The sequence below is a fragment of the Cryptomeria japonica genome, chromosome 5 (assembly GCF_030272615.1).
Source record: "Cryptomeria japonica chromosome 5, Sugi_1.0, whole genome shotgun sequence".
In the NCBI taxonomy this organism is placed as follows: Eukaryota; Viridiplantae; Streptophyta; class Pinopsida; order Cupressales; family Cupressaceae; genus Cryptomeria; species Cryptomeria japonica.
In genome coordinates, this window is record NC_081409.1 from 209,207,594 (window position 1) to 209,279,682 (window position 72,089).

Sequence of the window (72,089 nt, forward strand, 5' to 3'; positions counted from 1 at the left end):
ACTTGTGCTCCGATTGCTAGACTTGAAGCTATTAGACTGTTGCTTGCTTATGTTGCTTATAAATATTTCAAGGTATATCAAATGGATGTCAAATCTATCTTTCTGAATGGTGATCTTGAAGAAGAGGTTTACATTGAGAAACCTAATGGATTTTCACTGTCAGATGATGGAGACATGGTATGTAAGCTGAAGAAAGCTCTTTATGGATTAAAACAAGCCCCTAGAGCCTGGTATGCTAGATTAGATAAATATTTGTTGAAATTAAGATTTAGTAAAGGTGTTGCTAACAATAATTTGTATTTCAAAATAAAAAATGATAACATCCTGATTGTTGATAATATTATCTTTGGAGGTGATAATGAATTGAGCGTGAAGTTTGTCGGTGATATGTAGAAAGAATTTGAGATGTCTATGATTGGTGAGATCAAATTTTTCTTAGGTTTGCAGATTGCACAGACTGGAAAACATATATTCATATCTCAAACTAAGTATGTGAAGGAATTATTGAAGAAGTTTGGGTTAGATGACTCCAAACTAGTTGGAACTCCTATGGTGATTGGTTGTAAATTGTCTAAGAATGATGAATCTCCTAAGGCTAATTAGATTTTATACAGATCTATGGTTGGTGGACTGCTATATCTTACTAAGACTAGACCAAACATTATACATGTTGTGTGTATGGATGCCATATATCAAGTTGATTCGAAAGAGAGTCATGTCGTTGTTGTTAAAAGGATATTCAAATACTTGAAGGGAATTGTGGACTATGGATTATGGTATTAGAGGAATGATGATTCCATGCTTTGTGCCTATGCTGATGCATATTGGGATGGTGACGTTGATGATTAGAAGAGCACTACCGGTGGAGCATTCTTTTTGGGTAAGAACTTGGTTTAATGGGCTAGTAAGAAACAAGATTCATTGTCCTTATCTACTGTTGAAGTTGAGTACATTGTTGCTACTAGTAATTGCACTCAGGTAGTTTGGATGAAGCAAATGTTCAAAGATATCAAAATTATTTATGATAAGCCTACTGTTATATACTGTGATAATTCCAGTGCTATTAACATGTCAAAGAATTTGGTGCAACATTCAAATAGTAAACATGTGTTAATCAAATATCATTACTTGAGAGAGCAAGTCAGTGAAGAGAAGGTGAAGTTAAAGTATGTATCTACAAAGGAACAAATAGTTGATCTTTTCACTAAGCCTTTGCCTGTAGATACATTTGTCTACTTGAGAGACAAGTTAGGGGTATCCACCCCTCCTGATGCATTGAGTTGCATCAATTTGGTGGATGTTAGAGCCTTATCCTTTTATCCGGATTGGTGTGTTGGTGTTGCTCCTCTGGTGGAGTAGTCTGGTTATGTATTTTTGGGAGAGAGATATATATTTCTATTTTGGGGAGAGAGTTTGGTTTTTTGTTTGAGATCTTTGGAATTGTTGTCAAAGGGGGAGAGAGATCATGTAAAAAAAAACTTCTTTCTAAGTCTTGATCTTAGGGGGAGTTTGTTGGAGATATCTTCTTTCTTTGCATTGATTGTTTTTCACATTCACACGTTGCCATCAATTCCAAAGGGGGGGATTATTGTATATTGTTGGTGATTGTTGCTGCTAGGATATGTTGTTGTCATTTATGTCAACATATTCCGTGATTTGCTCCGGTGATTGCATTTTGGGAAGATCTTATGATCCGATTTGAAGTGTTGGTTTGTTGATCACTGTTTTGCAGAGTTTGATATATCCTCTGGTATATTTCGGTGTGATCAGATCTTATGCTGAGACGTTGGGATATTTCTTGGGATGGTCTTGTGTATCTTCATTTTAGATTATTTGTGATTTGGTGCCCCACAAATTATCTTTCTTCGTGACAGTTGCTGATTGGTTGTGTTCTCGAGCTTTCAAACGTTGACCAATGAATATTTGATAAGTGGTGTTGGTGTAGCTATTCTTGATGATTCTAACGTTCTTGCTAATGTTTCCTAGTCATGTCTTATTTGTTTTGGTGATCCACATTGATCGTTGTGCAAGATTTTGGTGGTTTATATCAACTGGTGATGATTTTTTGTGTTATGCGGTTTTCCTGGTGGTGTAGCGTGTTGCGGTTGATCTTGGCATGATTTTCGGTGGTGTTGTGCATTTGGGAATTTGTTTTAGGACCATGTTATGCTATATAAACCATTATATTGGTTTGATGGTTGATCCTTGTATCATGTGATGTAATTTTGTAATTGAGGATTGAGGGTTTAGTCAACCTTGTTATCGAGGTTGATGAATTGTATATATAGGTACTATTGTCATGAAGTTTGGGTGTTGATGTTTTGTCTGCATTATCAGAGAGAGTTTTATGTGCAAACAAGTTTTTTATCGTTCAATGTTGAGTTTGAGGTGAGATTTGTGTTGCAAGGAAGATATTTGTTCTTAACCAGAACTGTAATCGGGCATTTGAAGATGCTATTCTTTCAGTTCATTTCTTCTGGATTGTGATATGAATCTTATTGTAAGTCAGTGAGACTTCCCTGAGGGTTGTGGCCGTCTGGGCCATTATATTTGAGTAGTGAGCTCTAGGTTGTGTGCTTGAATGCATGTGCATTCCCCATTGTAATATTTTCACATACTACTGTAGAGTATCATCTTACTATGGGTAGGCTCCCACCATGGTTTTTCCCTTAACCAGGTTTTCCACGTCAAAATATTGGTGTTGTGTGTTGTGCTGATTAATTTGCTTATCTGTTTTATTACTACAGTTTATCAAATTTGTGTTTTGTAATTAAGTTTAATATTCCGGTGAATACTGATTCACCCCCCCCTCTTAGTCTTCCTTCTTGATTGTTGCTAACAAGTGGTATCAGAGTTTGGTCATAGGTTCAAACCCCTCGCTTACGCTGGGGAGGATTGTTTCAAGGTGTGTGCCCTTGGTCTCCTTGTATTGTGAAGCACAACGCTCAGGTTTGTGACATGGCTTACTCACCTCCTATGGATTCTATAAGTCTAGTGGTTGTATCGAGCATTAACAGGTCGATCTTTTGGTGCAATGACAACCACACTTGTAACATTTTGTATGTCTTGTTGCTAGATTTCAAGTTGATCCTAAGGAATCTCATGTTACTGCTGTTAAAATGATATTCAGATATTTGAAAGGGATAGTTGATTTTGGTTTGTGGTATCCTAAGAACGATGACTTTACTTTGAGTGCTTTTACCGATGCTGATTGGGCTGGTGATGTTGATGATTGAAAGAGTACTATAGGTGGTGCATTCTTTTTGGATAAAAAGTTGGTGTCATGGGCAAGTGAAAATCATAATGCTATATCTTTATCTAATGTAGAGGCTGAATACATTGTTGTTGCTAGCAATTGTACTTAGGTAATTTTGATGAAGCATATGTTGAAGGATATATGAGTTATTTATGATGAACCTATTGCTATATATTGTGACAATTCAATTGCTATCAATATCTCTAAGAATCTGGTACTACATTCTAAGACAAAGCATATATCTATCAAGTATCATTTTCTGAGAGAGAAGGTTAATGAGGAAGAAGTCAGATTGGAGTATGTATCTACAAAGGAACATATTGCGGATATTTTCATGAAGCTTTTGCCTAAAGATACTTTTGAGTATCTTCGGGAGAAGTTAGGGGTGCTTTCCCCTCCTGATGTAAACTAAGATGCATGGATTTGCATCATTCTGGTGAGCTTTATAGAGATATCTTGTGATCTAGATTGATGAGTTGTGACTGCTACTTAGCAAAAGCTACTTAGCAAGAGTAGTTAGTGTTGTGATTAAGATGTTTAGGTTTGTTTGCTACTTCATAGTGGGGAAGAATTTTTATTTCCTTACATTTTCATTGGTGTCAAAGGGGGAGGAGAAGCATGTGAAAAACCCTGAAGCAATTTTAGGGGAGAAAAGCAGTGAATTAGAAATTTGTGATTCAAGGTGTTTGCCAAAGAGGGAGCCGGTCTTTGTGATTTTGGGGAGATTGTTGAGAGTTGATTTATTTCTTTCTTTGCATTGATTGTTTTTCACATTCATATGTTGCCATCAATGCCAAAGGGGGATGTTGTTGGGAGATTGTTGGCTATTGGCTGATATGTTGTCATTGATGTCAATATATGTTAAGTCAATATGTATTTCAATATTGCAGTCAGATTGGTTGAGTTGGTTGTCACTATATGTTTTAGATGAGCTGATGTGGTTTAAAGGGTTGTAAGATACTTATCATTAAGTGATTCAATTATAGTTTTAGAGGTCCGCATGATGATTTGATTGAGTTATGAGATTTGATATCATAGTCGGTATTTCAGTTGTTCAACATTGACAGTTTTGGTGAATCCATATGTTGTGCTCCAAAATTGTAATACCTTTGGTTGTGGATGCATGGGATGTATTCTAGACATTAATTTGTGTCCTTAGTTCGAGTGGTTCATGATTTGGAAGTCCATAAGCTAATCTTTCAGTTTGACAATCAATTATGTTGATGTTCTTGTGCTTTCGTAAAGAGATGATGATGATTCTTGTAATGCAAGATGTTGCGGTTGTTGTGGTGTGATTCATGTTGCATGTGGATATTTTTAGATCGTGTGCTATGTGTATTGGTGGTACACATTGATTACTGTGTGTGTTATGGAATATTTTCTTGATTCGGTGTTATTCTTGTTGTTATGCGATTTTTTTGGTGTTGCAGCGTGTTGTGAATGATCGAGGCATACTTCTTGGAGGTGTTTCATATTTATGGTGGTTGTTGAGGTCCAAACTATATCTTAGTCGACATTGTTTTTGTCCGCATACATTATGGAAGCGTGTGAGATTATATTTTTGTAATATATCGCGTGTGGTGAGTCGACCTACATTGCTAGGTTGATGATGTGTATAAATAAGCATTGTAATCATATGTGTAAGGTATTTGCTAATGTGTGTGATTGATTCAGTGTGCGAACAAGTGCTTGATCCTTCAAAAGTGTGAAGAAATATGTTGCAGAGTAGATCAAACAATGTGCTTAACTGGAACTGTACTCAAGAATATTGAGATTTTATTTTATCAATTCACGATTCTCTGGATGTAATCTGAATTCTTTTGTAAGTCAGTGTGACTTCTTGTAAGGTAGCGAACCTTCCCTAAGGGTTGTAGCCCTTCTAGGTTTTTGTAATTGAGCAGTGAGCTCTAGGCAGTGTGTCTGAATGCATGTGCATTCCCCATTGTAATATTTCACTTACTCCTACTAGGGTATTATCTCATTGTGGGTAGGTTCCCACCATGGTTTTTCCCTTAATTGGGTTTTTCACATCAAAGATCTTGGTGTTATGTGTGTTATTGATGTAGTGTTGTTTTATGCTTTAACTATTCATTATCAAATCTGAGTTGTGGTTTAGGCTGCAATAAACTTTTGAATTTTTGGTGCAAATTGATTCACCCCCCCTTTCTTAGTTTGCTACAAAGTTGCCAACATGGACGAGCCATAGTATTGCTAAGAGACAATCCATAGACAGAAAAATAGGTGAACATACCCCATCCTCACCTTTATAGTCAAAGGCATCCTGGAGATAAAATCTCTTGTTAGGGACATCCTAGAAAAGCTAAAAGACATGTCACGATAAAAGTTAAAATCAAAAGAAAATCAAAGACTTGACACCAACATACAATGAAACTCAAGTTATTAGCACGTTTCTTGCTACATGTGTTAACATGTTCGATCCGGTCACAATGTTGTTATCCTTATAAAGAACAAATAGTGCTAAAAAATATTGTTGCAGTCAAAGTTTGCTAAAAGATTGATTCATTGAAATCTCACTGCTGCTTGTGTTTCATCTAAAACTGACTTACCCCATGAAACCGATACTTTATTGCGGCGAAGATTGGAACTTTATTGTGGATTGGCGATGCAAGTGATCTTTTATTGTGGATTGTGCACGAAAAGAAGGAAGGAATGAAAAGATGATGCTCCTTAAAACATGTGATGTCAAGGTTCCACTTCCATCACTAGGTTTACGATATGCTCCCAATTATAGATAGGACCTGATTTATTATGGCTGAATGGAAAGAGTGGAAAGAGGTTATTATGGATCAAAAATGAATCGTAGGTAGATCAATAACAAGCCATTATGGGAATAGGCAAATTTTATTATAGAATGAAATGTTGTGAGCGTGTGCAAAGTGAAAAGGGGAAATTGAATCCTAAAAGAGGGAGGAGAAAAAGTCTTTACACATGGCATTGGTAACCCAGTTTTCACCATGGTACTTTCCCAGGGCACCACCAAAGTGGTTTTCACTATTGGATGAATTTATTTCACTTTTGATTTTTCAAAATTTTATATTTTTTTATGTCACAAGGCGCCTGTTTGCCAGGTTTTCACCAAAGTGACTTTATTTATTTATTAGGATACTCTGAAAAGATATGTGTAAAACCTGTGAAGGTGCATACTATTGATATGATCATCCAAATTTTCTCCTTCTGGTGTTGATAGTTGATATGAATATGATCCATAGGTCGTTATGATGACATAAGGCCCAAGCCAATTTGGTTCAAACTTGCCCTTTTTCTCTCTATTTTGTTAATTTTAGGGTTCTCTCTTATGACCAAGTCACCCTCCTCAAATGTGTGAGGCTTTACCTTGTGATTGTAGTTGCGACTCATACGTTGTTGATATACTTTGAGATGATTAAATGCGATTTGTCTATACTCATCTAATAATTCCAAATCTTGCAAGCGTGAGATCCTGTAGTCTTCATCACTAATAAGATCTCTCAAAGAGACCCATAAAGATGGTAACTCAACCTCGATAGGCAAGATGGTTTCTACACCATAGACAAGTTTGTAGGGAGTGGCTCCAATGGGTGTATGGACACTTGTGCGATAGGCCCATAGTGTAGGATTGAGTTGGATATTCCAGTTATGACCAATGTAATCGACTGTCTTCTTGAAGATTTTGAGGATAGTTTAATTAGATGCCTCATCTTGACCATTACCTTGGGGATAATATGGAGTGGAAAAGCGATGATGGATATGAAATTTGTCACACAACTCACAAACATCTTGATTCTTGAAGGGATGCCCATTATCTATGATGATAGAAAGAGGGACACTGTATCGACAAATGATATAATTGAGGATAAAAGTTGCAATTTGCTTTTCGGTAACTTGGGTGAGAGGAACAACCTCAATCCACTTCGTAAAATACTATATGGCTATGATAATGAATTTGTGGCCATTGGAAGATAGAGGGTGAATCTTGACCATGAGATCAAGTCCCCATTGACAAAAGGGCCATGGAGTGGCGACCAGTTGAAGTTCCTATGCTGGTGCATGAATGAGGTCCCCATGAATCTGACACTGCTTACATTTTCTGACAAACTGGTATGAGTCATTTTCCATAGTAGGCCAATAGTATCTAGTCCTCATAAGTTTCTTAGCTAAGGTTGGACAACTAGAGTGAGCACCGCATATACCTTCATGAACCTCACATAACACAATTTTAGCTTCATCAATTTCTAAACATCTAAGGAGAGTACCATCTAGATTTTGTCGGTAAAGGGTATCAGGTAAAATGACATAGTGAGAGGATTGATAGATGAAGGTAAAATGTTGATTGTTGGAAAGGTTAGGTGGAAGGGTATTGTCACGGAGGTAAGTGAAAATGTTACCGTACCAAGGGGAATCGAGACCAACGACACATATCATTTCTACAAGAGAGATCTCATATGAGGGAACTAAAAGATTATCCACCAAGAACTCATAGTGGGTCTCATTTTGTGGCATATCAATCAAAGAAGCAATAGTAGCCATAACATCGACAACTTGATTATTATCCCTTGGGATTTACTCAAAGACTATCTATGTGAAGTATTTTTTGAAATCATCCACCATTTCCTTATATGACATTACCTTCTCATCCTTAGTTTGATAATCATCATTTGCTTGGCGAATCACAAGTTGAGAGTCCCCAAAAACGTGAAGTTCTTGGATCTGCCACTGAACTGCAATTCGTAATCCTATTGTTAATGCCTCATACTCTTCTATGTTGTTTGTGCAAGGGAATGATAAGCAATATGACTTAGGAATGGAATCCCCTTGAGCCGTGATGAAGAGGATACCTGCTCTTGTGCCATGTTGTGTGTATGAACCATCAAAATATAGCTACCAAGGTCTTGAGTTTGTCACTGTAAAGATAGATTCGTTTGGGAATTCTGAGATAATAGGAGTGTCGTCGATCATAGGTGCATTTGCTAGCTGGTCTGCAATGACTTGTCCTTTAATGGCTTTTTTGTCCACATATTCAATATCAGATTTGCTCAACATCATGACACATTTATCTAATTTGCCTGTAAGTGTTGCCTTGTTGAGTAGGTATTTTAGTGGATGACTTCTTGCAACAAGCTTTGTTTTAAGAGTTAGCATGTAATGACGCAAGTTCTGCAAAGCGAAAACCACGACAAGACACATGCGCTCGATTGAAGTGTAATTAGGCCTGTAACCAACCAATGTGCGATTGATGTAATAGATAGCTCATTCCTTGCTATCATGATTTTGTTGTGCTAAGAGTGTCCCCAACGTTGTTGATGTAGTTGATATGTAAAGTAATAGGGGTTTTCCTTGAATAGGTGGCATCAATATTGGTGGATTTAGGAGGTAGTCTTTGAGAATTTGAAAGACCTATTGACCCTTATCATCCCATTTGAACTTGATATTCTCGTGAAGTAGATATTGAAAAGGATGACATTTGTCTACAAGCTATGCTATGAATCTATGTATTGATTGAAGTCTTGCTTGTAAAGAACAAAGTTGGTTGATGTTCTTCGAAGGTGGCATTTCTAATATGGCTCCGACTTTCACTAGATCTGCTTCAATACCTTGTTGTGATGCAATGTATCCTAGGAGTTTCTCGGATGTCACCCCAAAGACACACTTATTGGGATTCAATTCGACTTCAAATGTATTTTTCCAAGCGTTCAAAGACTACTGATAAAATTTCCAAGTGTTCTTCCCTTGTGACTAATTTTCTCAAGAGATCATCTACATAGTCTTCCATAGTGACATCCATGAGATCGTGAATAAATCATTTTTTCTATTTACATTTCTACCTTTGGTTGAATGAAAAATTTGTGATCTTCTCCAATGTGCATTTTTATTCTTTTCAAAAAATCTTTTGTGATCTTCATAAAGGTGTGGATTTAGTTTAAACTTAAAATCTTTATTTTTATTTTTTTTCAAGAATTTACTTCCTTTCATTTTTACTAATCCTTTTTACCAATATTTTTGGTAAAGATATTTAACTTTATTTTTTATATAATAACAATAATATTATACAATAATGGTTATTTTTTATTATATTATTATTTCATATTATATAATTTAACATTTCTCATTTAATAAAAAGCTATTATACTTTTAATGAAAAATATTAATTAAGAAATTTAATAATTCATTTAAAAAATTAAATAAAATCTATTTAATAAGAAGCTATTTTTAATAGTTTATTGAAAACAGAATATATATTTTTATGTAGAATAGAATATGTAGTTAAATAACAATATATTCTATATTATTATTAATTAAAAACTATTTAATTGAAAAGTATTACTAATAGTTTATTTTATATTTTTATGTAGAATAGAATATGTAGTTAAATAACAATATATTCTATATTATTATTAATTAAAAACTATTTAATTGAAAAGTATTACTAATAGTTTATTATATTTATTTATATATATATATATATATATATATATATATATATATATATATATATATATATATATATATATATATATATATATATATATAAAATCAATAAAATATAATGCATATTTAATGTAGAATAGAATATGTACTTAAATATAAATATATTCAATAATATAATAAATTTATTATTTAATATTTTATTTTAAATGTTAATTAAATTTATTATGCTTCATTTCAAAAAATAAAAAATAAAACTTATTTAAGAGAAAGTTATTATTAGTATCTAAAGCAATTATTATTAATCTATATTTTGTTGTTGTTAAAATTGATATACAAATCATATTATTATTCATCTATAGAATAGTGATACATTTTCCATCACCTCATATTAGAACTGGTAGCTTTATCATTTACATTTATCTTTGATGTCTTAATTTCCCTCCTACTAGACATTGCTAGTCAAGCTAGCACATACTCAGTTTCAAATTATGTACTCTCATTAAAACTATTGCAATCGGTTGCACCCAATTTTCATTAACTAGCTATTATTGAATTGCTTTTTCACCAATTATATCTATGAATTTTTTCTTCTTATGTTTTATTTTTATTTTTTTAATAGTTAAGATCATGATTTTTAAATTTTGGCAATTTGATAATATAATTTTTTTTGATAATAAATCTACTTTAAATTGTAGGTGAAAATATTTTGATGCAAATTAATTGTAAAACATTATTAATATAGTCATAAAAATTATAAAATAGTAATATAATTTTTAAAATAAAAATATTCTAATAATTATAATACTAATATTGATAATAATATTAAGTCAATAATATAATACACTAGTAATTAGAATAATAATAAATAATAATCTAATAATTTTGACATTAATTATATAAAATTAATATTTTTATAATACAAACACAATATAAGATTAGATTATGCTTAATGTAAGATAATACAAAATAAAAATATTTTTTAAAAATAATACAATGAATATTGAAAAATAATATAATGAATATTAATACAATCTAATATAAATAAAAATTATTCTCATTTCCTCTCTTTTGCTACAACAAACATTTAAATTTTCTTTACCACTATTTAGGTATAATTTATGATCTGTTCACAAATCATATTATCAAATAAATATTAAATTTTAGAAGAGTTATAGTATTCTTAATTGAAAAAATTAAATAAATTGATTTTATATAATTAATTGTGTGATTATTTTAATTAATCTCTTCTATTTGCTAATTGTTTGAAAAAAACATATTCCATTACTATACAAATAGGGTTAGGATTATAGTTCAATTATGATTAGATTTATAACTTAGTGTTAGAGTTTAATTAGGAGTAAGGTTCAATTAGGGTTAGGACTATGATTCAATTAATGTTTAATTAAAGTTGTATAATAAATTTTTGAGCTAGGGTTAAATTATGGTTATAGTTCAAACATGGTTAGGTAAGGATTTAATTAGGGCAAGGGTTAGGTAAAGTTAAAAATTGGAGTTAGGGTTAAGGATCGATTACACTTATATGTTAAAAAATTCATTTAGTGCTAGGGTTAAATTATTCTTAGGATTCAAAGAGGTTTGGAATACAATTCATTTAAGATTAGAGTTATAATTGGAATTATAACCATGATTTTTATTAGAGTTAAAATAGGGTTAGGGTAAGGGTTAAAATTAGTGCTCAATTTAGGTTAGGGATTATTGTGTTAAATTTAGGATTCAATTAATTTATAATTAGCATTCAATTAGTATTATAGTTAGGGTTCAAATAAGATTACAACTTAATTAGGGTTAGGATTCAATTAAAGTGATATTACAAAATTATTAATCTCTTCTATTGCTAATTAATTGCAAAAAAACATACTCAATTACTATTACAAATCTAAACGACAAGTAGTAGCTACTACGTGGCACTTATTTTATTCTAAGGATCAAATCACCTTCAATTGTGATAAATTACACCTTGTACAAATCAAATTTGGGGTCAAGAAAAAGCCCCAACAACTATAATATTCATTCATCTAGTGATATTTGAATAGTTTTATTTTGCAAGATCTCAAATTATTATTACCAACCTATTTTAAATTGATAAAAAATACTTTTATTACAATACTACAAAGACAAGTACTCACCACTACCTTACACTTGTTATATATATATATATATATATATATATATATATATATATATATATATATATATATAAAATGAGATAACCCAACAAATAGTGACCCAACCACATCTTGCCTCATCTTGCCTCGATCTTACTTTTAATACAATATATTCCATTTTTAAAATTATACATATAAAGTAAGCTTATATTGTTTCTAAAACAAACAAAAAAAACAAGTTTCAAAAACAAAAAAAAGACAAGTTTCAAACTCTAAATCTATAAGGCAATGGATAATAACAATTATTAGTCATTTGATTGGCTCTTATAACTAAATTTATGTTTAACCTTTGACAACATCTTCTCTACCTTGCAATTGGATAAGAAACGAAATGATGGTTGTCCTTGTGAACAATGGAGAGTGGTAACACCTCAACCATGAAGAGTGTGACTTAGTGTAAGTTTTATTGTAGATTGGAATCTTATTTATTTATTTTTTTGATGAAAGATTTTTCCTCCACTAAATTGAATTAGTTATAGCACAAGGCTTTCTTCGACTAAGAACCAAAATTGAAAATTTGACAAATAAGCTAAATAGATATTTAATAGTCATTGTCAACACATTTCTGTTTAAATTGAAATTCTTAATAACACTTCACATAATATTATCCAATAAAAAAAATTATTTACATAAAAATACATTTATTTTCAACTATTTAAACATTGTGAAAACTGAAAATCCATTTCATGAAATTATAATTTTTTTTAACAGATAGACCTTGCAATGGAGCGTCTCGTATATCAGCTACTGCGACATGATGGATACATTTCTGCCCGCTCATACGCATTTAAAACGTTGCTTTGTGGAACGTCACATCATAAAATAAAGCACTACGTTTCGCACGTATTAAATGTGGGTTTTGCCTTAGACGGCGCCTGTTTTTTGGGAAAAAGCAGTGAGACAGGATAACGATAATATAACGCGCGCTCCTGGGAAAAAAGCAGTGGGACGGTATAACGATAATATATTTTGAGTTCATTGCAAATTCTTTACATATACATTGCGAATTGAAGAGTACGAGGAAGCATAGGCCATTTCCATTTGCCGGTTTAAAGATATCGATATTTCAGTGACGAGTGCATTCACTTTATCTTCTTTAAAAGATGGCAGAACAAAAGTGGTAATCAGTTTTTTAAAGATTTGTGTTTAACTGATTTCATATTTCAGCTCATAAAGTTTTAATCCGGTGAAACTGACTTCTGTACGATCCATTAATGTTCTGTGGGGAAATTTTATTTTCTTTTGTCCCAAGGTTTTTTTTTCTTATATCTACTTATTATAGAAGAATTTAGAAAACTATTATATTAAAATTCTTGTGTTTTTCTTCCATTTTCAGCAGCAGAAGCTTGATCAGGAACCCTTACATATGACTTTTTTTTTCCGCTGATTGCAAGATTCTGTGATTATTGTTAGCATTTGGCTCTGAAGTATTGATTTGGTATGTGCATCCTCAATGTTAATGTTAGCAGCAGCAGAAACCTGATGAGGAACCTTTATATTTGACTGTTTCGGTTGATTGCATGATTCTGTGATTATTGTTAGCATTTCGCTCTGAAATATTGATTTGCTATGTGCATCCTCCAGGTTAAATATCTGTTCATGTTAGAAAATTTTATTTCTCTTTTGTCATGAGATTTTTTTTTGGTTTTATATGTACTTATTATAGAAGAGTTTCAAATATTATTGTATTGAAATTCTTGTGTCTTTCTTCCATTTTCAGCAGCGGAAGCTTGATCATGAGGAACCTTTTACATTTGCTTATTTTTGGTGTTAGCATTTGGTTCTGAAATATTGATTTGGTCTGTGCATCCTCCATTTTAAATATAAAGCTTGCAAAATTCTGATTCAGTAAGCTTCAATAATGGTTTTAATATATATATATATATATTTTAACCCGAAAATTAATTTTCTGTATATATATTTATCTTAGAAGGGAAAAAAGAAAAGGGAATATATATAATTGTTTTGTTCAATTCTAAAGGTCATATTTGTTAAATAATTAGAGAAATTGGGAACTCAAAAATTATACTCAAACACAGGTATTTAACGGGGTTCACCAATTTGGCTACATTCACAGATAAATTTATGAATAAATGAGAGGGGAAAATGCCTGGGAATCCCATTTACCCACTTTTAACTGAATTGAGGCAAGCCCAACTCTGAAACCACATAGTCCTCGCCTTCTGACTGCATAGAACCAATTTGGCTACTTCCACAGGAAAGCAGGGCAGAGATCTTTATTATTATTGCAGCTTACATACATAAGAATATACCCTCATATATATACAATAGTCTTCAACAGAAGACGAGAGGACAGAGATGGGAAGATGAACTTTATTATTATTGCAACTTGCATACGTAGGAATATAACCTCATATACAATAGTCTTCAACAAAAGACAAAGGGACAGAGATGGGAAGATGAAACGAAGAGTCAGACTTCACATCCCAACAATATTAGAGAGTAAAGACAATTTACCCATATTCTAAGAACCAGACCATACAAACAAGTGACAGTTCTGACTTGCCATTTGGTGTCAATAATAAATATTATGGTTGAACCGTCATCTTTATTGTGGGATGTTAGTTAGATTTCCAGTTCAAATTAGAGCAATCTTTATTGTGGCAGATTAGTTAGAGTTCCAGTTAAAATTAGAGCATTATTACATTGAGTGTAGAGTACTACTTATGTTGATTTATTAGATTTCCAATTGATATAATAGCTTTATTACAGTGGTTTGGGTTTTTTTTTTTGTTCATACCCCAAGTTTATCAAAACGATCAAACAACCCTTACAGAGTCTTTGAGTGTGTCAAAGTCTGTCTAGATGTAACCTAGGGTTCAGTGATGACCCATCATTGAAAAGTAAGCAAATCATTACGAATTTTGCTGAAACCTAAAAAGCCAGTGGATTCAGCAATAACCCATTATGAAAAAGTAATTATTATGAATTTTGCTGAAACCTAAAATTCTCACACTGAATTATTCTTACAATGCAACCTATTGTATTTTTACTTTTTATTATATTGATCATAATTTGTCAGTTGAAACATTCTGCAATCTAAATAATCATTATATAGATAATTTCACGATAAGTTTCTAATTGGCCTATGGTGTAGTGTTGGGTCAGCCATAGCCTAAGAGTTTGCATTCCACACCAGATAGGTAAGTTCTCAATTTGAATGGCTATAGTCATCTCATCTAATTCTCTCATCTCTACCCCAAGAGTTTGCATTTTACATCAGACAATTATCCATATTTAAGAAGGCACTAAATAGTATTACTCATGAAAAATATGAGTATTGAGATAATTTTAAGATGGTAAAACAAGGTACTAGGTCATTTGCTTCTTAAAATCTATTAAATTCTTACTCAATTTGTAGGGATCTACTCTCTCTATTACAAAGACAACATTCGATTGATCACATTCCCGGTGCAAAGAAATTATTAATTCAACAAAGGTTTATACTACATAGTGGAGCAAAGGTAATATTATAATATATAGTTATACATCTTTACAGCTCTTAGAGTGATCTCTTTTATCAATCAGACCTTCCTTTCTTTTTTTTTAATGAAAAGCTGCACTTCAATGAATACCCACATGAGATGCAAAATAACGGAACAATAGAATTCATAGACCTCGCAATGCATATACAGTCCCATACACCAGCCATTTGAGCCTCATGAGAAAATTTCTATATAATTCAAGGTATAAATTTTGCCGCTCATACACAATACATCGTTTTATTTGAAGCATCATATCTTCAAAGAGAGCATTACGTAGGGATTTCACACATTTTAAATGTACTGGCAGATCTTTGAGAAACTTGGTCGTGCTTTGCTTCATATAGTGCACACACTTGGGAAGAGCATGGAGATAGGAAAAGGACAATGTGTTTTGAATTTAAGGAAATTCTTATATATGTGTGCACAATATGTATACTCTACACTTGCAAATTGAAGTTTATGAAGAAGCAAATATTGGTCATTTTGTCTATATGAAAATGTGGAAACCATTTCCATTTGTGCATCCAAAGTTGACATATTTCTTTAAATATCAGTGCATTCAATTTATTGTCTTTGTATGCAGAAAGTGGCAGAGGAAAAATCGTAAATAGTTTTAAAAGATCTTCTAAATAGTTTGTTTGAGGATCTTCTTATAAATATGTTCTTGAAAGATTTTTGTATACGTAAATTGTTTTCAGATTTTGAAATTTTGAGAGCTTATTTCATTATTTGTTTGTTCGTTTTAGAAGGATTAAAAAAAAGATCTCATAGAAATCTTTGTGGCTTTTTAAATTTTTCTTTCTGATTGTAGGAAATGGAAATATAGAGGTCATTTCCAAATATGTGTCCAAAGCCATAGATTTTTATTCAAATATTAGTGCATTTAATTTATCTCTGTACACAGAAAATTGGGGAGAGAAAAAGGTAAATAGCTACCCTAAATATCTTTATTTTTTGAATAGGTTCTTTACATATTTTTGTCTAGTTCAAATTTTGTTAGGTTATGAATTTCCAACAACTTATTTCATGGTTTTGTTCATTTTAGAAGAATTTAAATAGTATTGCATGGAAATTCTTGTGGTTTTGTTAAAATTTCTTGATGAGTTTCTTGTTGATTGTAGGAAATCACCATTGTCATTAGCTTTTAGTGCAAAATGTTGATTCGAGTATGTAAGTGTCAGCCAATGTTGTATTTAGGCTTTGAAACTTTTAATTGGGTGAAAATTTCCTGCACACTTCGTTAATGCTTTATGGGGAAAAATTGATTGTTTTTTAATTTTTAACTAAGGTTTTATGCGTTTTAAATATGCTTATTTTAGAAGAATTTAAAATAGTATTTTATTAAAATTCTTGTGGCTTTTATTCATTTACAGTAGCGGAGGCTTGAAGATAAAACCTTTACATTTGATATTTTCCGGGTTAATTGCTGTTAACATTTGCTTTTGAACTATTTATTCTGGTAAGTACATCCTCCATATCAAATGTTAGTTGATGTTTTTTGGGTCCATTGTAAGATTTTGCAATTATTGTTAACATTTGCTTCTAAAATATTGATCGTAGTATGTACATCCTCCATATCAAATGTTAGCTGACGTTATATCCAGTATGTAATTCTAATCCAGTGAAAATTTAGTAATTGCTTCATTAATGATTTATGTGGAAAATTTATATGTTTTACTTGAGAATTTGTTTATTGTATATTATATTTATCTTAGAAATTAATTAAAATTAGGAATGTACAAATATTTTTGGTTCAATTCTGGATTGTATTAGAGATTAAAGAAAACTTACCCATATTCTAGAAACTACATTGTACAAACAAATAAAAAGGTTGTGAGTTGCCATTTAGTATTAATATTGTGGTTGAACCCTCAACTCTGTTGATGCGGATTAGTCAAATTTCCAATTCACATCAGAACTTAATTACATTGATTGTAGGTTCTTTTTCGTATGCTAGCTTCATCAGAGATGACAAACAATTCTTTTAGTTTTGAGGTCTTTGAATGCATTACAATTTGTCTGCATGTAATCTAGGGTTCAACTATAATCCATCATGGAAAAAGTAACTAACTCGTTATGAATTTCAGCCAAACCTACTACTCCCTCATACTAGAAATTATTCTCACAATGCAGTCTATTGTATTTGTTTGCATTTCACATTAGACAGGGAAGTTTTCAAATTGAATGGTTATGTTCACTACATCTAATTGCACGACAGGTTTATAATTGGGCCATGGTATAGTATTTGTTGAGATTTAGCCCAATAGTTTGCATTTTACCACCCATATTAAGAACTCACTAAACACAATTAATTAATGTGAATTTTTTCCTATGACCTGTTGATGTGTTTTTTAGACACCTTTAACACAGAATAAAATACCAAGGTATCTTATCCTCTCTTGAACAAAATCTTCCCAAATGCTAAACTATGTAATCAATTGGAAGAATCCAAGGTTCCTAAATGTCAGGTCTTGACGTGTGGATAAGTTCAATGGTTTGATGTGATATTGCTGGAATCATAAGGGGACTTACATTGCACATGAATGCTTGAATATTGTTGGAACTTGATCATTTAATATTGCAATCTTGTGATGCTTTCTTTCATAAACTAACTTGAATTGAAAAAAGGACAAAAGGGGAAGGGTTTATGAAGACTAATCTACTCCTAGGAATGTAGGATGTAGTGGATCTCTTGGTGAGACTCTACTAGACTTTGCTTTGACATCAATGAACAATTCCACAAAGCTAGTGCAATCTTCTAGGGTAGATATATGATGTTCAAATTACCACCAACAACATAGACACCATCAAGGCAATGCATATCAATGTGTGAATAGAAATTGAAGTTAAGCTTGAGTAAGGATTCTAGTTGACCATGCAAGGCAAGTCTACAATTAGCAAATTGCTAGTAGTATGGATATGCGACTTTCACCATTAATCATCCACAAAATCTCTTTCAATTAACCAGCATTAAAACAAAATTGAAGTAGAAACCATGTAACTTGTTGGAACAACACATTTCACCATATCTTCAATGAAAAGAGTATATTTATTTACAAGTCTTAGCAACAATTTCTTTTTCTCCTACTCTACTCTATCTTCTAACTTCTAATTCCTAATTGCCTTAGTAATTATTCTTCTACTCTTCTAACATTAGCCTTTACAAATGAGAGAGATGAGCTTTATATAGAGGTCTTATTACAATAAATGAGTCAGATTGATTCACAATCAATGGCCTAGATCGAAAGATAGAAACCCTAATTAGGGTTTGTTACAACCACCATTACATTGGCCAATGAGAGATGATGATAGGTAAGATAAATAATATTTGATGTAGCACCACGTGTCACTTATTCCATCCTTGAATGAGTGTAGACTTCGTACCCTTTGATTGAATGAATGGTGACTGGGAAGCCACCTTAGCTTGCATTGTACACAATCAATTTTCCCTAAACATTCTTCTTGATGTTTGGAATTCCTTGTGATACTTTGCATTTCATCCTTGAACTATTTCCTCCTTAACGTTCTTTGACTTTGAGATCCCTTGATGTAGTTCCTACTTCATAATGCGGAATCCTTTGTGCTCATGTCTTGGATTTGTCTTTCCTTCATTTGTTCACCATCATAGTGAAGTCTTCTTCATGTTTGATCTAGTCCACATCCTTTCTTTTTTTGAAGTCCTTATCTTGAAATCCTCTTCCAATCCTTGAAATGTTGATCTTCCTCATTTGCATTTGTGATGCTTGTAGAGTCTCTTCTCCAAATTGTACCTTTATCTATTCTTGGATTTGAACCTTGATTCCTCCTCATAGCATTGTTTGAGTTTCTTCATTCTTGCATTTCATTTGTTTGTCATTTTGGAGCTGATTTTTCATCATCTGTTGCTTTGAAGTGTTGAGCCCTTGGTATTCCTGCAAGCTGCATCCTCTTTCACCTCAAGCCTTGATCATCATGCTTTCCTTCCTTGTAGCAAACTCGCAAAACAAACATATATTGAATCAAACACCTATGGGATAAACCTTGCTTCAACCTTGGTGGGAAATCGATCCAGGGACTAATTCAGTCCTTGAAATTTAGCAGTCTTCATGATCATTTTCTCATGATGGAAATTCAAAGGTCATAGGGACTTCCCACTCTTAGCAAATTTCACTTCATTTTGATGCCTTACCCTTGGGGTGGAGATTCGATCTCCATAGGGACTCCTCATTCCTCATGACTTACGCTTTTCTTTTGTGATTTTGCCCTCAAGTGGAAATCCGATCCTCATCAGGATTCATTGCCCTTGAAAATTTTGTGTTGATTTGATCACCATTTGATGGAGTGGAAATTCAAACTCCATCAGGACACATCAATGTTCCTTACTTTGTCCTCATTCCCAATGGGTAAGTTGAACAATTAATTTTCCAGAATTAACTTATGTTCCGATTTCAAATGATTTTCAGACTTACAAGTTTTCTAAAATCAGAAATTTGAAGTTATGAAACATAATTCTGGAAAATACAAGTGTTTGGATAAAAATCTGGAAAATTCGCCTTGAATAAAGTTGATTTTCAGACTTACAATAGGTTTGATTTCAATGTGTAAGTCTGTAAATGCCCTTCCAAACTCAGAAAATTAATGATATTGCAATCCAGTTCGCTGTTTCAGGTCTGATTTCTGCATATAAAGGTCTGAAACATCTCTGAAAATTGTGTTTTGTCAGCTGGAAATCATCCCCCTCATGGCGCAATTCATGTAGTTGATGTGACTTGTATTCACTTGGCTGGAAATGATGTGTCTTCGGTCTGAGATCATGGCTGGTAATGGTGGTCTTAGCCAACAATGGCGCCTTTGATTATGCTGCAAATACCTCCAATGGTGGCGCTATCAATGCCTTAGGCAAAAATCACACCCCCCTCCCCTTAGAAGATCTTCAATGTTCCTCTCTTCCAGCTCACCTGAAGTCAAATCAGTAACTTCATGATATAATATTGCTTGCTGGCTTGCATTCTTATTCGACATTTTGCCTTTCACTTTCACCACACAGCGAATGTGGGATAAATAACATGTTAACCCAGCAAGGTGGAAAACCTATGGGCATAAGGACATTTAAAACTTAGCCACATTTCTCTTTAATTTCGTACACCAAATGAAATGGTGGAAAATTGCTCCTCATTAGGACTGATTTGTCCCTAAAAACACTCATGTTATGTTGATTTCTAACCCCTTGGTGGAAAATCGATGATCATTTGGACACTTAAACTTGTTCAAATCCTTGCAAATTAGCCTCAAGTGGAGATTCGATCTCCATAGGGACACTTCAGTCCTTATAAAAATTTGTTTGATTTGAGTGGGAAATCCAAGGTCATTGGGACTAATGGATTTGTATTACCTATGCTCGTTCACCCACTTGCAACCTTATTCACTTTCATACCACTTTGTTTCACTTCACAATGAATGTGGGATAAATATTATAAAATACCAGCTTGGTGGAAAAACATGGGTCATCGAGACACTTCCTTTGTCTTGAGTGGAAATTCCTGATTCATTGGGACTCTCCACAAAGTCACTTGCAAATTCAGTCCAAGAGTGGAAAAACGCACCCGATCGGGACTAAGTCTATTTTCATCATTAAAGTCAACTCTTTCTTGCCTAAGATGGAGTGGAAATTCATGCTCTATTGGGACTTTCATCATTGTCAACTTTAAAACTGAGTGGAAAAATGCCTCCCATCGGGACTTTCACTTTTATGCCTTAATTTCATGGGGGAAAAATGTTTTCCATTGGTACTGTGATTTTCACATTGTAAAAGCCCAAACTTATCAAATTTCATCATTTTGCGCCGTGGAAATTCTATTTCCATTGGGACTTTTAGCATTTTATCAAGATTTGAAGGGTGGAAAATAGAAGTCCATCGGGACTTTCACTTTTATGCCTTAATTTCACGGGGGAAAAATGTTTTCCATTGGTACTGTGATTTTCACATTGTAAAAGCCCAAACTTATCAAATTTCATCATTTTGCGCCGTGGAAATTCTATTTCCATTGGGACTTTTAGCATTTTATCAAGATTTGAAGGGTGGAAAATAGAAGTCCATCGGGACTTTGAGCATTTTTGACTTATTTTACCAGCTAGGAGTGGAAAAACGACTCCTATAGGGACTTTTAACATTTTTGCATAAAATTCACATTAATTTTCAACATTTTCATTGTTTTTGCTCACATTTCAAGGCAAAATCGAAACTCAATACTTAGAAAAATAAACCGACAAGCTAAGGGAACTTGACACTTAGGATCGTTTCCTTGCAATTTTAACACCCTTTTGCATTTTGACATGACACCCTCTCATGAGCAAAGGCAAATACTAGGAAATTACTGCTAAACCAAGGCAATCTAAGCAAAACATCCCTAAAAAGCGAAAAAGTGGGGGTCCCCATTTGCAATGGGACAATGTGTGAAAAGGTCACAACATGACCCTATAAGGTACTTTTCTAATTAATGCCCGTGCCTACAATCCGCCACTCAACATTGAATACAAAAAACCATAGCAGCAAAAAGAAGACATACAACATAGTTAAAAATGTATGTCCATTTTCCAGAATTAGAAGCTTTTCATAATGAACATGATATCTCAGAAAGGATTACAACAGCCAATAATAAAAACTCTACAACATTGTTCCTATCTCATATCCCCATAAATTTTTGTTAAAACTCTACTAAAAACTCTCCAATAAAAAAGAGAAAAAAGAACCAAATAGCCCACAGACATAGCCACAAATTGACTTTTACAAAACAAATTTCTAAAATCAGCTAAGTTCCCAAGAATAGACAGGTAGTAGGAGACACATCAATAAAGGCACTTAATCTTCTTGATCTTCTAAAAATTCTGAACGCCCTAGTTCAGAAAAAACTGATCTTGTTGACTTTATATTGAATTTTATTTCACAAGTTTGGGGGTAAAGACCTTCAAGTAGTTTTGTCTTCAAAGTTTTCTCGCAATACCCCTTAGCCTGATCTGAAAAAACTGATCTAGTTGACTTTATATTGAATTTTATTTCACAAGTTTGGGGGTTAAGACCTTCAAGTAGTTTTGTCTTCAAAGTTTTCTCGCAATACCCCTTAGCCTGATCTGAACTATCATTTGTTCTCTCAATCCTTGGACTTGTAGAGTCGGGAAGAGATTGGTGCTTATTCCACCATTGGTTTGGCCTGTCAAAAATATATGCAAACATTAACGTAAAGTTGACAAAATAATGTTTGCTGCTGTTACCACAGACTTGAAGCTCCTTCCCTTGTCCCAATAACTCTTTGCAGCATTGCACTTAAACATATTTAGGCTGTTCTCTTTGACCACCAAACTTTGGATAACATTCTTGGAGGAGTTTCTATGATCTTGCTCATACTTCCATATCTTGTTCTCCCTCTCAATCTAGTGAACTATTTTTCAGATCCTCCAATGTTTCCTCTAAATGGAGATCATAGTACACTGAACATTCATCATTTATCTTCTGAGGTGCACCTTTAATATTTTCAGTTGAATCTCATTGCAGCTTCACTTCTTTTTCATCAATTCTTGGTTGCACCTCACTCTTCAAATCATTTGCCTCGTTAAATCTCAAACCAACTTCTAGCTGACTTCTTGGTTTATCTAGAATATTGTTTTTCTTGACATTTCAAATGCTCCTTCCTCTTCCCATGGTTTTAGGATATGTCTTCTCTCCTGATGTTGTATCTCATAAGCATTAGCCCAGATTTTCTGTCACGATGGGTTACTTTCTGGTCATATTGACAAGGCCTACCTAAGAGCAAATGACAAGCATCGATTGACAATATGTTACATAGCACTTCATCCAAATTAGGATCAATTTTGAAAGTGAAAAGACAAATCCAAATTAGGATCAATTTTGAAAGTGACAAGACAATATTTATCCACATGTACGCTATAATGCTTCTTCAATAAAAAAATGTTGCAAGGGCTAGATTTTTGAATGCAAGCAAGCTTCAATTTGTTAACCATCTCTGTACTTGGTAGATTGTCAATAGATCCACTGCCTATGATTACATTGCAAAAGTATTATTTTTAGAAGATGCTCGTTTTCCTCCAATTAGCTTCTAAGGCCTCTCTGTTCCTAGATGTCAAGGTTCTTTACATAATCAATTTCTCTTTCGTCTGTACTTCTACTTCCTTTGTTAGAGGTTCTTCTTCTTCTTGGGCTATAATTGCCCTTCTGGGGTTTTGAGGGCAGTCTATGCTCTAATGGGCTTCATTATAAATGCAACATCTCAAGGGCCTCCAATCTTCAGAAGATTGTCATCCATCCCCTACCTCCCAATCCTCCCTTTCTTCTGAAGTTGGCCTTCACATTCCTGCCTATTTTTTGGCTCTTCACTCATGGTAGTTTTTGAGGAAACTTTTTTCTCTATATTCTGGTTGGATCCTATTCTTCTTTTCTGATTCAATTTCTCCTCTGCATTTAAGGAATACTCATATCCCTTGTGCATAGTAGATACCTTGACCAAGGCAATCTCATCTTGAAGTTGAAACTTTAGTATATTCACATATTGAGCTGTTATTTTCTCTTTGTACTTTGTATATCCATTTGAATCTGAAGCCTCATAAATTGCTGCAGGTTGATTGGAAGATGCAGACAACCTCTGTTGCTGCAGGTTAAACAAACATAGTTCAAACACAAATCAGCAAATAACATAGCTCTGTAATTGATCTCTACTTTTTGCATTCATGGCTGCAACCACAGCCACAGCTCTCCTTAGGGTCATCCAAATTTTTTGTCTTGATAATAGCTAAAGTTGTACCATAAACTCTCTGTTCTGAGTGTCTTTGGATGCCTGATACCAAAACTTATGTGGATTTTTTTTTGTTGACCCTACAAGGTACTTTAGTTTATGCCTTGCGCCTGCACTTCAATGCTTTGTACTAGGCACAGAAATATTACTGTAGATAGGGAAGAAATTGTAACAAGAAAAATAAGATGGGCAAATCAGTTAAATGTATGACCATTCTTGTGAATCAGAAGCTTTTTAAGATGAATGCAACATCTCAAAGAATATTACAGCAGCCAAAAACAAAACTCTACATTATTGTTCCCATCTCTTATTCCCAAAAAATCTCTGCAAAAAAATCCCACTTAGAAACAAATAGTGAAAACCACCAAAAAGCCACACAACTGCAGCCAGAAAAGAAAATAAAGTTCTAAAACTAGCTAAGCTCACAAGAATAGATGGGTTGTGAGAGACAAATCAATAAAGGCTTACATCACTAATTGTGGAAAATATGAGTATCAAGCTAATTTCAGTATGGTAAAACCAAAAACGACCACCCTTATATTTTTGATAAAACGGTAATGTTGTATCAAAAGGAATGATAACATCATCAGCTCATCACAAGGTTATTCGAAGTCATGGTGATGCTCAAGTTGGTTAAGGAACACATACCATGTTTATGATTTATCAAAGAAAGTATGGTATTATTAATCATAAGGCAACTGGAGACTATACCGAATATCATATGATACATTATATTAAAACATGTCAACCTGAGGAATGATACCTTATGGCCATTGAACTACACTCTAAACATTCTTGTCAAAATCTTTGTGACACGGCTCAGAATTATTAGTGTCATGAATTTTGTGCACATATTCATAGTCACTTAGCTGAAATGTAAACTTGAATTGGAATGATGATGACATTATAAAATACAACTTGTATTACAATAAAGGGGTATTGGGGTAATATATCTGAAGGAAACATAATCAGCAAATGCAAATAGTCATAATATCATATGGTGTCTTTTTGTCAAAAGCATTCCACTGGGTCACATATATCCTTCTAGATTGTGCCATCTTTGTTTAGACAAGAATCTGCCCAAGATTTGTTCTCATTAATACATAATTTAATTTCCACTTTTGTTTATATTTATATGGGTTGACTCCCATGCTTTGTAGGAATGTAAAGTGTTATTTGACATCTTTGTGAAACTTGTTCTAAGTATTTATACAATCAAAAGACCACTGCAAATTCATAGTGGCTATTAGCCCGTTGTAAAGGATGTTTTAGGGACACCTTCAATGCCTTCATTTAAATTCATTCATAACCATTTTTCTAAGTTACCGGTTCCGGTTCGGATTCGGGTTCGGATTCGCGGATTCGGCAAAAATTTTTTTTTTTTGGGTATGGGTACGGGTTCGTCTGTACATATATATATATTTTTAAATTTTTTTTAATATATATATATATATATATGTTCAAACTTCAAACATCAAAATTATATATGTTCATAGTTCAAACATACAAATATGAAACATACAATGTAACTTTCCCATACAATGATACATAAATGATAACAGATAAATGCAAGTAGAATAGGTTGAATGCATGTTTTGATGCATGAAATGCATCATAGAGGGGCGGATTAGGGTTTAGATGTAAAAATAAGATTAAAAAAATTGTTTTTTAATTGTTTTTAATTGCTTTCTAACCCGTGGGCCCCGTTTTTGGGAACCCACGGGCTTGGGTTCACCTGGGTCCTCTTGGGTTCACCCGGGTCCTCTTGGGTTCACCCGGGTCCTCCTGGGTTCGCCCTGGGTCCCACCCGGGTCCTGCCCAGGCGGCTGGGTTCCTTGTGGGTCCTGCGACCCACAGGGAACCCAGCCGCCTGGGCAGGACCCGGGTGGGACCCAGGGCGAACTAGGCTGGGACCAGGACCGAGCAGGGAACCCATGGGCTTGGGTTCACCTGGGTCCTCCTCGGTTCGCCCTGGGTCCCACCCAGGTCCTGCCCAGGCGGCTGTCGACCCACAGGGAACCCAGCCGCCTGGGCAGGACCCGGGTGGGACCCAGGGTGAACCAGGCTGGGACCAGGACTGGGCAGGGAACCCACGGGCTTGGGTTCACCTAGGTCCTCTTGGGTTCACCCGGGTCCTCCTGGGTTCGCCCTGGGTCCCACTCGAGTCCTGCCCAGGCGGCTGGGTTCCCTGTGGGTCCTGCGTGACAGGACCCACAGGGAACCCAGCCGCCTGGGCAGGACTCGAGTGGGACCCAGGGCGAACCAGGCTGGGACCAGGACCGAGCAGGGACCAGGACCAGGACCAGGACCCAGCCAGTTTAGGCAAGAACCGGTAACTGAGCCATTTTTAAGTCTTAGAGGAGATTGTGAGTACTTTCATTGTTTCCTAAAGGTCAGTTACACATTTACGAGATACTTATTTTTTCAATGATCTAGATTCTAGCATTTACATTCACATTATCTTATTTAGGCATTTCTATTGACATTCTATGAAATGCTGGTGAGGGTCTGTTCTCTTGACCAACTTTTTATTTTTCCTAGCTCTCAAATATGCATAATTTTTGTTCTTTGGACTGTGTTGATGTGTTTTTTACGCACATGTGAACACAAAATAAAATACCTAAAAGTATCTTATCCTCTCTTGAACAAAATCTCTCAAATGCTGAAGATTAGCTTAAGGATCACTTTAGAAGACTCCAAGGTTCATGAATGTAGGGTCACTACGTGTGGATAAGCTCTATTGGTTGATGTGATTATGCTGGAATCACAAGGGGACTTACATTTGAATGTTTGAATGTTTGATTCGTTGGAACTTAGATCATTTGATGTTACAATATGGTGATGCTTTTGATCCTAAACTAGCTAGAGTTTGAAAAAAATGGAAAAAGATGAGGGGTTGAGAGAGTCTATTCTAATCCTAAGAGTGTAGGAAGTTGAATGAATGATTAGGTGGAATCCTACTGAGCGAGGTCTCACCATCAAACTGAACAATTTGACACAAACTCAGTGCAATCTTCTAAGGACGTTTCAAAGATATTCGAATCAATACCATTAAACATTGATCACCATTCAAGTTAATGCATAAACAATGAGTGTAAAACGATTCGAAGCTGAGCTCATATCATTTCAGTTGACCACACAAGGTACACTTACAAGAAGCAAGAGGCTAGTGGTATGGACAAAACGGATTCCACACAAATACATTTAACAAATTCCTCCACTCAATTTAATCAACATGAAAGTAAATTGAGAAGCAAAGGCCATGTGAGTTGTTGAAATAACAAATTAAATTAACCATACCTTCAATGAATCAATTATTCTTTACAACAAGGTTTGGCAACAATCTTTGCCTTCTCCTACTCTAATTTCTATTCTAATCTAGCTACCATCTCAGCTCTATTCACTACTCTATTCACTATTCTATTTACTGTTAACTATTCTCCAACTATTAACTATTAACCAACTATTAACCTTTAACCAACTATTAACCTTTATAAATGAGAGACTCTAAGCTTTTATAGAGAGCTCATTTACAATGAATGGCCAGGATTGAATCTCCATCAATGGCCAATATTTTACAATGAAAACCCTAATTAGGGTTTGTTACAACAAACTCAGTTTGGCCAATGAAATAATTACATTCCATGAGTGTGGACCAATAGATATCAGGGGTAGGTGCCTTGGAATTTGTGCCATCACTGGTGAGTTAGGTTCATTGAATCAAGACATGCTGAGGTGGAACTTCTCTGATTGGTGGAAGTAGTGACTGGGATGATGACTAGGATTTTGCCTTTATCTTGCACTTCATAGTCTTGATTTGATTCATCATCATGAAGGGAGAGATATCTCTTGATACTCAACATTATTCAGTTGCTCAATGTGACGATGATGATGAGAAGCAAACTTTTGATTAACTCTTTTGAAACTATTTGCTTCTTCAATCGTGCTCAATGTAGGCTTCAATCATAGATGTGCGAGGTGTAGATCTTAGTTTTGAAGTATTGATGTACTTCTGATGTCATTGCTGTCTTTCTCCTTTAAAACTCCAAACTCCTTCTCTTGTGACTCTCTTCATGTCCTGCAAAATAAACAAGCAAGTATTACACACACAATATAGGTTGATTAAAGCATATAAAGAGGATTCGCCATCATGAAGCAACACTTGAAGTTGCTTTTTGCTCGTGAAGAGGGTCTCTCGAAGTCTACTCCCAAGCCTCCGCTCATGAAGTTCACCTTGCTTCTCAAAAAGTGATCTTTGAATTCTCATCTTTCTTCCTTTCAACTTAAAATGATTCTTTGCAAACTTCAAAGGTAGTAATCATATCTTGCACCTTCGCCTTCGACTATGAACACATGAAGTGGAGTTCACTCACTTGAATTTTGCCCTTGAGGCTCAATTTGTGGAATTCACTCATATCTTTCAAATTGTGAAGTTCGCTCATCTAAGTTGATTTTTGAAGTTTGCTCATGTCTTAATTCTTGAAGTTCATTGGTATTCCTTGGTTTGTAAAGTTGGAATTTTCCATTGAAGCCCCCCTATATGAAGCTCTCTTGTCTCAAACATGAAGTTAAAATTCGCTCATGAAGCTTGATTCATGAAGTTGATATTCGCTTATTTGGGCTTGAGCATGAAGTTACAATTCGCTCTCCTTCTTGAACACATGAAGTTCATTGTTAGTGGTTCGCTCCAATTTGCTCAAACATGAAGTAAAGAATTTTGCTTCAATTTGCTAAGTCATGAAGTTTACCTTGTAGAAAATTCGCTCCAAACCTTGAACTTATGAAGTTTGCTCCAAGATGGCAACTCATGAAGTTGAAAAATTCGCTCCAAAACAACAACTCATGAAGTAGAAGATTCGCTCCAAACCACAAACTCATGAAGTTATGAACTTCACTCCTAATCTCTTGAACTTGAAGTTCGCTTGTAACTTGCAATCCATGAAGTTCATGTTCTCTAATTCGTTTCATTTATTTATACCCAACTTCACTTGTGAAGGCTTGAAGATGCAAATCGCTCCAACTTATAAGATCATGAAGTTCGCTCCAAAACACTCCAACATGAAGTAGGAATTTCGCTCCTAAAGGTGAACTCATGAAGTTCGCTCTAAAGCAGCAACTCATGAAGTTTAGAAATTCATTCAAAATGGTGTGCATTTGAGATTTTCTTTCAATCTCCTTACTTGCTAGGTTTACTTATCTTTCCAAACATGAAATTCGCTCCCAAGTGGTGACTCATGAAATTATCTCAAACCTGAAGTTCGCTCCAAAACAGAAAATCATGAAGCTTGCTCCAACATCCCAACTCATGAAGTATAAATTTCGCTCCAACTGTTCAATTCATGAAGTTGTAAAGTCGCTCCAAGAGGTGAAACCATGAAGTTTGCTCCAAAACATGAAGTCATGAAGCTCTCTTGGAATAGAATCCATTCAAGACGATCATCCTTCCTTTCTTATCTAACTTCACTCATGTAGACTTACTAAGTCATGAAGTTCAAACTTTGCTCCAATAAGGCAATTCATGAAGTTCGCTTGAGAAGTGCAACTCATGAAGTTAGAATTTTGCTTCAATTACTCAAGTCATGAAGTAAGGATTTCACTCCAAGAAGGTAAGTCATGAAGTTGATGTTCAACTTTGCTTCATTCCTTTTATTCCCATCTTGACCTATGAAGGCTTGGAGATGTAATTTGTTCCAATCTCTCTATTCATGAATTTCCCTCCTAAAGCCCAGCTCATGAAGTTCAACTTTGCTCCAAGGGGTGAAATCATGAAGTTCGCTCCAAACTCTTCAAACCTGAAGTTAGCTCTAAGATGCTAACTCCTGAAGTTGAAATTCATTCATGTGTGCTCATTCATGCAATTCACTTTAATCTCCCAACTTGTGAAGTTTGCCTTTGATTGTTTGAACCTGAAGTAATTGTTTTCAAATCTCCCTCATTCTTCCACTTCCATCATGAAGAAGTTCGTTCCAAGTCTCTCAAGCATGAAATTCGCTCCTGAGTCTTTGAAGATGAAGTTTGCCCCTGAGGTTAAGTTCATGAAGTGGGTTTCAAACCAAGACCAAACACCTGCTTGCGCTTTCAACTTCAATACCTGATAACTTGCTCAACATGAGATCTTTAGAGTGAGTGTTCGCTCTGTGGGAGAAATGTAAGAAATTCCCTATACAAGGAATGTTCATGAAGTGAAGTTTGTTCTTTTAAGAGGAGCACTTGGAGTGACCTACAAATTGACGATCCTTCCTTACTCATGATTGAACTCATCATGACTAGACTTTGCAAACCTACTACACACTTATGCAAGACTATCCACTTGACTCCTAGCCATTTGAGCACCTATACCTCTCTAATGCAAAGGCTAATAGCAAAAGACATGAACACAACCTAGAAAGCAGGGAAAAAGTGGGGGTCCCCATTTGCAATGGGGCGATGTGTGAATACCTCACAACAGGCTGTTAAATATCTTAACATGGAGAATTTTTTTTTTCTACTTTTCAAATAGTGCATGATAGTCAACAAAATTGTTGTTCCCTCAAAATTATCAATCACTCGATTGCTTAGGCTATAGCCTCCTCAATATACGCAACCTTTCGTAATCATTGCTGAGAGAATAACTTTAGGCTTTTAGCCAATGGCACAATAGAAATTTGAAATTTGTGAATAACTTAAGAATTTGTGACATACAAATAAATTTTAATCATACACAACATCCTAAATAAAGGAAATTGGGTTCTATCTTAACATTGACATCCCTCCAAAAGTCCTTTTCATCCTTGAATAAATAGCTAAGGTGTCCAGTTGCTCAAAAGATGGTGTTGTTATGCAGATCAGTAGATATCCTTGATCATTCCCAGGGCCCATTTTGTAGCTGTTTGCACATGAAATAAGAGAAAGATAAAGCATTTCAAGAAGAACCTTAGTTTATTGAATATTCTTGGCTGTTCATTAAGTATTGGTTAGCTGCCTTCAACCCCACTGAGAATCTACTCAGCACTTGTCCAGTATAGTCAGGCTTCCTCTGCTACAAAGTGAATATTGGCATGAATTTTGTCTAACGAAGATTGGAATAACAATTAATAATGTATCACAACATTTGAGTCTACTAAAAACTTTGGAATTCTCAACCACGCAAGGATGCATACATACATATGTAGAAAAACCACTGCATAAAAAGATCATTCTAGAATTGATTGGAATAGAAAGAGAACAATCCCTAGATTATGTCAATATCATGTTTAGATGTAAAATTTCTCATGAGCATGGTCATCTGGTGAGAATTTGTCTAAATTATATGCAGAGATCCCAACAGCCTAAAAGATAACTGGACAACAGATCGGCATCTTTTCCATATGAAAATCGGCATTTGAAGGTTTTAAAAAAAGATGATAGCAAGAACTAAAAGAAACAATGTAGTCACAAGGAAAAATGCAACCATCCAAGCAGCCTCAGAGATATGAAGAACAAATCCTCATCTTTTGCACATGAAAATCAGCATCAGAAGGCTCTAGGAGCATGATGCAAACACATAAAAGAAATGAGATAGTCACAAGCTAAAGAAAAGCAAGCTAAACTCAAATTCAAAAGAGAATAGACAAGAAAAAATAAAGAACAACCTAAGCTATAGACATAGGTCCCTAATAGATCCCCTTGGAAAATTGCTTTGTTGACTTTGTAGCACAAGGGATTCAGGACATTTGAGTTATAGAAGATGACCAAGCAAAAATTCAATGCCAAGAGGAGGGGATCTCAATTCCAACAAGTATTGACAATTTGCCCTTGCATATTTCCTCTAAATCATCCACATCCAAAGCTTCTCACAAAAAGAAAAAAAAGATAGATGTAAAAGTAACTAGCAAGATGAGATAATCTTGGTGAATACAATTACAGAGTATGGGAGATACTGTCTAGAGAATACATTGGAAAAGACAAATAGCAATCAAAAGCAGGTTGCTGAAAGTTTGATGTAGATATGTGGAGTCATGGACTCCCACGATCAATAATCTCCAATAAATGCCAAATTAAAGTGTGAAACTGCTCTCCCCATCATCTTCTTAATGCAGGTTTTTTCTTTGAATATTAGATGCAGCAAAAAGTTTTCTCTAAGATAAAAGTAAACCACAATTTATAGATATCATTACTCAAGTTGGAACTATTAAAAATTCTGTGTATGGTGGAATTTGGGCAGAAAACAACTTTTCTATAACAAAACAAGAACTTTAATTCATTGGAACCCCACAAAGCATGACTAAATCCATACAAGGCTTCTCATGAAGTCTTCTTTCTACCTTACTATCTCATGAATTTTCTTTTCTTTTCTCTATTAACAACCTGTGTATTACACCTTCTACTAAATATGATAGCAACTCGAATGACTAGTAATGTATCAGCAACAGCCAAAATCTTATTATATGGGTGATGCAGAAGCATCATGTCACAGACTACAGACATCATTAATTTTGGCCTGCGATTTTAAAATGTGAAAATTGCCACCCAATCTTAGGGTAGCTATTATAATCCGCTGTCAACTATTGGCTGTAGAAAGAGAGGGAGCTATTCAGGCTACTTTGAATAGCATTATGCATAGCTAGGCAAAGCAGGTAGGCTAGGTGAGTTTGAATTCACCCAGGCCGCTCCCATGAGTTAGTCCTATGATTTTGGTGCTCAAAATAGGATTTTTGAGTCGGATTCTAGAGAGTTTAAGTGGGAAGAAAAAGGAAATGTGTGGGAGAGAAGTGGAAAAGGCTGATAGGTATTGGAACAAAACGTTCTTTATATTCTAATAGCTGACTGTTGTGCTTAGGAAAGGAGATAAATAGAAGGAATAATTAGATGGAACTAAGAAAGAGGACACAATCCCAAAAGTTCGTGGATTTATTACAAGTTGCAGGTGGAGGAACAAGAATTCCTAGGAGAATAAGATATGATGTGAGGAAAATGTAGAGAGGTTGTGGAGATTTGTTTGATATTGTGGGAGAATCAGCCAAAGGGGTGTGAGATTAAAGTGATGCTGTGTGTAGAAGAGAGGAGAGAAGGGTATGGTAGATTCAAGAAGGAGAGTGATTGTGAAAGAAAAAAGAGGACATTGAACACGGAGGAGAGTTCAATGTTTAGAAAGCCAAAGAATTTAGAGAAGAGAAAGTGGCACATCATAGATAGATGAAATGGAAGTAGTAGCAGCAAATAAGTGGAGTTAGAACCTAGGAAATGGAGGATAGCAAATAGATAATTTTTTGGAGGGGTGAGTAGCAATTAAAACATATGCAGGGGAGATTGAGTGACTATTAAAGTTGGCAGAGGTGTTCCTTCTTAAGAGGAGAGCACATCAGCTTGATGACTGAAATAGGTTAGGTGTAGTTCCTTCACTTTGTGAAGTCTATGACAAACATAAGCATTGCAAATTTTGTAATTTCAATTAATACAATGAAGAAGGATTTATTTTAACACTGATCCATTTTATGTCTGTGGGTGTATGTGGTTAAGGACTTATTCCTTAGATGGGGTGTGTTATCTTGTATGAGCTGGCTTATGGGCTGTGGAAAGTGTATATGTGTATGTGTGTGTTGTTGCTTGTATCAAATATCATGCAGGCATGCGGTAATAGAGACTATTGTAGGATCACTTGCAATGAGTGATATTACTTCTACTTGAGGTTGCAAAGATGGCTTCTAGCAATGTAGCTTACCTCTAATTGCGAGTGCATAGATCCTAATGTTACTATCGGTGTGGTATTAGAATGGGTTACAAGTTTGGGAAAAAGTATATTGTGAGGTTTAAATTTGGTTGAAGTCCACTGAAGGTGGTGGTTTGTGTATCCCTACAACAAAGAGGGTTGCAACCAAAGGAGTTGCAAAAGTGAGGATGAGAAATAGGATAGCAAGATGCCACCAAGGAGGACAAGAGCTGCAAAAGTTGTTGTAGGAGATGTATTAGGAAGACTAGATGGACTAGTGAAAGTTATAAGGGGCATACAAATGAGGACGGTTGTCTTCAAAGGTGATAAGAGAGGAGGTCATTCTCATGAAAGGGTGGATAGTGATGATGAAGATGAGGAAAGAGTTGAGGCAGCGATGAGTATAAAGGAGAAGTTCAAGGTGCCATTAAAGAATGAGATTGAGGTGAGGTTAGAAGCCATGAAGAATGGCCAAGGGTGAGTCCATAAACAAGTACTAAAAGGGACGAGGAGGAGGAGGAGGACCAACGAGTTGCAAGAGGCTGAGAGGACGATCATGATGCAAACAAGAAACAAGGGCAAGAATGAGCCCCCTTTTTTAGTTAACCAGTTTTTGTTTGTAGGACTGGAGGACAACAACGAAGAAATGAAGAAATCCAAATGATGGAGAATAAGGCTGCAAAAAAGGCATGTCAAGAAGAGAGCATGTGGGTTTGAGTGTGTGCACCTTAGGTTGGAGAAATACTTGTCAAATAAGAGTGGAGCATTGCAACGATGGAGGAATATGAAGAAGAGGTAGCAGCTAAGGAGATGCTGCAAGTTGATGGCCTAGACCAAAAAAGTTCGCCACTTGACGAGAAAGGTGAACAAGAGTTCCACGAAGAAGGTGTGATGGAATATTGTAGACAAGAGGTTGTATGTGGGGACAAGAGGGTTTCTCTAGGATTCATAAGTAAGAGTAGCAAAAGAAGAGTGCAGGAAGAGTGCTGCACATGGGTTGCTACAAGTGAATGTGGCAGAAGACCCTATGGAAGATGTTGCATAGAAGATGCTGCAAGTAGATGCTTCCGAGAAAGGAAGAAGGCATGAAGCTGCATGTTAAGTTGGAGAAATTATAGAGATACCACCAGTCGGAGCAACAGATTATAGTAAAGAGGTATTGCAAGCTTGATTAGTTGAAGGCAATGGAGAGATGCTAACAGTAGGAGTATAAGGTGGAAAAGAGATGGTGACAGTGCATGTAATGAGCTGACTTGAGCATGGGGCTATGCAGAATATGCTGCAAGTACATGCAGCAAGGGGGTTTGATTGTGTGGAGACATATGCTACTAGTGGAGTTGATTGCTTGGGAATGAATTGTCTACACGTGTTGACATGATATAAGTTTCAAGAGTTGTATCATCTACAAAGTGAATATCTTGCTTTTAATCTAACCTTTTTCTTTTCTCTTCTTTTGTTTAATGCAAGCTCTTTGTCGAGTCCAAATCTGGAGAAAAATTCATTTGTCGTTTTTTATTAAACATGGTGCTAGCAACATCCTTTGGCTCATTAGAAACAATTTGAACTTCTCTCTGTTGGTTTCTATTTTCTAAAATATTTTGCATCTTCTTTGTAGTCATTATCATATAGGGCCCATATCCATTGAATAAAATGTTGGCTCATTAATCTTCTAGTTTACGAACATAAGCTCAAAGTTAGGAGTTGATTCAAGGCAAATGGGGCTTTCCTTGTAATGGAATCATAGTAGAAAAGCAATCTAGCTGAATTTTCCATGCATATTTTTGCAAAAATTCTTACTTAACAGCATCTCGTTGTGACATTTTCACACATTGCTCCATTGCAAATGGGGACCCCTCTTCATTGCCTAGGTTAGGTGTTTTGTCTGAGTTGAGTTCATCTTGGCAGCACTTTTGTGGTCTTTGGCCTTAGGTGGGAGAGTTTTTGTCTTACCAAGTCCAAGAGTGAGTCTAGGATTGGAGGAGAAGTCCTGAAAGACTAGGTTAGATGTCTTGCTTTAGTTATTACAAAGGGTGCAATTGCGAAGTCTCTTTGCAATTTTGCCCGAATAATACATTTTTCCTTTGTATCCCTGCTGTTGTATTGCAAAGATTGCTTAAGCTGCGAGTGTATAAGTATGTGAAGGGATGAATTTATGCGTGAGCCCTTGAAAGTTCCACTTTTATACATGAGGTGGTAAAAGTTCCACTTTTATACGTAGGCATGTAAAAGTTTTGAAATCATGCATGGGTAGTGCTTAATCCTGATTTTATACACAACACCATGGTATACCTGCATTCATACATGACAAGGATAAACCTTCGTAATCTTGCATGAGGTTGTTATGGTTCTGCAATCTGTGTGTGACAAATGGTGAAACTCAGTCTTCAAAAAAGAGGTGAAGTTTGCGAAAGTAATAAGGTGTTTGCTTGTTTGTGAGTTGGGTGAAGCAAGGTTCAAACTCAAATGCATGAGGCGATGAGGTACTCAAATCATACACAACAATTGCTTAATCCCACAAAAACCCTTGTGAATTTTAAAGAACATTGAGTAGAGAGGTAAGTTGTTTTTTTCCTAAGGCAAAGCCAAGCAAAATTGAAGTTCAATGCATGAACTAGTGATACCTCTGCTATCTTGCATGACAGCCTCTAACCTCTGCATTCATACATGACATCATGAAACTCCACAATCTTACACAAGGATGGTGAAGACCCGCAATTATGCATGGGGCTATGAAAGGTCCGCAATCATACATGACTGGTTGTGAGCTCCGCAATCATACACAACTGCTGATGAAACCCGCAATTAGGCAAGTGCAGAGCAGTGTTGTTTTGATTTGCAATGCATGAGGTGTGTAAAACTTCACCTATGTTTGTGTTCTTATATCCGAACCAAGCTCCAATGTAATATGGCCGACTTTGCTTTGAAACCAAGGCTGACTTGAATCTTAAGGGCTCACAAAGCGTATGGAGAAGGAGGTATGGGCCAACCTGAATAAATTTCAATTTTAAAATGTGTGGAAACAATTCAAATGGTGTAAGAACAATAAAATCTCCTATGTTGAAACGAGTGTTGACAAAGCATAAGGCCAACTTGACCCAATGCGAGCAAATTTGAGTTTGTGGGGGAGACAATTAAAATGAAAGCAAATAAATTAACAGCTCTAGCTGATCTATACCTTGCAAAGGCAGTGGATGTTGACGAATCATATTAAAGGGAGAGTGTGAGAGATCATTTTCACACGTTCAAACTTCACTCAATCTAAAATCAACAATCAATTTCTCAAATTTACGAGCAAAGCTACGAGCCAACAAGGAAGCGATTGGAGAAGGGTTACAATCAGTTTCTATTACAAATCAGAATTCAGACAAGTATAATACGAGACCTGAAAAAGATAAATCAAACCTGAAAGCCTTCATTTTCAAAATTTGAAAGTTGTTAGGGGTAAAAGCGTATGTTAGTAAGAATAATAGTTATAAGTGTGTTATGTTATGTTTATGTTGTTGCCGAGAGGTTCCCATCGGGTAGTTGGGAGTTGGTGACAGTTGGCATCTTGACCAACCATCAGGTCTATATATTGTTTGGTTGGAACCTCGGCAGGGGGATTATGTATGGACAATTCTGGACACTGGAATAAAGATATAACTATTCTGGTCTAATTAGTATCATTGTCGTTTATGCTGTGATGTACAATTGTTTTGTTACATGAATATTTGGTATGTGTTGTGACCTTTTTCACACATCGCCCCATTGCAAATGGGGACCCTCTCTTTTCCTGCTTTCTAGGGTTTTGTTAATGTCCTATGACCTTCAGCTTTAGTTTTACCAAGCCTTGCCCAGTTTTGAGCAGCCCAGGCCCTGATGATTGAAAGTTAGTTTTTTCAAATCATGTGATTCCAGAGTACAAACACCACCAGAGTGCTTAGACAGGTCAGAGTACGAAGATCACAATTGATTCGGACGAATTCGGACAACTTTCTATTTTTAGGAAGTCTGCTTTTTTTGCTTTTTCCTATTTTTTAGGAAGTTTTTTTTTGGCATTTTCGGCCCTATCCCCGGTATGGCTATTTTTAGAAAGTTTTTTCTATTTTTTAGGGATACCTGCTTTTTGCTTTTTCGGGATGGGAATCTAGGGTTTGCACTTACACCACTGACCAACTTCGACAGTGTTGGCGGCACATATAAAAATTTCCGTTCTATATGTCTCCTTGTTTGAGTTACACCCCCATCTGGTCTGTTGGTCGAGTCATTTGCTTAGAATTCCCCATGTAGTTCAGTCTTGGCTGTTTTCTTCAAGGTTTCACCGTGTTGAACTTGAACCTTGAACTTGAACCTTGTTGGTTCAAGGTTCAAAGTTCAACGGGCGTTGTATTAAAAGTTTTTCTTTCTCCTGCGCAGTTTTAAGTCTTTCCTAGTCCTTGTCGGTGTTACACATTCTTTGAACCGTGAACTTGAACCTTTTTGGTTCAAGGTTCAAAGTTCAAAATTTGTCATGTTTATGTTTTATGCCGGTTTTGTTTCTCAAAGATTCGAAGTTCGATGTTTAAGCTTCTTGGAGATCATGTGACTTGGCATGAGGTGGTGGCGCGGATTTTAAGATATGATAAATGGTGGTAGAAAAGAGGAATATTCTATCTTTAATGATTTGAAATCTGTCATTTATAGCAAGTGTGGTGTGGAGATCTGCATTGTCAGATACGAAGTGACTTGGCATTTAATGCATGCTTGAACGCGATCATTTCAGAGTAAGGTCGCACGAGAGAAGAGTAATGGGGACAGTTCGTAGTAATCATGGGTGAGTTTTTCTCGCCTTTTAAATTGGGTAGCTATCATGTCGAGATTATCTTTTTTTTGGTTAAGTGTTAAGAAGAGTTTGTGAAGTGGGAAGAAATTGACTGCGACAGGGGTTTGTAGATGATAGAGGAAGGTATGTTCAAACAGCTTTCCTAATTGTTGCAGTTTGTTTTAGAAAAGCTCTGGATATTTTGTTAGCTATTTGTTTCGGTTTCCCTTTTCTTCTTTGTTTGGGTTAATTGGAGAAAATCACAAGCTAGACATGAGGTCTACTCTGCCTAAATTAGTAAACTCTTCTTCCCTTGTAAGCTCCTTACCAGAGCTGGGTGATACAACTTTAGTGCAACTAGATTTAGATGATTTCCTAGAAAGGGTACGAAACCCAGCCGCTGATCCTATGATGCGAGATATTGCACAGAGCGGTTTATTAGAAGCATCCACATTTCCCACAGCTGCCCCTTGCCCTGAATTGGTTTTAGAATGCATGAACCACTATGATAAAGTCAACAGATGCATAAGGAAAAATAATGGTGAAGTTTTGTTGTCCATTGATAGACAAACAGTAATGGCTGCCATGGGTATCCCACATCGGGAACTCTATGAAGATTGGACAATTAGAAAATCTTATGGAATTTATTCTGAGAAAAAGCAATATTACAGAATTGTCATTGCGCGAAATTGGCTTTTGAAGTTTCAAAAAGGGGGTTCAAGGCTGCCAAGACCCTTAACCCGTGAGCATTTGATTCCTGCGATTAGAGATTTGGTAATATTGCTGAGTAGAGTCAAGGGGAATTCACACTCCTTCTATTGGGAAGACTGGATGTATTTCTTCATTTAGGTAACTCTAGATAAAAATCGGTTGATTGACTAGGGAACTGTTATTGCAGAAAGATTGCATGAGGCTTTGAGCAATTATCTTGGGATCCCGAATTTCTATATGTCTTCATACTTGTTATATATGCTAGCCTGTGTGAGGGAATGGTCTGGATTATTCCATGCTAAATGGGTTCAAGGTATTAGAATTTATGAGTATCACCCCCATTTGACTTTAAAAGGACATATTGATGATTATCTTCGCTGGAACGACATTTTTGCTGGGAGGTTGACCTTTGAATTACAAGATAACTTGCATAGGAGAATGTCTGCAGAAGCGGTTGAACTAGTTAAAATCCATGGCAGTTTTTTTACACATTTTAATCACTTCACTTACATAAGGGTTGGAGGTTTTAAAGGTGAACCCTTTAGGCTACCTAGGTATGTTTCAGACCCCTGTATCCTGATTGAAGTTTCCAGGCAGCTAGCCTATGTCGTGAAGGATTATGGTGAAGATACTAACATTTTTCCCATCGATTTAGGCCATTACAGTTGTAGGTCTATCTCTGATACACTAAATCTTGAGCTAGAGTTTAAGAGATTTCATTTGAAAACCTTTGTGAAAAGGGATAACTTTGATAGTAAAGGTTTTTTTCGCCCAATATGTAAAGAAAATAGTGCCTAATCAACATGTACCCCAGTTGGAGGATTATTGGGAAGATTGCCTAGATGAGTTTGAAGTAAGAAAGAGGAGTTGGTCCAGGTTAACTTTGAAACAAATTCATGACATGAAGTTACCAATGGATACCTCAAGTGTCACTACTGATAATGAAGATGTACTGGATTCAGAGTTTATGAAACGAGTACATAATGAACCTCTCCCTGAAGTTGATTGGAGTAAAAGGATGGAAGATAGCAATCAGACACGCACTTTCAGCGTAATTCGCAGAACAAAAAAGTTGGCTTAGGAGTTGCCGATTTCATCCAACGAGAGCAACCAGTTCAAGAAACAAAAATGGAAAGAGGAAGGCCACAAGCAAAACTTCTGTTTTAACTAACATCCCTGTTTCTGTTGCAGGAAAAAGGCAGGCTAAGATTAAAGAAGAGAAACTTGACATTGAAGCTGCACTTTCTATTGGTGGTTGGGTTACCAAGTCAAGACACAAGAAGAACTTTCAGCCACCTGTCGCTCATCTCATTCTCGATTTGGACGTCGAGGAAGTATAGTGCGATATGGCAACCCCTGTTTCGGATGCTGATAAGGTCTTAACTGACTCAGATGCTACTGCTCAAGATTCACATGTGCTTGATATTCGGTCCAATGCAGACAATGCTACACAGTCACCTTCAGGAGCTATGAAATCTAAGGAACTGACACTGGCTCCTAAATGGTTAAGTGGCTCAATTACTAGGAAAAGAAATGTGGTTCCTATTTCGGTGTCGATGGAAGATGTTGTAAGTAAATGCTTGGGAAGATCCACGAAGCCAAAGCGGTTAAAAATGGAGACAATGATTGGTTTTGATGAAGACACAAAGCACTGGACTGCAGACGTTGCCAAACCTACATCTGACAAGGATGCCGCCACTGTTTCAGAGGCAGATTATACCATTGAACGGGTTGATTTGGGGGTCGGAACCAGAGCAGTTGATGTAAAACATTTGGAGACTTCGACTAAACGGATCATCTCCCGCACCTGGAAGGATGAGAAGGACAAGGTTGAGTTGAAGCGGAATTTAATGCAAATGGCCCAATACATTTGTGCCCTGCAGAATAGTCCATTGCCGTTGTCTCAGAGCTTGGTCCCCTTTAGTTCAAAATCCCCAGGGAATCAGAAGTTCTTTGATGAGGTTCAACGAAACAAAATGATCGCAGAGATTTTCTTTGAATGGCTCACCTTGATCGTGCATCAAGAAACCAATTACATATCAGATTTAGTTCAGATTTTCAAGGAAGCTAATGAGGTTACCAAGGAACTGGATGCCGATTTAATTTCATGGCAAAAAGAAAAGACTAAATGGGCGGTGATTTCAAAGCAAATGCGAGATATCCAGTGCTATGGCTTGATGAACTTTCTTGCCGAAAGACAAGTGCTAGGGCTGAGTGAGGACATAATGTTTATATGCAGGGAAAGCATAGAGTGGCGCAACCAAATCATCGAACAAGGTCATAACGAATCCGCTAATTTGCGAGGTGAACTAACAGCCTTAAGAACAACTATGCAAAAGGATTTGCGCTGCGTGGATGTTCAATTGCTTAAGGAAGATAACCAAACTTTGGAAAACACTGCAGAGATGATCAATCAATTCAGCAGCCACATTAAACAAATTAAAGTGGAGAAATCCTTGGCTGTGGAAGATTTTACGAAGATTTCCAAAGTGGAATCGATGCTCACGGTTTGTCTGGATCACTTGGATTCACACGGGGACAAAGTGCAGATGGTAAGGAGAAAGAAAGAACTCTGGAAGCAGAGAGTAATACATAGCAGCCTGCCGCATGTTACAATAATTTAGGAGTTCTCGAAGGTGCATCAAGAGTGGAGTGCGGCAAAGGCGGTTATGGTGTCCATCCAAACCAATGGCCCGGGCAATCCTGACCCTCAGATAAGTAGACAAGGAAGGGAGAGCCGTTTGTGTGGGGTACGGAGCAAGAAGAAGCCTTCAAAGAATTGAAAGACTGGCTGGTGAGTGCACTGATATTGGTATACCCAGACTAGAACAAAGAATTTCACGTGCACGTTGATGCCTCCAACTTTGCAATTGGTGCTACCCTCGCCCAGGTAGGGGCGCAAGGACTAGACCATTCCGTTTTCTTTGCAAGCTGACTTCTGTCAAAGGCCGAATGAAACTATAGCACAATAGAGCGAGAGGCACTAGGGATGGTGTACGCAGTACAGAAGTTCCGACACTACTTGTTGGCTACACCGTTCACATTTTATGTGGACCACCAGGCACTAATGTACCTAGTGAATAAACCAATCATCCTAGGGAGGGTAAGTCGGTGGCTACTGCTCTTATAGGAATTCATCGTCACCATTGTCGTACGGCCAGGAAAGTCCCATGTAATAGCCGACCAACTATCAAGGATCAAATCAAGGGAACCGACCGAGGGAGTAAACGAAGACTTTCCAGATGCACACTTGTTCCAAATTGCAATACTACCAACCTGGTATGAAAAGATAGGCCAGTATCTATCTACCTCCACATTTCCAAGCGAGATGCCTTCAGGGGAACGAAGGAAATTGACACTGAAGAGAAAAACCTTCCAACTAATTAATGGGCTTCTATATAAGATGGGTCCCGACCAAATCTTGAGGTGTGTCATGGAGGAGGAAATTCGCGGTGTACTAAAGGAGGCACACGACGGATTGACAGGCGGACATATGGGACCAGATGCAACCATTAGGAAAGTGCTTCTCGCAAGTCTATGGTGGCCAACTCTACACACTGATGCTTGAGAGTGGGTGATTGGATGCGACACTTGCCAACGAGTGGGAAAACCTCTCAAGAGGGACTTCATGCCTCTCTTTCCTTCGCAGCCGCAAGAAATATTCGAACGATGGGGTTTGGACTTTGTGGGACCTCTGAAGCCTGTACCCTACTCCAATGCAAATATATTGTAGTTGCCATGAAATATCTCACCAAGTGGGGAGAAGCTAGGGCCTTGCCGGATAACACGGCTTTGAGTACAACACGGTTCTTGTACGAACAGATTGTCACCAGGTACGGGATACCACTCCAAATCACCAGTGACAGAGTAGTGCACTTTGTCAATCAAGTAATTCGTACCATGACCGTGGAATTTAAAATATTCCATAATCCATCCAGTCCGTACTATCCTCGCGCTAATGGTCAGGCTGAAGCAACCAACAAGGTGTTGGTATCAATAATCTACAAATCGTGTGGTTTGTAACAAGAAGACTGGGAGGAAAGACTACTAGCCGTGCTATGGGCCTACCGTACAACATACAAAGTCACTACCGGGCATACGTCATTTCAGCTCATGTATGGGCAGGAGGCAGTGGTACCAGCCGAGTACACTGTGCCGAGCCTTCGGGTGGCGGTGGAAAATAGACTTGGGGACACAGAAAGCTTGAATGCAAGGCTTGATGGTTTGATAAAGTTGGATGAACGGAGACTGATGGCACAATGGGCAATAGAGGTGGCACAACGCCGGCGGAAAAATTGGCATGACCAGCATCTGCGGAAGGCCAACTTGCGGCCGGGGTAGTTAGTATTGAAGTATAACGGTCGCAACGAACTTCGACTAGGGAAGTTCAAGTTCCATTGGCTCGGACCCTATAAAATCAGAGAGGTCGGTTGGAACGGAGCAGTAAAGCTCGCGACTCTGGATAACAATCCGATTAGAGACCCGGTGAACGGTTCCAAGTTAAAGATCTATAGGGAAAGAAATAAACCTGTGATTGGGATTAACATGCTAGGATACGCCATGAGAGGGCATTGGACCATTGGTCGAAGCAAGGAGGTCGAAGAAGACCCAGTGGTAAAAGGAGGAGAACTCTATCGGAGGGATGATGACTGGGCGAAGCCCTTGGCGGTCATGGTAGAGCGACTTGTACCAAAAAGGTTGGAAGGTGTGGCGGTTCCCAGGATCCACAAACATCTCACGAATGCGTATTTCGAGGACCCAGTTGTGTGGGTGCGAGTTTCAGGATATTGGAAAAAGCGGGCCCCATACGAAGGAGTTCGGGAGGGATACGTAGCATATGACATTGATGAAGAAGTAGAAGCCTGGAGGAGAGTTGGGAACATAATTAAAGAGGAGGAGCCGACAGACCTGGAGGAAGAGCTCGACCTGGAAGAATATGGGGCAACCCTAGGCCCATGTTTAAAAATGGTATTGAAAACAGAGGACCTATTCGTCATCGCTTCCAAAGCTGGCGAGGTAGAAGCCGGACCTAACTTATTGTACCGGGTGATCCCTAACCTGGCTGGGCCACTAGAGATTGACGGAGAGAAAGTAAAATGGTACCACCAGTACGGGGATCGGTACATTGACGGCTGCTACAAGGGTGTGGGACCCACCCCATTGGTGGACAAGATATGGGACCTAGAATATGAAGGGACGTGTTGTGCACAAGAATGCTACAAAAGACTACCACGTGTGTACGTGGTTACACGACTCAGAAATAAGAATGAGGACGCCCGACAATGCTTCAGGGGTAAAAAGGAGGAACAATGGGGATGGAGACTCCGAACAGGAACCAAACAAGAAATGGAAGGAAGACAAGGCAAGGAACAAAGAACCACGGAAGAAATGGAGAAAAAAGCAAGGTAGGGGGGCTAGCAAGAAGGAAACAAAGGAGACAGGGAAACTCCTCGGCCGCAAAAACGAACACAACAAACTGGCTAGTGGCTTACAGAAGGCCAACTAGAGGGCACAATCAGGCCAAGGGGTACCTGGGTAAATTAAAGGCAAGGAAGCTAATACTGAAAAAGCCGTGTCAGATAAAAGAAGTAAGACGACTGAAAAAACAAGGGGTCTTAAAGGGTGAGGAGGAGAATTAGAGGAAAAAAGCTAATAAGTCCAAGTCGGCAGGTATTCAAAAATTGAAATATCAGGCAAGTACAAGTAAAAATAGTAGAGAAAAAGTAAGACTGCTGAAAAGACAATTATTTAATGTTAAGTTAACAAAACATTTTTACCTAAGCCTAACCCTGGCAAAAGAAAGTGCTTATAAAAACCCCCACGAGACCCCATTAAACACAACGCAGGAAGGTGAACCTGGCAGACAGATAGTTTTGAGCGAAGGGAAGGAAGTCACATACCGTACGAACCAGTTGCAGGTGCCGACTGTACGGACACAATACACCGTACATAACAATTGTACGGACACGAAGGAGTTGATAATTTCGTACGGTGTACGGATTGTGCAGACAAGAGAGCACGAGGCCATAAAGTCTTGCCGTACGATGTACGAATTGTAGAGAGGCGTCATCAAGGGGTACCGTATGAATTGCCTAGAAGCCACACCGTACGGCGTACAAATTGTCAACAAATCTCACTGTACGATGTACGGATTAGGAAAATCAAGTTGCGTACGGATCACGTATGGATTACAGAGGGAGGAAATCATCGTACGGAGCAAGGTGGGAGGAAGTCACCGTACGACATACGACATTACCGTAGGGGCTCGTGCACCAACGGAGGCATTGTTGGACGGACGAGTATTACCGTATGAACACGTACGGGCACGTGTAGGAGAATTCGCACAAAGCAAAATCCATACGACATACGGTATCAAGAAGGCAGGCAGAGATATCCGAACGACGGGTACTTGACATGCCAATTAAAGAGGCAGCACGCAGGTATAAGAGGCAAAGGGCCTGTCTGGTAGAACACGAGGGAGAAGCTGTACGACAGGGAAATTGAGTGATACAATGGGCCGTACAAATTGGCGAGACAATCTGTCAGACAGGAATAATAACGACTCAGGAAGGGGTATGGGAAGAAGAAAGGAAAAAGGAAGTTGCAGTGTAGCCATGATTGCCACAGAGCCCGCCAGTAACAAGAAAACCAAGAGCAGACCGAAGACCCCGAAGGACTCAGAGGGACTCACGACGACAAATGTAGCATTTGAGAGTGTGACTGACAGTGAATGCCGTACCTGGTGGGAGGAAAACCCTCTAGACCATGTGACGAAGGAATCTCTCAGGAGGGCACAAGTTCACCACGCCGTCCAAATGCCCACCTTCAACATTAAAGAGTTCGAGCCAGTCTTGCAAACCATGGTATCAGGCTATAATCCGCAAGAATGAGCTTCAGTCATTCAGTTCCAAGGGTGCACAATGCTAGGCTCATTCAAACCTGAGGATTTCAAGCGGGTATTTGGCATACCAAAGAAAGGAGCATCTGCGGCCAAACCAACCAAAAAACTCACTAGAGAAAAGAAGAAGTGGTTGATGGATTTGCTGTGAAGAGATGACCTCACAGAGCAGCAGTGGAAAAGTGCCTAGGCGGATAGCAGAGGAATGAAGCGTGTGTTTATTGCACCTGGTCAAAAGCCACCTTACGGGTGCCAGTCGCGCCTCTAACATAGCTATATGGATGATAGGATTAATGAATGGGATTAGATGCGGAAAAGTGTACAATTGGGGACAACTCCTGGCAGAATGTATCCACGATTTCCTAAGATGGGAACACAAAACGTTCTACATGTGCCATCGTGCTATCAGCTTGTTCCTGGATGCCGTATGCTTGCAGGTACCACCAGAAGTATGGGGGACATTTGAGCCATGCGGAAGGGTAGAACCAAATAAACCCACCATGTACTACTATATCCACCTGGATACCCTAGGCGACATAGCGCAGCCCACAAGGAAAAGGAGGAAACTGGATACGTCCGTGGAGATTGAAGAGGTTAGGAGCGCAGAGGATTCAGAGGAGGTGGAAGAAATGGAAGAGCAGGAAAGTGGTGATGAGGGGTTCCATCTGTCGGGACACATAGCTGTAGAGGAGGAAGAGGAAACAAAGTCATGGCAGCAGGAAGAAGAGGAAGAGGAGGAGCAACGGGGAGGATTGCGGGCTCAATGGAAAAGTACGAGGGTAAAATTCACACCCTCGAAACTATCCTCGACACACCTGGTACCTCAGGAGGCGCTTGTAGTAGCCAGCCTAGTGGGATATGTACGACCAGTTGGGGTACTGTTCGAGAAAATTGGAGAAGGGGAACCGTCGGCACAGCGATGGGTATCCCTGCCGCAGATCGGCTTGGCCGTACTTGCAGCAAAAACTGGTACGGTACCAACAAAAATCGGTATAGTGCCAGCAGGAACCGGTACGGTGCCAGTAGGAACTGGTACGGTATTAGCAGAAACTGGTACGGGTGACTTGGAGGCAGTAGCAACCTTGGATACTCTGACAAATGAAGATATAGACGCCTTGCTAGATGGATGGCTAGGGCAGTTCGCACTCGCGCCACACCTTCCCCCCTCCCCTGCACTGCATAACATGGCCATTGGGCTAGGCATGACCACAGATAGAGATATCACTGTCCCAGACCTAGACAGAGAGAGATCCGCTGATCAAGAACAGCAGGGAAAGGACAAGCAGAGCAGTGGACCGGAGGGAGCTCTCGTAGGGCTCCACATCACACCACCCGATTTGAATGACCCAACAGGCTCACCCGGACGATTCCTAGAGGAGCTACAGGGGCTCTCTGATGTTGCACGCAGCATGGCTTAGCTTACCGGACAAATGGAGGCAGGCAATTCAGCCGACGCTACACAACTGTGTCACTTCATGGCCGAGGGGTGCAAGGAGGAGTTCACGCACCACTTTGAGCAGCAAGGGTGGCCGGACCATAGTACGCTTGAGATGATTCAGAACTGGACCCATAGGCACATGATAGGAGGCACAGGCACCCTGGGCACCACCTCCGTAGCATGGAGAGGGCTTTCCGAGAGGTTTACTTACAGATGTGGCAGCACCAGGTGGAAAAAGAGGCCCAACGGATGTACATAACAACACTGGAAAAGGAAGGTGAGAAGCAGGCACAGTTGGCCACAGTGGAGATGAGCTTGAGGAAGGAGATGGAAATGAAGATGACTACCTATGAGGTCCGTTGCAACTTGCAGGAGAAGGAGGCACATGCATTGGCAGCCCAGGTGGCAAAGATCACTTTACAACTGGAACAAAAAGATAAAGAGCTATTGGAAGCTGCTCACATGGTAAAGAAAGCACGGGAACGACAGTTGATGGCAGAAAAGAACCTGAAACTTCAGGCCGGACAACAGCCTCCTACTGCGACCACTACAGGGATGCCTCCTCCCTCTTCTTGGTCTTAGCTATTTTTTTTTTAATTCAGTTTCTCTTGTCTGAGTCGTCTGGAAGACGACTACGTTTTTGGGGGGGCTAATGTTAGGGGTAAAAGCCTATGTTAGTAAGAATAATAGTTATAAGTGTGTTATGTTATGTTTATGTTGTTGCCAAGAGGTTCCCGTCGAGTAGTTGGGAGTTGGTGACGGTTGGCATCTTGACCAACTGTCGGGTCTATATATTGTTTGGTTGGAACCTCAGCAAGGGGATTATGTATGGACAATTCCGGACACTGGAATAAAGATATAACTTTTTTGGTCTAATTAGTATCATTGTCATTTATGTTGTGATGTACAATTGTTCTGTTACATGAATATTTGGTACGTGTGGGAAATACTGTGTTATATGTTTATTCACCAACCATACATTTAGGACTAAACAAAAGTGCCATCTCCAGATTTCTAAGGATGAAAAGCAGACTTTCTTAAGGCTCAATTTACCAGGAAATGGTGAATGAAAGGGGTTTTAGAAGGGTTTATGAGGTGAAATTTACAAATTATTAATGATATTCCGAGGTGTAATGGTTTCACAGCATTATTGAAGGCTAATTCTCATGAAAAACGAATTTGGAATGGAAGATGCTCACCTTTTATGGTTTTATCATCAATTTCTTGCAATCACTAACTTAGAATTTCATTTACAATCTTGATTCAAAATGTTTTCATTGTCTTTTCAGTTTTGATGCAAGGAAAGAATCATATGGAACGTGGAGAGATGTAATATCCCTTGCTATTTCTGATATAAATTTTCAGACTTCTTGGTCCTTGAAGAATTATGTCAAACACTTTGCATATGACTGATGTAAAACTTCAGATTTGCTAACTTCAAATGGCAATGATATTAATGCTTGCAAACAACTTCTAAACTGTCTAATGACCTCCTAGAATGGATATGTTGTGTTTTCCAATGCAATAAGATGAATTTAAGTGCAAGAATATTACACCTACGGCTGACTGTAATTTAGACAAACAGTTGTCATGAAACCTTGAGACAATATGCAACCTTATTACTCCATTAATTTATGAGATAATAGATTCATTACAATGATCAAATATGTGCCCAATGACCTAGCAACCTAACATGGAATACTCAGAAAATCTGAAGACACATGGCAGCCATTGGAGTCTGCTTACAACTAAAAATTAATGAGAACTAATGATGCCAAAGAACCTGATTATAATCGCCAAGGCTTGTGGTTGAAGAAGCAAGCAAAATCCCTTTATTTGGAGCTCTCCTAATGCCAAGTCGACTGGTTCTATGAATTGCCCCTGCTGCATGTAATAATGTCTGATAACAATTAATTATCAGCACAAAGATCTTCTTCAAAGCCCTAAGAATGATCGCTGTCCTCTCCCAAGTATAGCGCTATCACCAATTTCCAAGATCGATGCTCAAATGGGAAGATATGAGCAAAATTGTGGGAGGAGGTATGGTTCGATCTGCTTCAAACTGGTATATCAGCTTCAACTTCACTCAATTCTCCTCTAAAAACTTCTAACATGAATCGCTTTATGTCTTCAATTAAATCGATGCACATATATGCCACAATGGAAAAGTTGAATTCACCACAAACCAATAGCTGAAGACTTCAACAAAATCGTACATCATGAATCTAATATAAAAAACTCCAATTAGCTCAATATGAAGAATTGAATGTTCCTCACTCTCAAGGCAACCCTTTGGAGGATCTTTTACCCCCTCAATTATGCATATCCAAGGGAGGTATCGTTCCTTAAGACCAAATCTGTGGACAACCCTTGGCTCCACAACCAGAATATAAGAGAAGATAACAAATAACTGATGCTCAACAATGAATCTCCCTCTATTTATTCTTTTCATATCCCATCATAAGATTCCTTCTTATCCGGTAGGTACACTTTATTATTATTTTATTACAAATGTTATTTTAATTGCACTTTTAAAATATTATTACATTATAATTAAAGTGTACACGTCTTATGATACGTGTTAGCTCCTTATTTCGCCATAAAACCAAGTAGAAATAGAATGTGAAGCCACTAATTTGTGCCAAGTCGACCCCCTAATCAACTCTTTGGCCTACGGGGGTCAAATTACAGGCCAACCTTGTGAATGTCCACGTGCCAACCTTGTGAATGTCCACGTGCTAAGGAGAAGGGGACATTACAGTCCGCCCTCTTTGAAATTGCTTTTCCTTAAGCAATCTCAATGTTGGATTCTGCAAAATCTCCTCACTCTCATAGGTAGCATCCTCAACCGGCAAATCCTTCCATTTGATCAAATATTCCTTGATAACTCTCCTCCTCTACTGCTTCTCCCTGACATCCAAGATAGCCTCAGGTACTAAAATCAACTCACCCTCATCATCCAAGGGTGGTAAAGTCGTGGAAGGAATCACATGATGTCCTAATGCCTTCTTGAGGTGTGAGACATGAAATACATTATGCACTTTGCTGTTTGCCGGTAACTCAAGCTCATAAGCCACCTCTCCCACACGCCTGATAACCCTGTAGGGTCCATAATACCGCGGCTTAAGCTTCTCGGCACCACTCTTGTTGAGAGTGGACTGTCTATACGGCTGCAACATCAAATACACCATGTCACCTACCTCAAATGACCGCTCTACTTTCTTCTGATTTGCATACTTCTTCTGCTGATTTTGTGCCTTTTGTTCTCTCGAGGAGCCCTCATAATATCCCAATTCTCCTATAACTTGTCTCTTGCACTAGGCAGTCTACTATCACTCAACAACAGATCAAGAAAGCTAGGCGCCTCATACCCATACAATGCCATGAATGGTGTCATCTGAATAGAAAGGTGATAAATGGTATTATAGCAATACTCACAAAGATAGATCCACTTGACCTAATCCTTCTGCTGCCTTGCAATGTAATTCTTGAGATATCCCTCCACCCACTTATTCACTATTTCTATTTTTCCATCAGTCTGCAGGTGGTGGCTGGTGCTCGGAGTGAGCTCGGTCCCACAAAGTTTGAAGAGCTCTAGCCGGTAATGGCTCATAAACCGACTATCTCTATCACTCATAATACTCCGAGGTAAACCATGCAATCTGAATATCTCACGAAAGAAAAGCTCTGCTACCTGTGTAGCTGAATATGTAGTGGTGATAGGAAAGAAATGAGCATACTTAGTCAAACGGTCAACCACTACATAAATATAGTCCTTACCCTGCACCTTAGGTAAACTTGTGATGAAGTCCATGGAAATGCACTCTCACTTCCTATTAGGAATCGAAAGTGGCTGAAGCAAGCCTGCAGGGTATGTGTGGTCTTGTTTATTCTGCTGGCAAACTGGACACTCTCTGACATATTGAAGAACATCTGATTTCAAACCCTTCCAAGTGAATCTCTCTCGTATCTATTTGTATGTCTTGAATAGCCAGGATGACTTGCCATAGGTACATCATGAAAGGTTCTCATCACGATGTTCTTCACATCCGATCCTGGGGTGAAAAATATCCTCCCCTTGTAAATGATTAAATCATTCACAATGGAGTACCTATCATCATGAGTGGACACCTCAATTAAACCCGAAGCCCAAGAGTCCTTGGCATATTTTGCCACAATCAGATGCCTATAATCCTCTGAAACCTCTGCCATGGAGCTCAAATGTGGATGGCGAGATAGTGCATCAGCAACTACATTTTGCGTACCTTTGACAAAGGAAATGTCAAAGTCATATGATTGCAGCTTGCTTACCCATTTCTGTTGCCTATCATTAAGATCCTGTTGCCCTAGGAAATGTCTCAAGCTATTATGGTCTGTTTTAACAATGAATTTGCTGCCTACCAAATACTGCCTGAATTTGGCCAAAGCGTGCATGATGGCCAACATTTCCTTATCATATATGCTATAGCTCCTCTCAAGACCTCTCAACTTCCTTCTCTCAAATGCAATCGGATGTTTGTCCTGCATAAGGACAGCCCCAATCCCTTCACTTGAAGCATCACACTGCAACTCAAAGGGTTTGTTGAAATCTGGCAAAGCAAGTAATGTGTAGGTAGTCATGATCCGTTCGAACATTTCAAAGCATTCCTACGCTTCGGGAGTCAAACAAAAGCTCCCTTCTTAGTCAAATCAGTGAGTGGAGCTACATATCGTGAGTATCCATTGACAAACCTGCGATAGAAACCACATAAGCCCAAAAACCCTCTAAGTTGTGTAAGATTCACAGGTGTAGGCCTTTCTACAATTGGCTTGACCTTGTTGGGATCCATACGCACTCCTTCAACACTGATGATGTGACCTAAATAAAGTAACTTTGTCTATTTGTCATACCCAAGTCACATTTGGATTCCTTGGCATATAAAGAATCCTTACCAAGAATACCCAAAACTATATCAAGATGTGCAATGTTTTCCTCCCATGTCTTGCTGTACACCGAAATATCATCAAAGAAGACTAGCACAAGTTTCCGCAATTGTGAATGAAACACCTTGTTCATCGTGGATTGAAAAGTAGTAGGTGCATTGGCTAGCCCAAATGGCATAACCACGAACTCAAAATGTCCACAACGACAAAGAAATGCTGTCTTCTCAATGTCCTGCTCCCTAACTCTAATCTGATGATATCCCGACCTCAAGTCAATTTTAGAAAAATACTGTGCACCATGTAGTTTATCAATCAATTCATCAATTCTAGGGATGGGATTCCTATTCTTGATAGTCTTTTTGTTTAACAACGTCTAGTCAACGCACATCTGCAATGTACCATCCTTCTTCTTGACCAAAACCACAGATGAAGCAAAAGGTGACTTACTAGGTCGGATATGTCCCATAGCTAGCAGCTCCTTGATGGTTTTTTCTATCTCATCCTTGAGCCACTTAGGATGCCTGTAGGGAGTGACTATCACGAGCTTAACACCCTCTTCCAATTCAATAATGTGTTCTATCCCCTTATTTGGAGGTCTTCCAGGTGGAATCTTGCTGAAGACCTTTTCATGCTTGATCCTCAACTCCTGGATGTCAGATGGATAGATAGGTTTTTGTTGCTCCTCTTGTGTTGGCTTCAAAACACATCCTGCTGCCCACTCAACCATGTCATGACGCAAGAGACGCTCCATCCTTCTGAATGAAATAGTTCTGCAGCTAGTGTCCCTAAGTGCCTTCAACACGTGTCCATCCTTTTCAAAGCTCATTTCCATCTCACGGAGGTTGAGGGTAAATATTCCTATGTCATGCAGCCATGTCATTCCCAAAACCATATCTGTGTCTCCCATGTTTACCACATAAAAATCAGCCTTGAATTCAAAATTATTCAAGCGCATAGGAAGGTTGGGAATCATTTTGTCACACTTGAGAGTGTAACCATCAGCAACCTTCACTCGTATTTCTTCAAAATCCTCGATGTGTATGCCACTTCTCTCAACAAGTCTTGCATCAATAAAATTATGTGTTGCACCTGTGTCAAGTAGACTGATGATTTTCTGTCTAGCAAGTACTCCTCTCATCTTGAAAGAACCCTCACGCTGAATGCTAGTGAGACGAGCCTCCTTAAGCTTCACTTCTGTCTCTACTTCCCCCTCTTGTTCTGACTTTTCTAATTTTGAATCTTCATAATCTGATTGCTGGTCAGAATCTGATCCTTCATAGAGAGTCCACATAGCTTTGTTTGCTTTCCCTTTAGGCCTTCAAGGACAATCATTTTTAGCATCATAAGGCCCCTTACAATAAAAACACAATTTCTTCTTTCTCAAGTCATTGACTGTCTCACGATCAAGTGGGAAAGTAGACTTAACCTTTGCCTTATCATCCTTCTTTGGAAATTTCTTGTTATCAGGGTAGGAAGTTGACCCTTTTGATGTAAGCTTGCTGGTAGGTGCTGCAAATTCCATCCCACGTGCCTTCTTCATAGCTTCTTGTAAAGAGGGAGGGTCAAAGGCCTTCAACCAGCCCTTTAGTGGTTCCATTAGCCCTTCAATAAATAAGACTACCAACCTCCTTTCGCTGATATTAGGAACCACGATTGATAATTGTTGGAAATCAACAACATATGCTTCAAGGGAGCCATGTTGCTTAAGTTGTGCTAACTCATGAAAGCTTACCTCCCTATCTTTAACATCAAATCTTTCAATCAACTTCTCAGTGAACTCATCATAAGTGGTAATTAGGTTGTGACCAAGAGTGATCAGCCCGTGGTACTACCACTCATGAGCAGCTCCTTCCAAATGTAAGGTGGAAAATCTTATTGCATCTTCTTCAGGCATAGGTCTTAATGATAGATAATTATCAAGTTTTGGTACCCAAAACCTAGCTATACATTTGTTGCTTCCATCAAAATAAGGCATAGTAATCTTACCAAGTGTCTGCTGATAATCATTTCTTGGTGGAATATAATGATCATTTCTTTCTCCTCCTCTCCTATTCCTTTGATTCATGAATTGATCAAAGGTCCATTGATCCTTCAAATCAACAGGTAATGCATTGTACCCTTGGTAAGCTTGTCTTGCTTCATCTCCAAAGGTCGTGGCTACAACAACTGTAGGTTGTTCTTCCCTTGGTGTGAAAGTAGGAAAAAGTGGTCTAGAGGCTGATTCTCTAGTAGTAGTTCTGTGGACAGACCTATCTCCTTCAGTATTTCTGATATTTTCATTGTTTCCACTATGCTCAATTTCATGGCGTTGATGGAAGTTATTGTTGTTGGACTGCTGTTCCATTTTTCCCAACAAGCGAGACATCATGTCTAGCATGTTATCAAATTTCCTCCCAATACAAGCATCTTTGTCTTCTTCTGCCATGTTCTGAATTGTTTTACCAGCGTCTCTTTCCCTTAGTGCTGTTGACAATGTATCTACTTCAGGTACTTGTGGATTTTGGTACTGCTGTCTCCGCTGTTCCCTGTTGTAGTATCTGATTTCTCTTGCACTCATTCAACAAAAACTGATCATAGGGTGGCAGGAAGAAAGCTCTGATACCACTGTAATATCCTTTGCCACTTCTGATATAAATTTTCAGACGTCGTGGCCCTTGAAGAATTATGTCAAACACTCTGCATGACTGATGTAAAACTTCAGATTTGCTTACTTCAAATGGCAATGATATTAATGCTTGCAAACAACTTCTAAATTGTCTAATGACCTCCTAGAATGGATATGCAATAGTTTTTTTGTTTTCCAATGCAATAAGATGAATTTAAGTGCAATAATATTACACCTACGGCTGACTGTAATTTAGACAAACAGTTGTCATGAAGTCTTGAGACAATATGCAACCTTATTACTCCATTAATTTATGAGATAATAGATTCATTACAATGATCAAATATGTGCCCAATGACCTAGCAACCTAACATGGAATACTCAGAAAATCTGAAGACACATAGCAGCCATTGGAGTTTGCTTACAACCAAAAATTAATGAGAACTAATGATGCCAAAGAACCTGATTATAATCGCCAAGGCTCATGGTTGAAGAAGCAAGCAAAATCCCTTTATTTGGAGCTCTCCTAATGCCAAATCGACTGGTTCTATGAATCGCCACTGCTGCATGTAATAAGGTCTGATAACAATTAATTATCAGCACAAAGATCATCTTCAAACCCCTAAGAATGATCGCTGTCCTCACCCAAGTGTAGCGCTATCACCAATTGCCAAGTTCGATGCTCAAATGGGAAGATATGAGCAAAATCGTGGGAGAAGGAGGTATGGTTCGATCTGCTTCAGACTGGTATATCAGCTGCAACTTCACTCAATTCTCCTCTAAAAACTTCTAACATGAATCGCCTTATGCCTTCAATTAAATTGATGCACATATATGCCACAATGGAAGAGTTGAGTTCACCATAACCCAATAGTTGAAGACTTCAACAAAATCGTACACCATGAATCTGATATAAAAAACTCCAATTAGCTCAATATGAAGAACTGAATGTTCCTCACTCTCAAGGCAACTCTTCGGAGGATCTTTCACCCGCTCAATTATGCAGATCGAAGGGAGGTATCGTTCCCTAAGACCAAATCTGCAGACAACCCTTGGCTCCATAACCACAATATAAGGGAAGATAACAAATAACCGATGCTCAACAATGAATCTCCCTCCGATTTATTCTTTTCATATCTCATCATAAGATTCCTTCTTATCCGGTAGGTACACATTATTATTATTTTACTACATGTGTTCTGTTAATTGCACTAATAAAATATTATTACATTTTAATTAAAGTGCACACGTTTCACGATACATGTTATCTCCTTATTTCGCCATAAAACCAAGTAGAAATAGAATGTGAAGCCACTAATTTCCGCCAAGTCGGCTGCCTAATCAACTCCTTGGCCTACGAGGGTCAAATTATAGGCCAACCTCTTGAATGCCCATGTTCTAAGGAGAAGGAGACATTACAAAAGAAGACTTCATAATCCGAAAAATAAATCAAGAGATGGAAGAAGTTGATAGAAGAGGAGACTCAACAATGCAATAGAGGACATAGAAGAGGAGACTCAATAATGCAAGAGAGGACATCAAGATGTTGGAGGCAAAAGAAGACAAGTTCAATGACCAAGATGGTGAAAAAGTGAATGGAACAATTATGTAGAAGATGACAATGAAAATGAGGGAATAGCTTCTTCAAGGAGGACCTCACGGCTCTGGCATTACAACTTTGACAATAAGAGTTCTCAAGACAAAGGATTGGCTCTACAATTTGATGAAGGATCTAACATCACGACTCAATGGATGAAAGGGCTCTACTGTCAAATGAAAAGTTATGATGTGTATGTGCAGAGTAATGGAGGATGCTGTGAGAATCTTGAATTTAAGAAAATTCAAGATCAAGGTCAGTACATCAAGGGAGTAATTAAGGTCAGTACGACAAGAAAGTAATCTGGGTCAAGGATATCGTTTGCAAGATGATGACAAGGAGAGATCGTCCACTTGCAATGACCACACATGAAGATCAAGCGTTGACATCATGAAGGCAAAAGATGAAGATGGAATGCATTTGTCAAGCATATAGTTTCAGAAGAGTTAATCGAAGTTAGAAGGTGATGCAATTTGGGAATATGCCCACCATACTAGTCAAAGGGTGGGATGATGTTGAGTATCAAGAGATATTGCTTGTGATGAGGTATCAAGTCTACAAAGCGTACAAGTAGTTGAGGTGGCAACAACTCACCTTCATCCACCAATCACATGCTTCCAAGTCAAGGTGTCCAAGTTCAATGTACTAGACTCATCAACAAGCTACACATGTGGAAGGAACAAAATTTGATTTACCTAACCTTAATTTCTCATTGGTCCTCCACCTAAAAGGACGTTTATTCAAAGCAATGTAATGATCTTATTGGTCGAAGAGGAGTTAGTTGTAACTAACCCTACTTAGGGTTTCAACTTGTAATCTGGCATTTGATTTCAAATCAATCCTGACCCTTGGATTGTAATTGGGGTATCTATAAAGGCCTTGTGTTTTCATTTGTAAAGGTTAATGGACAATAGTAATAGTTAATAGCTCAGTATTAGAAGGTTAGTTGGCTAAGTAGGAAAAGAGTAGAAGGGAAGACGAAGATTGTTGCCAAGACTTGATGGATTAAACATGCTGCTTTCATTGAAGATATGGTGGATTTTGTGTGTTATTTCAACATGTTGCATGGTTTCTACTTCTCAAGTTTCAATTTGAGTTTTAGATAAAGTTCATTGATCTTAATGGAGCATTGTGATGATATGTGATGAATTCTTTGGTTCACTTTTTGTGGTTTACTGATTGTAAGCTACAATATAAAGTTAGCTTGAACCTTGTTATTGTGGCTAAGTTCGATTGCGGATATTTGTTCAAGTTGCACCCGTATTGGGTATTTGTATGAATATTTGCAATAATGAAAAATTGAAAACCATTCACTACCTCAAGAGATCGCATCAATTTCGTGTAGTAGTTGTTATCATGGCGAAGCAAAGCTTGGTTTGAGGAATTTGTCTATCAAAGGATGATTCACTATTATCATTGTGCTTAGGTGTTAGCATAGATTAGATTTCCCAAACCCTTTCTTTTGATATTTCTTTGTTGAAAGAAGTTGTTTGCAAGTTCTAGCTGTGATTCATAAGTGTAAGTCCCTTTGTGATACCAGCACAAGTCTATCCATTTGCAATGTCAAGGCCTGGCTAAAGAAACCTTATTTGATCACATTATATAGCATCTGAGGTTTCCTTGTTCAAGAGATGATAGAATACTTGGTTTATTATTCTGTGTTCAAAGTGCATAAAAAACACATCAAGACATCCCATAGCTGGTTGGAATGTCACTGACTAGTATTGTCATTTTGATCTACTTCTCTAGGTAACCTACAAGGGCCACTTGAATAAATTTGAGCTATGCTATAAGAGGGACCACTTTAGATTCTAAAGAATAACACATACATTGAGTATTCACTATTCATTCATGTTAAGCCAAAAGTTTTCATGATGATTAGGAGCATGACATTATTTAATGCGCTTGAATTGATAGAATGCAATTATTGAACTTGAAACTTCATTTATGAAGAAACAAAAAGGATTTGATTTTTCTTTTATGTTCATTACTTTGCTCAAATGTACTACACCTGATTTAGCTGAAGCTTGTGGAATATGAGCTTATGTAACCCCTTTCTTGACATAGTTGACTATCTTTTCCAATCGCTTGGGTTGATTTTGAAAGAACTTAAATTGTGATATCTATAGTTTAGCCTCTCATTAATGTAATCTTGGATATAAAATTTTGGTGCAATTTCTTGAGTTGATGTTGCATTCGTTTAAGAAGGTGGTTTTGAATCCACAAGAATTTTCACTTTTTCTTTAACCTTTTTCTTATGCAATATTTCTTTTTCATTTTTTTGATTTTGAGCTTGAGTGAGGACAGAAAGAGTGATTATGGAAATCAGTCTATTGCTTATCACACAGATTCTTCTTTAATAAAGTTTATTGTAGAGTCACTATCGGGTTCTTTTGAAGAAAGATTTTGGTTTCTCAATAAACATTGATTTTTATTGTCCATACACAGCAGAGATTATCGAATCATAGGATAAATATACAAAACATCCTTCAGATAAAGGAGAAGCATCTTCAATAATCAGTGAACTGAAGGGATCAAGAACAGTGGAACACCAAGACATAAATATACAACGGACTGCTATAATAGGCAAACAGTGAGAAATTAGAAATATAAAGGACCAACCAGCTTTACAACCATATTATCAGTTAATGCAGATCTGGTATGAGCTTCCCTATTCACGACTTTATAGCATAATAGACTATAATTGCAGATCGAATGTCTATTAAGATTATACAATACCTTGCGACTAATTATATTGGGCATATCATTCTTGGTAATAAACAATGCAATAAGAATTTATTCATAATTAAATAATTATGAATGATATACACAATTCTTATTATATCTGGCATAAGGAACAATCAATGATGGACAATTATATATATTGAGCAAACTATCATGATAGTAATATAAGGAAGTACAAGGAGGGAGAATAGTGACGAGGTCCTCCTCTAGGTAGACCACCTCATGGTAGTTGATCAATGGTCCCATGAGGCCAAGGGGGTGTAGATAGAGTCCACCACTCTTGGACTTAGAGTGGAAGGACGTCCAAGACACCTATTGTATCTTTCCAAACACTATCATGGTTGATGATTGAATTAAGGGAATTGTAACCACAAGAGAAGGATAAGAATGGAAGTGATGGAAGGGAACAGTGATAGGATACTCAGTAGGTAGGCCACCTCATGGTAGTTGATTGATGGTCACATGAGGCCAAGGGGGATCTAGCTCTCACTTTGCTCTTGGGCCTAGGGTAGAGGGTCTCTTGGACACCTTATTGTTCCTCTTTACTCCCACTTTCTTATGGTTGAGTTTCGGTAAAGAATTGGACAAAAACTATGGTTAAGTTAATGTGCCTAATCCCACATATAGAGAATTTATTGTTAATTGTCTTTCTTACAATATTCATATTATTAATTATATACATTTCAATGGTTTCCTAACCTATTGCAAGATCTCAATCAGGTATGCATCTTGTTCCTTTTATTGTTTTACATGGAAATGGTGATTTGGGGCAAAAAATAGGGTTTTTACTAAAAAGGGTCATTACAATTTCCTTTTGTGTTTCTATTCTCGATCGTTTCCGTTATGGAAATATCCTCTTGTAATTTTCTATATAAGGAGTATTCCTCTCCTTAATTAATTACAACATCAAATTATCATTTCAAATATGAACTAGACAAGAATCTCTATTCAATGGTTAAATAGAGACCAATGAATTAGTATTAACAATAGGATTGACTTGACATAAAAAACATTCCACAAACACTATGACACACGATTCAATATTTTAAAAGCATGCAAAGGTACTAAAAAAGAACAGAGAACAGGTGTTAAGCAAATTCGAACATGGTTTCTTTATTTCAAGCTTATCAAATCTCAACACATTAGATTAACTCCAAAGCTGAATGAAATCTTCTATAGGATAATTCTTGCACAGACTCTCATTACAATCTGTGTGGATCAATTGATTGTTAAAGAGGCTAGAATTCTTATGAAGTTAAACAATTTGATTATCAAATGATCCAATGATCAACGACAATAATTTTTAGGATAATCTTTATATTATTCATCAATAGTTGGCATGAGTTTTGCATAGTCCATGTAGTACTGATATGATTTCTTCTAAATTCAACTATGCATGTTTTTAAATCAAAACATACATATCAAGTTGAAGAAATGAAGTACAAACCACTACATATTTATGTAAATAATATGAATAAAAGAGGCTGGAATTTATATGAAGTTTTGTAAATGCCATCACATGTTCCTTATCATTGAAAGTGTATCTGATTTCGCTTTCTTTAATTTGAGTGATTGCGAAAGGGAGTGGGTTATGGTTCTTAATAACAAGATATCCATAGTCAGTTTGTTAACAACTTGAAGGTGGACAGTCTAAATTAGCTTTTTAAGGAGGCAAGTTTTCACAAAATGACGAGTTTCTTGCTCAAGATCCATAAGAGAAGAACCAATGTGGAAAAGAATTTAAAAATTTGTTAATTTTATGTCTCTTGGTCTTGTTTTCACAAAAGCTTGCACCCTTGCTGAGCTATCAACTCAACAACCTTGTGAAACATGGAAACAACCCTGAAGTGGGACCTTGCGCGAGGGGTTGAATTCCCGGAGAAGGCCGACTTCCTTCTCAATCCAGGTGCAGGTGTTGAACCAATTCAACTCTTCAAACTTACTCCTAAGCCTATCCTAACAACTTGTAGAGGAAAAGGGAAGAGAGAAATGCTTAAAATAAAAGGAGGTGATGCACCAAGAAGAGATTGTTTCTCTCCCTACCCGAAATGACACGAAGAATAAACTGAAATACCCGGAAGATGCACAAACTTCAGTTGTATGAGTGACCCCGATGCATGTATTGAGGTTAGAATTCATTGAATGTCTAGAGGGGAGAAGGTTTCCCACAAGTCACAATCATAAATAAATTAACACAGCATATATGAGAGAAGAGCCATAAAACATACACCTATGATGAAGGTAAGGAAACATACACAACATACATAAGTTGAAGGAAGGCAAGAATGGTGATTTCAATTCATTATAAGGCCAATGACCAACTTACAGTTGGAAAAATGCAAGATAAATACAAGAGAAGTGAAAGAGCATAGAATAGCTCAAGCCAGCAGGGAGAGAACCCTTTACAATGAGTCTTAACAACCTTTATATAGAAAACTGGTTACAAGAGTGATCATGACCCTTGTGTGTGCAGGGAAATGTCAGTCTGGGAGTGCAGGGAAGTGCATGCACTTGACTTTCTATACATGCAAGCAACCTAGCCATACCCTGAAAATGCAACCTTGAGAAGGGTGGATTGATTGACCTTCCAAATTCAAAGCTTGTAGACATGACATAAGTTACTACAACAAGCATGGCCCTGTACTTCTCTTGATGGAAATCCAGCCAAAATCATTAAATGAACCACTGTAGCTCCACAAAAGAAGGTGCACAAGTCACAAAAGTCGTCGGAGCATTTAAAGCTTTGAGTGTTGATCACACCATCCAGAAGTGTTGCAAGCCGGAAAGAAGTCCAAGGACTTCAGAAACTCGGTTTCCCGAAGTGGGGAAGACGAGGAAGGAACTTCGGAACCTTGGGGTTCCGGAGTTCTGGGGAAGGGGAAGGAGTACTTCGGAACCTAGGGGTTCTGGAGCTCTGGGGAGGGGAAGGAGTACTTCGGAACCTCGGGGTTCCGGAGTTCCGGAGAGAAGGGAAAGGCAGCAAGGAAGGGACTTTGGAGCCTTGGGGTTCCGGAGTTCCAGAGAGAGAGGAGGCAAGGAAAAGGAGAGATTAGCAAAGGAACTTCGGAACCTCAGGGTTCTGGAGTTCCGGAAAGGGAAAGGGCCAAGGGGAGGAACTTCGGAACCTCGGGGTTCCGAAGTTTCGAAGAAGGCAAGGAAGGGGAACTTCAGAACCTCGGGGTTGCAGAGAACTAAAGAGGAGGGGAAAAGAAAGGGAGGAACTTCGGAACCTCGGGGTTCCGGAGTTCCGTGAAGGAGAAAGGAGAGGCAGCAAAGGGAAGGAGCTTCGGAACCTCGGGGTTCCGGAGAATAAAAGAAGACGAGGAGAGAACTTTGAAACCTTGGGGTTCCGGAGTTCCGGAGAATAAAAGAAGAGAAGGCAAAGAGAAGGAACTACAGAACCTCAGGGTTCCGAAGTTCTGGGGAACATGAAAGAAAAGGGAAGCAAAGGGAAGGGACTTCCTCCAAACAAGACAACACTTCTCACCTTGTAATTCTTCTGCTTTTCTCCTTGATCAACTGGGGCAGCACTGGTCCATGGATCGTATCTTTGATCGGTTCTTACTAATGGACCAAGGGTATCATAACATGACAACATTTTTGGCGATTTTTGCGGTTTGCTTGCCTGCTAAGCATGAAGTCCAGAAGGCTTGAGCATCCATTGGGCACTGAGTCATTGAAAGGACCCAAGACGTGTGTGCCATCACTTGGAGGAAAACTGGAAACTAGAGTGCACACTCTCTTAAGGAGAATGCGGGAGGTGCACAAGCACTTATGAAAGCAAAACAATTTCTAGTCTAATATTTACATAGTCATCAACACCCTCATTAGAAGCAGGTTTTGAGATGAATCCCATTCACTGGGATTGGAAGAACTCCATCATCAAACCTGGAAAGATGAAATGCATTGGCCTCCTTGCAACTAGTAATGACATATGGACTACTCCAAATAGCATCAAATTTGGAGAGTCGCCCAGCTTTGGCTCTGTCTGCATCCCACTTTAGAACTAGATCTCCCTCTTTGAAGATTCTATTAGTCGCCTTTTTGTCAAAAAATTTCTTGACCTTTTCTTGATGAGTCTGAAGTGTATGCATAGCCTAACTTCTAACCTCTTCCAACTCCATCATCTCAGCCAACCTTACTGTCATGGGATTATTCTCTGTCAATTCCAGTTGATGTGCTAGTTCAAGAGAGAGTAATTCTAGGGAAGTCGGGAGTCTTGCTTCCTTCCCATATACTAGCATGAAAGGGGAGTTACTGATCGCCCTCCTGGGTGTGATCCTGCTAGCCCATAAGGGTGTCCTCAACTTAGTATGCCATGCCCTCTGATTGTCTTCAATCGTCCTTTTAATTATCCTGATGAGGTTCTTGTTGGAAGATTCAGCTAAGCCATTACCCTGAGGGTAATAATTGGTTGACGTCTTCAAGTCTACACCATGCTTAACTGCCCAAGAACTGATTTGGGTTCCAACAAATGCCTTGGCATTGTCTGATATGATGGTGGAGGGGACACTGAATCTTGTCACAATTCCATCAAGGAATTCCAACACTGAGGCCTCAGTGGCATCCCTCAATGCAACTGCCTCTGTCTACCTAGTGAAGTAACCTGTTGTGGCCAGCACTAGAAGGTGGATTTATCATGCCAATGTAGTCTAAACCCCATTGTGTGAATGGTTGATCTGCTTGGATGGGTTGAAAAGGTTGGGCAACTAGTCTTTTCTTTCCAGAGAAGAGAGCACATTTCTTGCAATTCTTCACCCATCTATGTGAGTCACTGAATAAGGATGGCCAGTAATAACTAACCCTCATTATTTTGATAATCGTAGTCCTTGTAGAGAAGTGGCCCCTTGAAGAGCCATCATGAAATTCTTCTAACAATCCGCTGACTTGGTTTTGCTCGATACATCTTAGTAAGACTCCATTAGAGTCTCTTTGAAAAAGAGTGCCATTCACTAAGACATAGGGAATGGACTGCAACCTAAAATGCCTTCTTTTGGTCCTGTCCAGACCTTGGGGGTATCTACCTTCCATTAAGAAGGTGGTCATGTTACCCAACTGAATTGAGTGTCGTTGCTAGTTGGTTGATCCTCTTGTAACACAAGGGCGACCTCTGAAGTAGTCTTAGAAGATGAGACAAGCTGTTCAGATAGGCCCCTCCCTCTTACAAGCTTGGTGATCTTGATGTTGATGTCGTACTCCATGACCTTGGTTATCCTCCCAGCCCTCTTCTCATTGATGTCCTTATTTAGAAGGAAATCCTTGACACTTGCATGTGGAACTAAGCCATTACCTTGAGAGTTAGACAACATGTGTCGGAACTTTTTAATGCCCTTACAACAGTGAGGACTTGCTTCTCTACATAGCTATACTTAAGCTCATAGTCCTTTAACCCCTCACTAAAGAAAGCAATAGGTTGCTCCAAATTATCATTGTTCAACTGTGTTAGGACAACTGAGATGTTGGATTCTCCTCCGAAGGTATAGAGGATAAAATCCCTTTCATAGTTAGGATTGACAAGGGTAGGGGCTTGAGCAATTGCTTGTTTGATCTCTTCAAAACTGGCCCTCCCCTCCTTGGTCCAACCGAAAGCCAAGTTTTTCTTCAACATGGAAGTGAGGTGTTTTACCATGGTGGCAAGGTTGGGAATGAACCTCTTCACAAAGTTGATCCTACCAAGGAAACTTTGCAATCCTTTCTTGTGACTGGGGAGTGGAAGAGAAAGAATGGCCTCTACTTGCTCTGGATCAATGGTCAAGCCATCTTTGGATACATGTGTCCTAGCAACCTTCCTTGATTAGTAGCAAATACACACTTGCTAGGGTTCAGGGACACACCATACTCCTTGCATTTCATGAACACCTACTCAAGATGACCAAGATGGTCAGTTGCATGCTTTGAATAAACAGTTATGTCGTCAAGGTATATAAGCACAAATTTTGCAAATACACCCTTGAAAGCCATGTCCATCGCTCTTTGAAACCTGGCACCTGCATTGGTTAGCCCAAAGGGCATTTTACAATAAGCATAGGTACCCCACTTTGTAGTAAATGCAGTCTTGTATTGGTCTGATTCTTGGACCAAGATTTGATTGTAGCCTGAATACTCATCCAAGAATGAAAATCTTTCTAAGTCACTGACCTTTTGGAGAATCTGTGCCATAGAGGGAAGGGGATAGTGATCCTTGAGGGAGGCTCTGTTGAGATCCCTAAAGTCTACACATAGTCTGATTTCCCCATTCTTCTTCCTTACAGTGACGAGGTTGGCCACCCAGGAGGAGTGCTTGATAGGGAAGATGATATTGGCTTCTATAAGCTTGGTCAACTCCTTCCTCATTAGTGGTTCAATCTTGGGGTTTATTGGCCTTTGCTTTTGTCTAAATGGCTTTGCGTCTGGGTTTAGCTCTATGGTATGCTGGGCTAAGCTAGGGTCAATACCCTTCAAATCTTCATAGGTCCAAGCAACTATGTCATCGTATTTTTGGCAAAGCTCAACAAAGGCCTCTTGTTCGGTTAAGGAACACACCTTGCCCAAGTTCAAGGACCTACCCTCAGCGACAACGACTGGCTTGTAATCACCCTTCTTTGCAGCCAAGTTCATCTTCTTCTTCAATTGATCATCCGAGTTGAAAATGCCCTCCAAGGTAACTAGACCTTTGGGCAGATTATTGGAGTTGAGCTGCATGATTTGATCTCCATACTGGTCTTGTAGCTTAGACTGATTTTTAGTTGAGAATTCTGGTTCATTTTGCAAGAAGTTGACAATCTGCTGACCGCTTTCGAACTCTAGCCAATTTCTTGAATGTCTGGGACAGCATGCCTCACAACATGCCTGATGTGTTGTTCCTTCTCACTTGCAACATGCGTTGGTATGTTGAATTGAGCACCAACTGCTGCAAGCCTATCAGCATGCTTGTTTTGACCTCTAGGAATGCTCTGGCTATTGAAGGCCTCAAATCCTTCAATCAAATCCCAAACCCTGTGTTTGTATGATTTGAGTAGGTTGTTCTTTGTTATACTTTGAGCTCGGATGTGGTTAACAACCAACTCACTATCTCCAAATACTTGCAAAGATCTGATCTTTCTGCTTTGTGCAAGTTGGAGACCTTGGATCAAGGTTTCATACTCAGCGACATTGTTGGTGCAACCAAATTGAAGCCTAAAATAGAAGAAATATTTCTCTTGCTTAGGAGAAACTTGCATCACACCAGCACCTACACCGTTCTTGTTTCTTGAACCATCAAAAAACATGCTCCATAACCCCTCTGAATCTCCTTCTGTCTTGATGAGGTTAGGGATAGGAGTATCCTCTTCATGGATACAATAGGTGCCAAGCCTAGTCTCTTCAGTCTTAGCTAATGGATCAAACTGAAAAGCATGGGCCCATTCGTCTAGCAACCAATCATGGACCTCTTGCAAAAGAGCGGCAGGCTCACGTACAATACAGTCCTCCCCCTTTTCGTGCAAAGTGCAGTTCATGTTTATGCAGTTCATGTTTATAGGGTTGGGGGTGTAGGGATCAATGTGGTTTTGGGCAATGGGCTCTGCCCTTATGGTAACCTTGGTACCATACCTTGTTCAAAATAGCATGTGGGACCAATCAGAAGACAAGTACCCACCTATCTGGGCGGTGAAGTCTCTAGATAGGCAGATGGCAAAGAAGGTAGGGAGGTCGATGATTGATACGTCTTGCAAGACAGTGCAACTAGGGCATGCATGCAAGGTTAACTTCAAATTTTCCACAACCCCTACTATCTTAATAGAAGTGCCATCTAATTGGACCACCCCTTTAGTCATAGGTTCATATTCTATGCCAAGAAGATCAGTTACCTTCTTAGGCATGACTGAGCTACTAGCTCTTGAATCTATCTTGCAGTTGTGAACCAAGTTATCTCCTATGATTAAGGAGAGATAGAAGGGGGGGGGGCTTGCTGATCTTACTTGAATCTTCTTCCTCCTTGGGTTGCACCAAACTGATGGAGAGTGCCTTTCCATTGATTGCTGCCTTGTTATCGGACTGGTCAACGTCCTTCAAGGCCTCCTTAAGAAAATCCCTTTGAGATGGGATGGAAAGAGCCTCCCACATAGTGACGTTGAGGTTGGCCTTCTTCATCTGATCAACTATGTTGAAAGGAACACTAACTGATTTTAGAGGCCCCTTTGAGGCTACAAGGTCTACTTTTGCTCTTTGGACGACTTGGGCCTCTTCTTGCCTCTTGCTCCCTTGCAAGGTACTTTGGCTTGTATCTTGGACAACTATATTGGGCGTTGGAGCTTGGGCTGATGTTGAAGGTGAGGCAGCCTCCATGGCTCTCTTCTTTGACCTGGTATACTATAGCATAAACGCACCATTTGTTTGGTTCAAACCATAGAATTCTGCCTCCTGCCAATTGACAAAGGTAGAATCCCCTTGCAAGTAAGCCTGAGTGCTAACACTAGGCTGATTTGGGTCATATAGCTGGCCAAAAGTGGTCGGCTCATCTTGCACTACTAAGGCTTGGACAATCGCTCCGCTTTGGCATGCACCTTGGTTGTGTGGCTGATTGCATGGTTGACACCAATCTTGCTCTTGGGCGAGGTTATTTTGCATTGGAATTATTGCTTTTGAGTTGCTTGCAGCTGTGGGGTTCACACTATTCAAGGGCGTGGCGTTCCTCCATTGGTTTTGCCCTTGAAAGGGTGGCCTATTCTATTGATAGTTCTGATTTTGTGCTTGATAAGGTTTTCTATGCTGGGCTTGTTGCCTCTTTAGTGTCACCAACTCATTGCTAAAGTTTTGCAATAGAGCCTTGGCCTCATGTAGCTCATTAGAGGATGTAGAGGGTGTGGATGGTTGACCTACGGGCACCATGGGGATAGGAGCCAAGGTGGATTGTTGAGTAGGAGCTTTAGGGAAGAGAGGCATTGGAGGCCTTGGAGCTATCTTCCCAGCCTGAATCAAACAATTTTTTGCCCTTAAGGCTATGTCATATGCACCCGGTAAAGAGGCTCCACCCATTGATTGTACCATGAAAGCTATATCGCTGTTGAGAGCTCTAAGATAATACAAGAAGGCATGATTTGGAGATGGCTTCACTAGAGCGGGAATTCTATTCCATGTCTTATGGAATCTGAAATTGAAATCTCCCATGAACTCATGAGGCGCCCTCTTGATCGTAGTCAAGTGCTCCACAAGTGATAGGTGATCACTTTTGTCTTCGAAATGATTGCACAACCTCTCCCCCAATTCATCCCAATTGTGAATGGAGCTAGACGACAACCCTCTATACCACTGCAAAGCTTTGCCCTTCAAAGATTTGGCTAAGAGTCTGATAGCAACATCATCTTGAGTGATATTATGGACAGAGCATATGTTCGCAATGTCTTGAATGTGCTCAATGGGCGTAGTAGCTGTTTCACCAGTGAAGTATGCTATACGCTTTAACGCAGCCACTAGTATATCATTCCATTGAGTCAAAATAAGGGGACTCCCTCCATTGAAGGTAACAAAAATCTAATTTCTTGCCATGTGAAACAATGGTCTATTGATATGAGTGGTGGGAGCCCTTGATAGTAATGGTCTTGTAAATGGAGGGGTAGAATGAGACCTGGGAGATGGAGTGTTTGCAACCTTGACCTCCCTAACTGGTGATAATGAAGGTCTACCTCTCCGCCTTCTAGAGCTTGAAGATGAGAATTCTTCGAACTGAAAACTACCTCTAGAAGATGCCCGTTTATGAATTCTGGGCATGAAATCAGCAACAAGTCGTGAAAAGCAGTGGACCTATGAGCAGAGACTTCGGAACCTCGGGGTCTGGGGTTTCGGTCTTAGGCACTTGGGAACCTGGGGGTTCCAAACTTCCGGAGTTGCGATGACTTGGGAACCTGGGGGTTCTGAGGTCCGAGAGTTAGAAACTAGTCATGAACAAGAAACTAGACTTGTTGAGCAGAGTCGCCAAGTGCTTGAGAAATAACTGCCTCTAAAGGCTAAGACACTAAGAATAGCACTAAATCCTTAGCATGTATGTCGAAATTAAGTCCCACAGGGCGTGCCAAAAACTGTTATCACAAAAGCTTGCACCCTTACTAAGCTATGAACTCAGCAAGCTTGTGAGACATGGAAACAACCCCGAAGTGTGGGACCTTGCGCGAGGGGTTGAGTCTCCGGAGAAGGCCGACTTCCTTCTCAATCCAGTACTTCAAAACTTACTCCTAATCCTATCCTAACAACTTGCAGAGGAAAAGGGAAGAGAGAAATGCTTAAAATAAAAGGAGGTGATGCACCAAGAAGAGATTGTTTCTCTCCCTACCCGAAATGACACGAAGAATCAACTGAAATACTAGGAAGATGCACAAACTTCAGTTGTATGAGTGACCTCGATGCATGTATGGAGGTTAGAATTTGTTGAATGTCTAGAGGGGAGAAGGTTTTCCACAAGTCACAATAAAAAATAAATTAACACAACATATATGAGAGAAGAGCCACAAAACATACACCTATGATGAAGGTAAGGAAACATACACAACATACATAAGTTGAAGGAAGGAAAGAATGGTGATTTCGATTCATTATAAGGTCAATGGCCAACTTACAGTTGCAAAAATGAAAGATAAATACAAGAGAAATGAAACAGCATAGAATAGCTCAAGTCAGCAAGGAGAGAACCCTTTACAATGAGTCTTAACAACCTTTATATAGAAAACTGGTTACAAGAGTGATCATGACCCTTGTGTGGCCAGGGAAATGTTAGTCTGGGAGTGTAGGGAAGTGCATGCACTTGACTTTCTGTACATGCAAGCAACCTGGCCATACCCTGAAAATGCAAGCCTGAGAAGGGTGGATTGACTGACCTTCTAAAGTCAGAGCATGCAGACATGACATAAGTTACCACAACAAGCATGGCCCTGTACCTCTCTTGATGGAAATCCTACCAAAATCATTAAATGCACCCCTATAGCTCCACAAAAGAAGGTGCACAAGTCACAAAAGTCATCGGAGCATTTAAAGCTTTGAGTGTTGATGACGCCATCCGGAAGTGTTGCAAGCCGGAAAGAAGTCCGAGGACTTCGGAAACTCGGGTTTCCAAAGAGGGGAAGACAAGGAAGGAACTTCGGAGCCTTAGGGTTCCGGAGTTCCGGGGAGGGGAAGAAGAAACGAAGCAAAAAGAAAAGGGGAGACCTAGCAAAGGAACTTCAGTACCTTGGGGTTCCAGGGAACCGAAAAAGGGCTAAGGAAAGAACTTCGGAACCTTGGGGTTCCGGAGTTCCGGGGAATTGAAAAAGGGCTAAGGAAGGAACTTCAGAACCTTGGGGTTCTGGAGAAAAGGGAAAGGCAGCAAGGAAGGGACTTCGGAACCTCGGGGTTCGGGAGTTTCAGAGAGAGAGGAGGCAAGGAAAAGGAGAGATTAGCAAAGGAACTTCGGAACCTCGGGTTTTTGGAGTTCCGGGAAGGGAAAGGGCCAAGGGGAGGAACTTTGGAACCTCGGAGTTCCGAAGTTCGGGAGAACTGAAGAGGACGGGGAAAGATACGGAGGAACTTCGGAACCTTAGGGTTCTGGAGTTCCGCGAAGGAGAAAGGAGAGGCAGCAAAGGGAAGGAACTTTGGAACCTCGGGGTTTTGGGGTTCTAGGGAAGGGAAGAAGACGAGGGAACTTCGAAACCTTGGGGTTCCAGAGTTCCGGAGAAGAAAAGAAGAGAAGGCAAAGAGAAAGAACTTCGGAACCTCAGGGTTCTGGAGTTTCGGGGAACATGAAAGAAAAGGGAAGCAAAGGGAAGGGATTTCCTCCAAACAAGACAACACTTCTCACCTCATAATTCTTCTGCTTTTCTCCTTGATCAACTGGGGTGGCGTTGGTCCATGGATCGTATCTCTGATCGGTTCTTACTAATGGACCAAGGGTGGCATAAATTGACAACAGGTCCCTTAGATTTTTGGGCCTTGTAGACATCATTAAAATTCATTCCTTCATTTATTCAATGTCTTTTAGGTTAATGGGCCTTGCTGACATGCCTTTTAAGTTTAGATTATAAGGTAGGACAATTTTTTCATGTATGTTTTTTAAACATAAATAATTGTTTTTCCTTAGGGATGTTTGAGGAATTCTTAAACATTTTTCAAGTAATTCTTACAATGGTCGGGCATCGTCCTATACCAAAAACATAGGTGATTCTTTATCCTTGGGATGTTTGAGGAATGCATAAATGTTTGCTAGATGATGCTTAGGATGGTTGGGATCTTGCTATACCCATTGAAAGGGAGATGTCACCTAGGATGTCTCTACTTTGTGGGATATATCTTTAGGACAGTCCTTTGTTTCGGTCAAGGATGTGTTGGTTCTTAATTTGCAACTCTGCAAATGGACAATAATGGGCTAAATTATAAGTGCAGGTTGACTCTTCATCTTCTTTGGTCTCTGCCAAACCTTGGAGGCTATCTCACTATGGTCCTCAATAGAATTTAGATATAATATCAAACTATAGGGTAGGCTTAAACTGGCCATGCTCAATGATAACCACAAAACGTTATGGAGACCAAACATTTAGCAGGCCGTGACAAGTGGACATATGAAACAAACAATAAAATTAATTTATAT

The 72,089-nt window shown here is 38.5% G+C and overlaps 1 long non-coding RNA gene across 2 annotated transcripts; it reads left to right on the plus strand.

The window, feature by feature from the left end:
* Positions 1-12,641: 12,641 nt before the first annotated feature.
* Positions 12,642-16,977, plus strand: LOC131055480 (uncharacterized). Of its 2 annotated transcripts, XR_009108366.2 has the most exons (4): positions 12,642-12,988; positions 16,496-16,544; positions 16,748-16,833; positions 16,935-16,977. It is a non-coding gene; the product is annotated as an uncharacterized LOC131055480 (long non-coding RNA). The 2 variants fall into 2 exon arrangements; XR_009108365.2 differs by lacking the exon at positions 16,496-16,544 and having other exon boundaries at positions 12,652-12,988.
* The last annotated feature ends 55,112 nt before the right edge of the window (positions 16,978-72,089 follow it).